This window comes from Microtus pennsylvanicus, chromosome 2 (assembly GCF_037038515.1).
Source record: "Microtus pennsylvanicus isolate mMicPen1 chromosome 2, mMicPen1.hap1, whole genome shotgun sequence".
NCBI classification, from domain to species: Eukaryota; Metazoa; Chordata; class Mammalia; order Rodentia; family Cricetidae; genus Microtus; species Microtus pennsylvanicus.
The window spans coordinates 10318294-10389197 of record NC_134580.1 but is presented as its reverse complement, the minus strand read 5'-3'; the positions used below and the strand labels follow the sequence as shown (position 1 = coordinate 10389197).

At 46.3% G+C, this 70904-nt stretch overlaps 4 protein-coding genes across 7 annotated transcripts; 2 read left to right on the top strand and 2 right to left on the bottom strand.

Moving 5' to 3' along the window:
* Positions 1-18103: 18103 nt before the first annotated feature.
* Positions 18104-20178, bottom strand: LOC142843136 (histone acetyltransferase p300-like). The gene is made up of 2 exons (XM_075960042.1): positions 20012-20178; positions 18104-19387 (listed from the first exon to the last, which is right to left on the bottom strand). The coding sequence occupies exons 1-2, from the start codon at positions 20033-20035 to the stop codon at positions 18863-18865; spliced, it is 549 nt and encodes a 182-aa protein (XP_075816157.1). The 5' UTR covers positions 20036-20178; the 3' UTR covers positions 18104-18862.
* A 3067-nt stretch (positions 20179-23245) lies between these two features.
* LOC142843134 (uncharacterized) lies at positions 23246-30397 on the bottom strand. Of its 2 annotated transcripts, XR_012909566.1 has the most exons (4): positions 30283-30397; positions 29104-29234; positions 25988-26039; positions 23246-24477 (listed from the first exon to the last, which is right to left on the bottom strand). XR_012909566.1 is itself a non-coding variant. In XM_075960038.1 (3 exons), exons 1-3 carry the CDS (start codon positions 30304-30306, stop codon positions 24057-24059), a joined length of 576 nt encoding a protein of 191 aa, XP_075816153.1. In that variant the 5' UTR covers positions 30307-30397; the 3' UTR covers positions 23246-24056. The 2 variants fall into 2 exon arrangements, 1 of the variants encoding a protein (XP_075816153.1); XM_075960038.1 differs by lacking the exon at positions 25988-26039.
* A 12374-nt stretch (positions 30398-42771) lies between these two features.
* Positions 42772-61404, top strand: LOC142843135 (histone acetyltransferase p300-like). Of its 3 annotated transcripts, none has more exons than XR_012909567.1 (2): positions 42772-43187; positions 51878-53820. XR_012909567.1 is itself a non-coding variant. In XM_075960040.1 (2 exons), the coding sequence occupies exon 2, from the start codon at positions 60164-60166 to the stop codon at positions 60662-60664; it is 501 nt and encodes a 166-aa protein (XP_075816155.1). In that variant the 5' UTR covers positions 42775-43187; positions 60140-60163; the 3' UTR covers positions 60665-61404. The 3 variants fall into 3 exon arrangements, 2 of the variants coding, with proteins under 2 accessions (XP_075816155.1, XP_075816154.1); XM_075960040.1 differs by lacking the exon at positions 51878-53820 and adding an exon at positions 60140-61404 and having other exon boundaries at positions 42775-43187; XM_075960039.1 differs by lacking the exons at positions 42772-43187; positions 51878-53820 and adding exons at positions 59298-59518; positions 60140-61404.
* A 526-nt stretch (positions 61405-61930) lies between these two features.
* LOC142843137 (histone acetyltransferase p300-like) lies at positions 61931-63603 on the top strand (the record flags this gene model as incomplete). Its single annotated transcript, XM_075960043.1, has 1 exon — positions 61931-63603. A coding segment is annotated over one exon (726 nt), but the record flags the coding sequence as incomplete, so codon positions are not given.
* Between the last annotated feature and the right edge of the window lie 7301 nt (positions 63604-70904).

The window sequence follows — 70904 nt, the reverse complement described above, 5'->3', positions numbered from 1 at the left end:
CCCAGTTGTCCCCAACCCTCTTTCTCTGCCTGATTCATTATTCCTCAGTTTCCCTTAAGAAAAGAGCAGGCTCCCTAGGGATAGCAGCTGAACATGGCACAACAAGAAACATTAAGATTATATTATTTTTTTTTGCTTTTTTTCCAGGGGTATTTTATTCTTATATTATCTATTTCATCATTGACTATTACCCAATTTGATTTTTGAAAAGTCAGTCTTTTATTTCCCTCTGGTTTCTTTTGTCTTGTATAAAACATATTTTCCTATGTATTAGAGATAATAACTATATACTACATATTGCATACTATATGCTATATACATAAATTATATGGCATGCTACATGTTATATAATATTTATTATATAATTATGGTACTGTAATTATATGATATATAGCGTACAATATGTTAGGTGTAATATATGTGCTATATATTATAATACTTATAAACACTCTCTATAATAATATATGTCAATTATACTATAATATATAAGTGTACTAGTTTAAAAATTTATTATACCTTATTTTAATCTCAATTATATAAGTATAATATACATTTCACTAATATATAATTTATATATATTACAAATGAGCAATTGCATGATACAGATTCCACACATGCCTACCTGTACTTTGATCATATTTCCCTGCACTATTTTGGTGACCCCACCACATCTTTGTTACATATACTATGACTTTACAAAAGCTCAGCCCCTGCCTACCTCATGACCCAGAAGGGATTGAAGAGACAAAGGAGATCCTACTTCTGTTTGTGGACCAGCTTTGTTTCAGGGAAAACTATTCCTAGTGTTAGCTCTTTCCTTATAACACAACCGTTCACTATTCCCTGGGTTGAGTGTGAACCCCAGAGTTTCCGTCTATGCGGTGTCGTTGATCAATTAGTTTGTTACAAATGTTACTTCAGCTCCTGGGTGAGGCCATTCTGACCCTTTAGTGTGTTGCTGAGATGGATGTGCAGTATCAAGGAGTCTCATTAAGAGTCCACATCTATGTTCATCCAGGAGAGGAGCCTCCACTTGCTCTGTTCATTGAGTTTATTTGATTGTAGGATCAGGGTAACACTGGCAAGGGGTGAGTCCCATGTCTTCCTTTCCTTTATCTTTCTGGAAGTATGTTCTATAACCCTGGTCTTCATTCATCTGAAAAGTTCTGAATGATTCAGGGATTCCAAGAGATTGGTCTCTGCTGTGTTTGGAGCTGTTTTGCTGACACTCCAAACCTGTTCATTATGCCTGATGTGTTCACTTGTTTTTATTTTATCTTAATTCAATATTCACACGTCTAAAATTTCCTTACATATTTTCTAAATTCCAGGTGTATAAAACAGTAACATCACTGAAAGACCCTCTAGACTGTAGTTCTATTATTTACAACATCGATTTTTTTTATAATGTAATTTGTATCTGCTCTCTCCTGATCAGTTGTTGTGAGGGGTTTGCATTGTGGCACAGTTTTGAAAACAACCAGCTCATTCCTTCAGCAATCTCAGGATTTTCCTGTGCCCACTTCACTGATTCCAACTCGGAACTTTCCGTTGATTCTTCATCTACTGCTTTGGGTTTGAGCTCCTCGTATGTTTATATCATTGAATAGCATCGTTAGGTGGCTTAGAATATCTAGATTTCACAAGAGAGAACCGAAACTTATAAACATCTTTAATAAAACTAAATGGATTATTTTGTTTGTTTGTTTGTTTTTAGCATTGTGTGATTCTGAAATTTCCCACAAGATAAAGTGGTTGAAATTGGTCAAAACACCATGGCCAGCAACATGGAAGAGGACACTCTTGAAACGGATTTCAAGATCTTACTATCCCTAGGTTGTGGTGCGTTCGGGGAGGTGAAGCTGGCCTGCCACCTGCCCACTCAAACACGAGTGGCTGTCAAGGTCCTCGAGAAAAACACCAACAGTGTGGCTGACATCAGCACTGAAGTGAACATCCTTCAGTCTGTAGAACACAGGAACATTGTTCGATTTTTCCACATGATCGACACACTGACAACCACTTACCTGATCATGGAGTATGTGGCAGGAGAAGATCTGGAGAGCTGCCTCAGGGCGCTGGGCTGTCTAAAGGAGGAGGAGGCTAGAGCGATTTTCCGGCAGGTTGTGTCAGCAGTGCACTTCCTCCACCAGAGACGCATCGCACATCGAGACATTAAATTAGAAAACATCCTAGTCGATGCAGCAGGAAATGCAAAGCTTTGTGACTTTGGTATGGCAATTGAAGTCACAGAGGGGCAGATGTTGGAGGAGATCTGTGGCTCCTTGCTCTATTGGGCCCCAGAGATCTTGGCAAGGAAACCGTACGATGGACTGGCAGGTGACATGTGGAGCCTGGGCATCGTCCTATACACCCTGGTCACAGGGCATTTTCCATACGTAGAAACCACCATGGAAGCTATGCACAGGCTCATCACCACCACAATGTGTCCCATTCCTTACCATTTATCAAAACCCTGCCATATTATAATTGCGAGATTACTCATGGTCCCAACCTTGTGTAGAATAACAATATGCCAGCTTGTGGAACGACCATGGCTGGGCCCCATTCAAGAGCATGTACCACCTGCCACTAAGGAACTCCTTCCCAGGGTCGTGGAGACTATGTGTACTATCGGCTATACCTGTGAAGAGATTGTTTCTTCCCTAAAGCACAGGGAGCCAAATAATGTAATAGCCACCATGAATATCATCAAATACCAACTGAGCTGTGGAGATAGCCATATGCTGAATAAGACCTGGTTAAATGTGACCCATGCAGCTCCCCTTAGCCTCCCAGCCGCCATGATGAGGAGAGCTACTGAACCAGGTGGAGATAGCCATATGCTGAATAAGACCTGGTTAAATGTGACCCATGCAGCTCCCCTTAGCCTCCCAGCCGCCTTGAAGAGGAGAGCTACTGAACCAGGTGGAGATAGCCATATGCTGAATAAGACCTGGTTAAATGTGACCCATGCAGCTCGCCTTACCCTCCCAGCCGCCTTGAAGAGGAGAGCTACTGAACCAGGTGGAGATAGCCATATGCTGAATAAGACCTGGTTAAATGTGACCCATGCAGCTCCCCTTAGCCTCCCAGCCGCCTTGAAGAGGAGAGCTAGTGAACCAGCTCTTTCTGCTGGGGAGAGGCAGTTGCACAAAGAGGGTTTGGGAGAAAGTGTCAGGAGGTGTAGAAGCTGTACCATGCTCAAGGGATCCTGCAGCCTGGAGGTGATGCCGTGTTCAGGTAATGCAGACCCAGAAAAAGATGCCTTTATGGCTGATGTCATCAACTCTACTCCAGAGAACACTGCAGTCAACAGGAATTCAGCTGACAGTCAGCCTGGCAATCTCTGCTACCCAGAATCAACTCTGGATGGAACATTCACTGGGTTTGTGAACATGGGCTTCACAGAGGAACCATCCTCGGGGCAAGGCATCCCCAGTGACCAGTCCCAGGCGGCACCCACAACATCTGGATCCAGGCCATTCCGGGGCTGGAAACTGGTGAGGAAGAGAATTTCCCAGGCACTGAGAGCACTGTGCTGCTGCTGCTGCTGCTGCCTGACCACACCACGGTGAGTCCTGGATCCTTGTGTCAGGGGCTTCACAGAAAAGAGAGGACAGTGGAGACCTACGTGGAGTGCAGGTGGTTTGGTCACCCAGAAGGATTCCTCCCTTGTATTTTCACAGTGTTGTTTCAATATCATTTATAAATGACAAGTTGAACCCACATAGAAGGCACAGAGATTAAGATGTCTTCCTGTTCATGTAAATACCCACAATGCTGAGCCTGAAGCAGATAGCATAGCATGTGGACCACAGGGTGGGAAGGAAGGGAGGGGATTTTGGGTAAAGAGGACAAAGCTTCAGAATGGAGGAATTGGAAGGGGAACTATGGCACCCAACATTTCTCTGTCACAGTTACTAACAGGGGTGCTTTCTTGTCTCTTTCTGCTTTGCAGTGTGCAAATTGAAATGGTCTAATAGAATTCCAGCCCTGGTGAGGAGTGACTGCTAATGAAGGAAGTCAGGACAGATCTCCAGAGTGCCAGTCCCTCCAACCCAGGGCCACAGACTCCTGCATCCATCCTCCAGCTACTGGGAATCAACTGTGATTTTGCTTCTCCTTCAGCTTCTTCCAGCTCCAGCACTGCTGCTGTACAAAGAGCTGGTCATAGGCACAGCTTCCCGATGACCCTCTACCTCCCTAGCTTTGGTTGTGCTTGTGAGGCCACTCACATTGCATGTAAAACAGCTGACGCTATAACCAGGCATGCCTTTATACCAATCTGGGCTGCTCTCATCTCGATAACTCTAACCTCTCCACCTTAATCTGTGACTGTGTTCTGGAAAGAACAGCGAGACCTGTGTGAGTCTGGGGAGGAGGGATATGGGTGAAAGGAGATAAAGGGGACGAATTGGGAGACAGGATGGAGACAGGAAAAGGGGAAATGAGAGGTGGTGTAGAGTAAGGAATACAGTCTGTCCTGAGGAACTTCTATCAACAAATGACATGAAAGAGATGGGTGTGCTGACCTGTGACAGGGACCCTGGACAAGCTAGAGCAGGAAGAAACCTCCCCTGAAGAGCATATAGGGAACAGCCAGCCATGAGCATCAGAGGGCCTTCTCTGAGGTTTCCAGCATTGTCAAGGCACACAAGTAGGATGCTGCCTTGGAAATTTCAGTCTGATCTTTTCTACTGAGCTAGGGTGTGGCAGGAGAAAAGGGAGGCCTATTGGTCAGTGGATTTCCATCTTCCTCAGTGCTGAGAATCTCCTCTCTGTCAAAGTCACTAGAGAGGGACTTTGATTATTCCCTTGGGTTTTTTTTTTTTGAGAGGGAGTGCGATGACCTGTTTGAAACACTGTCTTGGTGTGTAACTGAAGGATCAGGTCAGATGCTGTGTCCTGTGATGATATGTCATGGCTACAGGTTCTGGTGTCCATCTTCCCGCTATAGAGTCTCAGTTCCACCTCCCAGCTGCCCTGCACTGTTGTTGGGCATCTCTGCATAGTCACATGCAGCATCAACACTGAAGGCCTCCCTCCCTTGTCTCATGGATCCTGTCGGACCAGGCTTCTCCAGCATCTAATAGCCGGCCTCTGTCGATAGGACAGGCTTGCACACAGGATTCAGGCTTCAGTCCTTTGTGATCTCTCCATCACCCTCAAACTGCTTTCTGACTGTCTTTAGGAAGAACTGCAGGAAGCATAAAAGCAGTGGGGGAAGAGGAGATAATGGGGGAGGACCAGGGGAAAGGGAAGTGGAGAGGATCAAGAGGAAGTGAGAGGACCTGCAGAGAGAGGGCTAGTGTCTGTCCTGAGGCGCTAACCTGGAAATAAATCAGGAAAAAAGAAGGTTTTGCTGGGTAGGGGTCTTGAAGAAGTAAGACCAGGAACAAATGTCTCCTGCAGCACAGAGTAGGAACTCTGGTTTTTGCCTCCTTGAGGAGGAAAGTCTCTGCTCTGAAGGTTTTGGCATGTGTCAAGGTAGAAAAGTGTAAGGCGGTCTTGGAAAGGCCTTCTTGACTGGGGCTACTGATGAAGGTAGGACAGAACGGTGCTCCATCATAATTGGAGTCCTCCCCTGGTCTTGTCTGACATGGCCTATGGCAGGTCTGATGACTTCTGTGTCTTTGTCCTCACAGGCTCCTTCATCCAGGGTTTCCATGTTGCCTCCCATTGCCTGATCCAGGAATCTGGCATCATTTTCCCTTCTCATGGAGGGATTTATAACCTACATTAGACCTCACATTACCATTGTTCTGCTCCATCGTGGGAACGTAAGTACGTCATGCCAGGTCTGATGTGAGTTCTGTCTTCACAAGGCCAGCAGCCAGGGGACGTCTCTATGACCAATGCCCGCCATAGGGACATGTGCACAAGGAGATCTTGGTCATCATGGAGCCCCTGATGACAGCCGATGGTGCAGTGTGAACACTGGTGAGTGTGGGGTCTCAACTGTTTTCCAGGACACCTTCCAGGTAGGGAGCAGCTCGCTGAGCTGCCAAGGGGAACTGAACTCAACGGGTAATCCAGGGCCATATCTATGCACATCATCCCCTGAAGGTAAGATTGATTGCAGTAAGTATCTGTTTGTGGTAAAAGATGAGTTTCTGAAGCCTGGTCCTGATGTCGTGAAGAAAAGGATCCCATGAGGTGGCCTCTGCCAACACCCCTAACACAGAGAGAAAGTTACCATTGACTCGCTTGACTGAAGAGCAATGGGAGGCGGAGAGACTGTGGAGGCTGGCAAGGGAGGAACCATCTCTCTGTGGTACTTGGCATCCGGCTTCCATCCTGACCATCTGACCTTTTAGCTAACACTGGTGCATAGTGAAGACTTGGCCTGATCTTTAGCCCAGCAGGACAGCAGCCATCTTGTGATGTCACGTACGTTCTAGAACCCTGACCATCTGGTGAGTCTCACATACAGGTAACAAGAAGCAGAGGCTTAGGAGGTAAGAGCAACTTTAATTAATGGGCATCAGCTGGGATCAGGTCTTGTTTCTGTTGCTTATCAGTGAAGCCAGGGCTGTGAAATGGTTGAGGGTTCTGTTGAATTCTGGAAATGAGATAGGGAAATTTCCTGAATCCATATTTTATATTTTATGTTTTGAGACTGGATCTCACAATATAGTCCTGGATGTCCTGAGACTCTCTATGAAGAGCACACAGATCTCAAACTCTTAGCGATCAACCATGTCCCCTGCCTCCTGAGGACAGCACTACAGATGCACACTGCCATGCCTGGCTTCATCAGCTGCATGGCGTCTATGGTAAGTTCCTCCAAACAGCTGTATGGTGTCCATGGTAAGTTCCTCCAAACAGCTGTATGGCGTCAATGGTAAGTTCCTCCAAACATTTGTATGGCATCAATGGTAAGTTCCTCCAAACAGCTGTGTGGTGTCAATGGTAAATTCCTTGAAACAGCTGATGCAGAATCATACCAGTTCTGTGCTTTTTTCGTCTTGACAGGGTCAGGACTGAACTGAAGGTTTTTTCATCCACGATGGACTAGGAACAGGGTGCAAAGATCTAACATAACCTTCGGAATAGAAGTCTATGTCCAGCATGAACAGACACCTGGAGGTAAGAAGTGCCATCAGGAGTTCTTCTGTGGACACAAGGCAGTGGGCTGGGGACATGTGCCATTGCTGATACATCCTTGGGAACAAGGCATAGAGTATTAAGTCTATGCATCAACCGTGTTTTTACAGAATCTCCACCTGAATCTTGGCACAAGTCATATGACTTCAAACTGACCAATCAGCAGGGTCCAGATTGGTTTCCTGGTGTGATTGAGTTCTCTCTATTTGGGCTCTGAGAACAAGTCTCAAGGTTTGTCAGTGTGACACTGGGCTCCTGTCTTGGGATTTTGAAGTCAGAGATTTAACTCTATGGACACCAGTGCTAGAGGCAGTGCAAGAATCCACAAATCCTAGAAAGAAGCTTCCAGTCCTCCTCATCCAACACAGATAGAGTCCACTTGGCTGCTGCCTTTCACGGCTGGACTTGGTCATGAATGCCCCAAGATTTCTTTACTGGGTTTGGGTTGGTTTTTCGACCATTGAACCTTCTTCTTTCTTGCTGTCTAGTGGGGATCTCAGAGCTGCCGGAGCCCTGATACTGAACAACTAGGACTCTGCAGCACACGCGGGACTCTGTGAGGGCAGAGGTGATCATTCCCCCCCCCCATTGTGTGCGATCCCTGAGGGACCACTGTCCAATTCTGTGTCCTCAGTGTTCTGTCATTCATGTTCCATCTCCTACAGACCTCCAGATTTTCCATATGACAGAAGAGAGATCTCTTTTGCTTTGGGGACTTGCTTGTCTCACATAATGGAACCTTATTAAAAAACATGCATTCTCAAAAAGTCAAAATTTGACTTTTGCTGCTGAGCATGTGCCCTTTCCCCATATCTTCAGATAGTTATGTCATCAATTTTTTCACCAGTTTTTCATATTTGAAACAGTCATGTGTCTTTTGCAATTGTCCCATTAACTTGTTTCCCTGTATGGGTGTAAATTTACAAATCTGACATCAGAATCTCCAGTCCCAGAGCGCTCCCTGCTTCTAAGTAAAGTGACATAGTTGAGCTGGAGATGGAACCAGAGGGTGAGAGACAGAGGCTGCAGAGGCAGCAGGAAAGAGTTTGCAGAGGGAGGAATGTGAATGGGATGGAAGAGACAGAGGGGAGGAGCCATGGGGAGAGAGAAGCTCAGTGGGTAAGGAGAGTGGAGACTGAGAGCTGCATGTTTCAGTTCCCTTAGAGCCCCTCTCTCGGGTCCTTCCTGTTTAAAGTGATGAGCTCTGGACATCAGGAGACACCGGAAGGAGACTGCAAGCATGGCCTGAGACTCAGAAGTAGGAGCATTGGAGGAATTCCAGATGGCAGGGTGCCCACGTACCCAGTATAAAGGGTCTCTGTCCAACAGAAGAGGAGGTGAGCCATCTGCCACAGGTTTCTCCCCAGGACACCATAATTTTCAAGGGAAAATGTCAAGGGCTGGCCCATCACAGCATCCTTGACAGAGGGAAACTTGAGCCAATACCATGTCCAAGCTGCCCATGAATGTGCAGACCCTGTGAACTAGTCTGCAAGGGAATATCTCAGCAGAACTCATTAATTTGTGTGCTTCTTCAGGTTTCTGGTTCTAGTGAAATGTTTCCCCACATGAAGACAAGGGAGCTCCTTCCCCTCCTCCATCTGCCTCTGCTCCCTGCGTTTTTGTTGGCTGGATTTTTATCCTTGTGTCCTGGCCATCAGAAAAGACACAGTCACACTGTGTGCAGCTCTGGTTACCGTGTTTCTGAAGAAGCCTTACTGTAGGGAGTTTTATGAGAACTGTATTTTTCCCCTGACAGGCAAGTGACAGCCAACTGGAGGAAAATGGGCATCACTTTGGAATGCCGGGACTTTGCTCCACTTTGGAAGTGAGTAGGGCTTACCTAGACTAGGACACAGAGGCCAGCACTCTCACATCTACTTTATACCCAGGTCCCACTGGTCACAGCGGTCAGGCCTAGGCAGTCTTGTTGATCGTAGAGCTAGGACTTTCAGCTCAGCTGTCAGTTTGGTTGTCCTGCTGGGCTAATTGTCTAAAGTTAGTCAGGTGCACCTGACAGCAGATCGCTGTTCCGTGCAGCAAAGGAAGGCCACTCTGAAGGGGTTGAAGGCCAAGGCTCATCTGTGGGCAGCACATGGCTGAAGGCATCACAAGACCACTATACACCAACCTGTGGTAGTTGAGATGTGTTTGGTTTCTGGTCTAAAGTTGACTCTACCTTATGCATTAGGAAGCTTAAAGCTGGCCAGAAATGCTTCTCTCAATCCCAAGGGAAAGTGGTCATTGAGCATGTGTTACAGAGGATGAGAAAGAGAATGAGAAACAACACGCAAGCCATGGCTTCAGAGGGATGTTGAGAAAACTTGGTGTAGGTAGCACATCTCTCTCCTCTGATCTTAAATCACTGGGGAGGTACAGTTTGAAACAAAGAAGATGAACATCTCACACAAGGGGATTATAATAACCACAGCACACGATATAGATGGCATTCACTCCACAGTGACTTAGTCTATGTTGATTTCCACCGCCGGGAGCAGGATGGTTCACACATCGAGCAGGAAAACCAGCCCAGAGAAGTTGACCTGCTTCCTCCTTGGAAGTTGGCTGATCTGTTGATCAGTGAGTGACCACTAAGGCAAGTCAGTCCTGATGTACTTTACTGTCACCAGTGCCTGGGCAGAGACACTTGAGGACTGTGACCAGGTCATGGAATCTCAGAAGAGACAGCCCAAGTGGACCAGGGGCCCCAAGCCCATGTGATGGTCTCTAACAATGTGAATCTCAAAATGCAGACATGATATCCAAGAGGCCCAGTGGGTGTAATGTGCACTTTTTATATCGCTGGCCACTAGAGGGACCCATTGTGGTCTTTAGACTGTTACCTGAGCTCAGTCAGCTTATGATCAGGCTCACACATTTAACATCCCCCTTCCTCACTGTCTCCCTGATGGAGGCAACAGGAAGAGGTGCAGTCAATACCAGCTATTTGTACCCAGATCTCTGCACACACAATCCCAACGTTGCTCAGTACTGTTTCGCTTGCAGTGGGGAAAACTTGCTCTTTGGACAGTGCATGACTGGTTGGATTCCTGTTTAATTTACTTGGCCCCAGATACGGTGACCATTGTGGTAGCAGCCTGGGTCTCTTGCAGTCTCAGAGGTCAACCCCAGACCTCTCATTGACCGCCCTTCTTTCTCTCCTCAGATCTCCAGGATCTGTTGGACATGCTCTGGGACAAAGCTCATTGTCACCGTATGTGCATCCTGTGTCGTCTAGGCAAGTGTTGAATGAGATGGGGTGCAGGAAGCACAGTGCCCAGATATAGACATGTTGCTGGGAACCTGCTTTTCCTCCCTGACCATAGAACCCTTTCACAGGACAGGAGCAGGGAAGTCAGGACAAAGCAATCCCTGCAATCAGAGCTTCCTGAGGAGACCATAGTGAATTCTCCTTTAGGAAGGTCACATAATAAAATCAACATTGACCCTGCCTCATTAGGCCCCAAATCTCACCAAAAAGAAAGCTGCCCTTCTCCAAAGTCCACAGGATAAGGACTGGTGAATGAATCTCTCTGCCAGCCTCATCCTTAGTTAAAATAAGGCTTCTCTTGTAGGTGCTGGGCCACAAACTGAATCATGGACCCTGAAATTCCTCACCTGAGGATGAGCACACTGAGCATTAGTGACCTTGAATGTGGAGTCTGTCCTCACCTCTATGTCTCCTGGAAGATTGGCATGCCATTGCCTGAGCTCTTGAGGATCTCAGAGGCTCCACTGGACGTCATGAGGACACTCTGTGGAGGACAAAGAAATGGTTGCTCTTCCAACTTCCAACTACTGACAACCACCTGAATGACTGACAAGATGTGGAGAATCTACCAAAAGGGCCTCTTGGGAAAGCCTCCCAGTGGTTAGATACTGTTGTATCCCTGCCCAACTTAGACCCCTCTGCATTTTGACACTGCAAAACATGACCTGTGCCTCTTTGTCCTCTCAGATAACCCAGAAACCCTGTGTGAGCAGGCTAAGAAAGGATCTCAGAAGGGCCTTGAGTAATGAATGTGTTTCTCTTTCTGACTGGATCTCCCAAGAAGGGAGCTCTGCCAGCTGTCAGACCCTGCTGAACAACCCCTGCCTCCCCCACACACAACCTCAGATACATTCCTAAATATTGGTTCATGAAGAAGGTCCACTCAACCACATACTAGCTGCTAGGTATCAGGCCCTGCTGAGCAATCGAGTCCCTACACCTTGTATGTCTACCAAGGCATGGACCTTGAATGACACTCATTTAACCCCACTAAGTGTCTAGTTACCGGGCCATGGCCAATGATCTGCCAGTCTTCCCTAAACATACTGCTATTATTTGGTACCCACAGGAAACTATTCTACCACACAAGTGACGTTCTCCAGTGTTAATTACCAGACCCTGTGATACCTCATGACATCAACTCATATAAATTTTAGGATATCAAACCTTGGTATCCAAACACTCAGGCCATGATAACTCCTAGAATGGTAGCTGAAGGCCCTTGAAACACACACATGCCCCTAGGCAGCCTCACATATATTTCTAGGTATACATCCCTAGTGGTACCCGTGGATATCAGACCAACCACTGCCAATCCAGTATATTAACAGGCCTGGATGGACACTAATTCTCCATATCAGGTATGGGGTGCTGCAGGACACCCCCTTCTACTGATCCTCATGGAAACACGTTCTTATCCTTCATGTCTCTTGGACACCCTACCACCGCAATGTCCAAGTCATAGGGCAAGGTTTCAGATCCTGCTAGGTAAACCCTACCTGACAGCTACATTCTTCTTATACACTGGATATCAGGTCTCCCTACGAATCCCCCACCTTCAGTTAACCCCATTCAATGGGGATTACGTGTTAGCTCCTGCCAGTGACTCCCTTAAGAATAGTCAAATACCCTACATATAAACAGATACACATAGGACTAGGGATCACGTTCTTTGATTCCCTCTGTTAACATCAAAGTCCCTGGATGTACAGTTAGTGCCAGTGTCTGCTAGGTCTACCTCCTAATAGAGTCTCAGGTACATGACTATGTGTCAGGTCCTTCTCTGAAACACCTCTGATAGAGGAAAACTTCAAATACACATGCATGGCAAGGTGTCCTGTCATGCTAAGAGTCTCCTCCCTTATAGCCAGTTACACCCATATACATAAGGATGGTGTAAGCTGCAGGCACCTACCTTACATGTTAACCCTACTCTCTCTCTGTCTCTCTCTCTCTCTCTCTCTCTCTCTGGCACAGACACACAGACACACACACATGCACATACACACAAAGAGAGAGATATTTAGAGAGAAGGAGAGAGGAGAGGTGAGAGAAAAGTAAGGGGAGGAGAGTGAGAGAGACAGAGATAGGAACAAAACTAGGGCTCATGTCCTACATGGTATCCCCACACTTACCTCAAAAGCCCCACCCACATACATGCATAGGTTTCTGGTCCTGAGAGTAATGCTGGCGTCTACAGTCAATGACAGAACACAGGGTGGGTGTCATGTCACGCCAGCTGTTCCTTCTGTCACAGCCTTTGCTCTGCCTGCACATTGGTCTTAGAGCATGCTAGATGTGCACTAACTTAAAACCAAAATTCAGAGAGACAGACACACAAACTGACATACATGCACACATGTGTACTTGGCTATATAGCATGTTGTCCCTCCTGTTCTCTCAGGAACAGATGAAGCCTCACCAATCCACTCATGGCTATAACTCAAGTCCTTCTAGTCCCTCCTGCCAAATCCACACACTCAGCTTTTCATGTAGTCTTTCTACATATCCACTCCTCCACAGCCAAATCCCCATACACACACACACACACACACACACACACACACACACACACACCCATGCACACACCATTATGTCTAAGAGTCATTACTTGAAAACTCTCCCTTGGAGTGGCACACCTTGGTATGCCCCCTACAGTCAATGGCTTCCGTACAAGCCTAGGTCTTGTGTCCACCTCATTTTTTCCTCCTGTAAAGCAAATCTCCAAACATGCATGTAACTTTAGGAGTCACATCATGCTAGGTCCCTACATCCACTGTCACAGTTACACATAGGTTGTGATGGCTGTTCCTGGCCTTGTATTCAAAACCAACTCTCTCTACCTTCTTTCATTCTTTTCTTCTCCTCCCCCACTCTCTCTCTCTCTCACGCTAGGACCCTGGTATCTTTGTTAATTCTGTACCATATACCCAAAGGCAAACACCTCTTACACATAAAGCCCCGCCAGGTGACACACACCCTCTAGCCAAACCATCTCATACATAAACAACCAAATGTCTGGTTCTTCTAGACATTGCCTCCCCACGGCAAAGGCCCTAATGCACACACAGGGCTATGTTTCAACTCCTGCTGATTACGATCTTCCCTACAGCCAAAGCTACACATGGAAGGATAGATGTCGCTTCCTGTTGGCCTCCCTTCCTTCCCCGCTGCTCTTTGTTCCTCCATGTTTTATTCTCACCTTAGAAGTTTGGGAGATAGAACACCAGATGGCGAAATTTCCTGCCATAAGTCTCTAGGCATCTAGGACCTGTCTCTTGAGATCTTTCCCACAGACATCCATTTACACAGAATGATGTCTTTAAAACACAGAGGGTTAATTGCTGAACATCTGATACTGGCTTGGGGTTTTGCAGCTGCTGGCAGGTTACAGGACCCATTTCTTAGTGCTGACTAATATGGGAGATCTAGGGCCACTGTGGGTGTCTCCACCCCTGTAAGCTGTCTTGAATTGTGTAAGAAAGCAGACAGACAGCCATGAAGAATGAACCACTAAACATCTGTCTCCTGCTCTTGAGTGAGTTCCTACCCTCACTTCCCTGATGATGGACTTTGAGCAGGACATGAGCACCAAATAAAACTTTCTCCACCAGTGGATTGTGCCATGATTTCTATCAGAAATAGATAGCACTATAGCTGTATATTATTTGTGTTTAATAAACAAAGCTTGCCTGAAGATTAGAGGGCAAAGCACCACACTAGTCAGCCATATAAGCCAGGCAGTGGTGGCCCACACCTTTAGTCCCAGGAGTCGTGAGACAGAAGCAGAAGGACCTGTGTGATGTCAAGACCACCCAGGGCTACACAAGATTGAATTTGTCTAAAAGAGAAAGCCGGGTAATGGTGGTGCATGCCTTTAATCCCAGCACTCGGGAGGCAGAGGCAGGCGGATCTCTGTGAGTTCGAGACCAGCTTGGTCTACAGAGCTAGTTCCAGGACAGGCTCCAAAGCCACAGAGAAACCCTGTCTCAAATTACCAAACATAAATAAATAAATAAATAAATAAAAAAATAAAAGAGAAAGAAAGAAAGAGATCACACACCCTTAATCGAAACACTAGGGAGGTACAGACAGAAGCAATATGGACGGGCAGAGATAGGAATATAAAGGGGAAGAGACAGGAATTCAGTGGAGCGTGGAGTCTGAGGTTGGTGGAGAGCATTGCAGGATCGCCCCTTTGTTCGCCTGACCCTTGGTAGAGGTAAGATATCTCTAGTGGCTTAGCCACTTGGTTTCCCTGATCATCAATTTGAACCCTAATATCTGTGTCCGGATTTTTATGATTCATGCTACATAGTACACTAGGACTGTATCCCAGGACTTGTTCTCAAACCTGGGGTCGTCCTGCCTCTACCTCCTGAGTGCTGAGATACACGTATGCACTGTAACACTATAGGAACAAACAGCAGCTTTACGAGTGGTCAGATGCATGGAGAAAACAAATCAAGACCCAGGAAAATACACTTCCATGGGATGAGGCTGGTTTTAATGACATTAACCAGAGAAAGTATCATAAGCAGATGGATTTTGGAAATCATACTAAATGAGAGTAGGAAAAACAACAACAACAATGAAATAAATGAGCCCAAAATGTATACAATCGCTTGGGGAGCAATCCTGAGTTTATTTTTTTTAACATGTTGAGACCTCATCAGAGGATACAAACGGAAGAGTGCATTCATCTGACTTGAGATAGTTAAACAGGGGACATTGAGCAGCAGCAGTGATTGCAGGAACATCAGTTTATGAGGCTGGCGGAACTGTGCCGACATCAAGGATGGTTCACTCCCTAGATCAAAGCCTTAGTGAATATACACACGACACTGTGTGCAATGTAAGTCATGAGTTCGGAATATACATGAACACATAGGGACCAGCACACAACCTTTGTAATACACATAATCTGGCTCATGAGATCAGTGGGTGTGGGACATTCTGAACCCTGCCCCAGCACACATCCTGTCACAATTCCAGAAGGCTGGTTTGTTCGGTAGAAGGGACACCCTCCTAGCTCATCCAGCACCAGTCACCTAGCCCATCTACAGTCCAGCCAGCACCATGTGTCTCCACACATGAGCTCAGGAAAAACACAGAGGAGCCAAGCACAACCCAACTAGGAACAGCAAACACCAATCCAAACACTCCCTGAACACAAAGGTATCAGAAACACTTCACGAACAAACTCAGTCCAGGAAAGCAAGCCCTGTTACAAAAGAGAAGTTACATGTGGGGTGGAGAAATGGCTCGCGGTTGGGAGACTGGCTGTTCTCCTAGAGGACTTGAGTTAAATTCCTAGCACCCACATGGTAGCTCACAACTGTTTGTAACGCCAAGATGTGACATCCTCACATAGACATACATCTACACCAATACACATAAAACAAAAATAAAGAATTAAAAAAGAAATTACATGAAAAACCAGGACAACAAAAGTCCCCCCAAAATGGCCAGTCCCGTAGTAGTGGCAAACAGGAAGAGTGACATAAATTAGATTCAAGACACAGTTATTCCAAAGAATGATTTTTAATATGTTCAGATAAGTTCACCAATGGGTTTATCAGGGTTCAAATAATTTCCTCAATTAATTCAGAAAACAAAAAAATTAAATCAGTAAGAAAGGCAAGTTAAAAAATAGAACTTAATAGAGAGACCTATAAAAAACTATCTTAGAAGGTAAAGAATTAAACAATACTAGAAATCAAAAATACATAAGTCTAACCAAAAGCACATTGGATAGCCGCAAAATCAGAAGATGTTGTATGCAAAACTGGGCTACAAGACAAGGGAAATTTAATCATCAAATACAAGGTCTATGATAATTTAATTAATTCTTTTATTATGAAAGAAACATGTGAATTCTTTGGGAAACCAGGAAAAATATGCAACTATGAATTATGGAAATAGAAGAATGAGAAGAATCCTTCCAGTGAAAATATGCAAAATACATTAAGTAAAAATCATAGAAGAAAATTTCCACACACAGGGGTGTAGTAAGGAGGCCACTTGTTTGTCCCAGCAGCCCAGAACGGAAATAATCACACAGAAACTGTATTAATTAAATAACTGTTTGGCCTATTAGCTCTAGCTTCTTATTGGCTAACTCTTATGTATTAATTTAACCCATTTCTATTAATTGGTGTATCTCCACGTGTCTGTGGCTTACTGGTTCAAGTTTTGGCATCTGTCTCTGGTGGGGCTACATGGCTTCTCTCAGACTCTGCCTTTCCCCCCCAGAATTCAGTTTAGTTTTTTCTGCCTAACTATGTTCTGCCCTGCTATAGGCTCAAACCAACCTTATTAACCAATGGTATTCACAGCACACAGAGGGAAATCCCATATCACCTCACCTTTTTTTGTTTAAATAAAAAGGAAGGTTTAAACTTTAACACTGTAAAATTAAATAAAACAAAACAGGTGTCAAGCAATAATTAGTTACAATATTTATATCTACTTTTTTTTATCATAACTAAAGAATATTATAACGACAGCTATCAATTTTTCAACTCCATCAAAGAGTCCAGAAGGCTGGGGGAGCTGGCACGTCTGTCCCACATTCCCTTGCTGCATCTGTTGCATGTGATGCTGCATCCACTGCTTCTGTTGCTGCTGGGGTGGGTAGCCAATTCCTTGGGACTGCTGGAACTGGTTGTGGTTGGCCATTCCAGGGCCAATTCCAGGACCTGCTCCCTGCTGTTGCATCATCTGACATCTTAAGATGTCTCGGAACTGTGAAGGCATGGTGTTGTGATTCGTGTTCATTTGCTGAGCTTGAGGACTCATTCCTCCCATGGGTGGCTGGAGCTGCTGCTGGGGCTGCTGCTGGGGCAAGCCAGCTCTCTGGACACCTGCCTGCATAGGATCCATACTCTGCAGGGCTGGGTTGGAGTGAACACCTTGCTGACCAGGCATGGTAGGTGGCTGCAGTCCTGGCTGTCCCTGAGGCATGCCAGGCTGTCCAGGGAGAGGTTGTGGATTAGAGTAGGCATACTTGGCAGCGCGCTGCTTGATAAATGCAGCCAACAGTTGGGGGCTGGAATGAAGGATACTAAGCACTTGTTGCTGCTGTAAGGGAGAACTGGGAGACCTGAGAGTCTGCAAAAGGTTTGTAAGGCTTGTTGAGACACAGTGCCTGGTTTGAGAGGGCTCAACATTCTTTGCCCAATCCTGGCTGTAGAGCCATGTTCAAGGGCTGACCATGCTTGACCACTGACATCATGGCAGGCCACGGCAGGCCTGACTACAACTGCTATGGCTGAGAAATTCCTCCTTGGGCTCAAGGTGGATGATGTTGCATTCCCTTGGGACCCACTCCTGGCTGCAAATGCCCAACAGGACCTCTGGCCATAGAAGGTGGGTTTATACCTATAGGAGTCGTGCGCATCATCCGGGGCATCTGGTGCTGGACTGGTCTTTGGAAAATTTGCACATGAGCCATCTGGCCCTGTGTCTCTGCTGCCCTCGGAGCCTGCATTTCCATTACTACTGGCAGGTGGAGGCCCTGGAAGGGAGGAAGGAGCAGTCTGAGGTGGGGTTGGTTTGGTCACACGACCTGCTGCCTTACCCTGAGACACATTTTGAGTCCAGGGCAAGTAGGGTGGTATCAGGGCCTTGAGTTCCAGCCTCAGGACCCCCTCAGTCTCAGAATAGGATTTCTATGGCAAGCGAATATCTGAGGCCAAAAAAAAATTTAACTCAGGCAAGTTATTGATGCATGTTCTTTATTTCTTTGCACGAATAAGCAGTGAGAATCACAACCAGAATAAGGGGTGATCTCCATGAGGTTTCTACTTTTTACAGACATAGTTGGATATTTCCATGGGCAAGGAAAACCATAATATGCAAATCAAAATCACAAAAAGTGCAGGTAGAACCTGACAAAGCTGCACTCCAGAACAGGTGACACCACCCGGGAAAGAGCCTGCACCAAGGGGAAGTACCTGAAGTTCCAAACCATTAGGTAAAGTTACTAAATGTCCCTGAACCTGGACTTCACCCAGACCCCTCTGTCTGGTAAGGGCGGGGCCAGCTGCCTTCCTGCTCAGTGCCTGTCTTCCTATAGAAATTTCTATGTGGTTTGTTAGCTGGTAATAGTGTGGGATTGACTCTATGTAAATTTGACCATTAGAACAAAGAGTGAACGTTGTTGCTCTAAGGCTTCCTGGTGTGGGGGAACCAAAGGTCAGTCCTTTGCCTGTGTAGAAGTCACACTGCTGAGGTGTTTGGGAATGAATTCCAATTTGAAGAGGGAATCGTAGCCTCACAGGGCTTCAGCAGAAATGACAGCGACTTTTCCAAAAGACAAATGTACCTGCAGATCTGCAAACGGGGTGCCCATAAGGTGTACACTGTGGGTATGCTTTATGAATCTGTCAGCTGTGTATTTCCTGTAGAGTCTTGTGGGCTCCAACAGTGTGGCATGATGGTGGAAGGCGTGGGCTGACGTTGAGAGGTGGGTTAGGTCTAGGGTGTCTGTGCGGTGGCTGGCTGTTGGTCAGGAGGGCTGGTTGGAGTCTCAGGAGTTGGGGACGGCAGACCCAGCTGGTGTCCTGCCACACCAGTCTGTTGCATGCTGGCCATCCTCCTGCGGAGCATCTGAGCCTGCTGGAGCCGGTGCTGCAGCTGTCGCTGCCGGATTTTTTTCTTGATGTTAGAGCAGAATGGCACCGGACATCCGTTCTTCTGGCAGCGCTTGGCATGGTAGCAGCAGAGGGCAATAAGCTGTTTGCAGATGGGGCAATCACCATTGGTTTTCCGTTTACAGCCTTTGGTGTGCAGCAGGACCCTCTTCATCTTCTGGCAGGAAGGCAGAGAACAGTAGGCACTGCGGCACTGGCACGCATGCACCAGATTCCTTATGCAGCATTGTGTGCTCAGGAGGCGAGGGGTTTCCCGCCGCGGTATGGGCACTTCTGCTTCCTGGTCGTTGCTCTCCTCACCCAAGCCAATGCCTAGTTCCTCCATTTTATGGTCACAGGCGTCATAAGCCTGGAGGGGAAAAACAAGATGAAGGGCAACTCTGCAAGACTGAAATAATTCAAAACCATATTATATATTTTACTTGGGCTAGAAACCGGCTGTCGTGCCATGGAAAAGACACAGCAAGGTTTTGGAAACTGACACACTTGGTGGCAACCTCTTGCCCTTTGCAGCTGTGTCCACTTCCGGGGGGAACCAACAGGCTCTTTTAAGCCCTCCCTAATGGAGATGGTTGTGCCTAAACTGGCAGACTGGCACGTGAACGCCCAAGCGTGGAGTAAACGTCAACTTATATTTTTCTTTACTTCCCGCGTGGAAGCGACAGGCCGCACAATCCCTAAAGCACAGGACCTTGAAACCAAGAAGACAAAAGAAGAGGTGTCGGAGTTTCGAGCCCCGTTTCCTAGCTCCTGGAAGGGGAGGCGTTTCCTTCCTACCTTCTTCCACGGACCTCACCCACAGCTAAACAGGAGCAAAAACGAACCGGGGTGGTCTCTGGTCGGGACTAAGATCCTTACCTCAGTTTACCAACCCTGCACGTCTCCGCCCCAAAGGGTCGCTAGAACGACGCGTCCGCCCAGTGAGGCCCTCGGGGTTCCCTTTCCCGGCGGGGCTGAGATCTTTCCCACTTACCTCAGGGCCCGGAGATATCCCCATGATGCCAAAATCAATTTCCTCGCAGTCACAGTTCGCATGAAGTCATATAGCCCTAGCCTCTCACTGAGAGTGTGCTCATTGGCTACCGCGCCTGAACTCGGACCAATCAAACCGTAGGAAATAGACTAAACAGGTTCCTTGTTTCCCCCGCGCTCCGCCTCCAATATGGAGGGGTTGGCTATCCCGGGTCTTTATGGGAGTTGTAGTTACTCTGCCGTGCACGAGAAGGGGCATGGCATTAGCGAAGTACAGAACTCCTGGAGGTGCTGGTCTCATCGTCCTCTGTATGCCAACTTTACTTTTTTATTACATTTTTTGTTTGTTTTTGGCTGACCTCAGACTCGCAGAGATTCGCCTGTCTCTGCCTCCCGAGTGCTGGGATTAAAGGTGTGAACCACCGCTGCCGTGCAAATAAAAGTTTAATATTATTTATATTTAAAGTACATTAGGTATTGTTGTTGTTGTTGTTATTATTATTATTATAATATCTGTCTGCATGGATGCCTGTACTCCAGGATAGGCCACTAGATCTTATTATATATGGTTGGGTCCCGCGATGTGGTAGCTGGGAATTGAACTCACGACCTTTGGAGAAGGAAACAATGCTCCTAACTGCCATCTCCAGCCATGGATGCCAACGTTAAACCCTTCCTAGCACCTAGCATGGACACGTCCATGTGCCATACAAAATTGTCCCAGCACCCTCCGTGGTAGGAAGCAGAGGTGTTTTACTGGGAAGCCGAGAAGAAATGCCCAGGCCCTCTTTAAAAGCAAACAGAAACTGGAATCCTCTTAATACCTACGAATGCTATAAATGCTCTGCTCCCTCAGAATTCTCAAAGCCAGGCCTGGTGAGTGGGTTCAACATTTAAAGGAGCGTGACACACGAACCCATCTACCTGTGAGCCCGCGTGACACACGAACCCATCTACCTGTGAGCCCGCGTGACACACGAACCTATATGCCTGTGAGCCCGCGTGACACACGAACCCATCTACCTGTGAGCCCGCGTGACACACGAACCCATCTACCTGTGAGCCCGCGTGACACACGAACCCATCTACCTGTAAGCCCGCGTGACACACGAACCCATCTACCTGTGAGCCCGCGTGACACACGAACCCATCTACCTGTGAGCCCGCGACACAACGATGGAAGGAGAGAACCAACTCCACGAAGTCGTGCTGACCTCCATGTGCAACCCGCACACACATCAAACAAACACAGGCACGCTGAAAGTAAATATAAGGAAAAGCTAAGGACTGGAGAAATGGTTATGTGCTTTGTGACTGTTTTTCAGGGTTTAATTACCAGCACGCACATGGCAACTCACCCGTTAGACACTCCAGTTGTGGTGGTTCCTATTCTCTCTTCTGACCTTGGAGGACGACAGGCAAACAGGGTGCACTCAATCACACACGCGTGCGCGTTCGCGCACACACACACACACACATGCGTGCACGCACACACACACAGCAAAACACATATGCATAAAGAACAAATTCTACTGATATATGTTCTAGCCCTCTCAGGCTAGGGCAGATGACTCAGGGATGGCAGCTAAAGCAGGGGGCCAGAGTTCCATCCCTGCACATGATGGAGTATGCCTGTAACCCCAGCACCGGGTAAGCAGGGACAGGAGGATCCCAATGTCTTGCTGGCCAGACAGCATCGCTACAGGGAGAGGCAAGAGATTGTAGAAGATACGTGCAGTCAAGTTCTATCCATTCCAAGTACACTCATGGAGTCCCCACAACTTCCTTCTCCATCCTGCGTTTTCTGGGATTATTGCACAGCCCCACAAACATCTGAAATCCAGTCTGCATCTTACTTCTCCCAGAATATCTCAGCAGAATTCATTAATCTCTCCATTCCTTCAGGTTTCTGGTCCTAGTGAAATGTTTCCCCACATGAAGACAAGGGAGCTCCTTCCCCTCCCTCATCTCCCTCTGCTCCCTGTGGTTGTGTTTGCCACCTTCATTTATCCCGGATTCTGCCCATCAGAAAAGACACAGTCACACTGTGTGCGGCTCTGGTTACTGTGTTTGTGAAGGGGCCTCACTGTAGGGAGGTTATCAGAACTCTACTTCTCTCCTGACAGGAAAGTGACAGGCAGCTGGAGGAAAATGGGCATCACTTTGGAATGTTGGAACTTTGTTCTGCTTTGGAAGTGAGTTGGGCTTACCTAGACTAGGACACAGGGGCCAGAGGTAGGGCATGTGTTCTTACACCTACTTTATATGTCCCACTGGAAATAGTGATTTGGCCTAGACAGCCTTGATAACCCTAGAGCTAAAACTTTCAGCTCAGCTGTCAGCTTGGTTGTCTGGCTGGGGTAATTGTCTAAAGTGTTGTCAGGAGCACCTGACAGCAGATCGCTGTTCCGTGCAGTGAAGGAAGGCCACTCTGATGGGGTTAAAGGCCATGGCTCATCTGTGGGCAGCACATGGCTGAAGGCATCACTGAGACCACTACATACCAGCCTGTGGTAGTTGAGATGTGTTTAGTTTAGTCTAAAGTTGACTCTGCCTTATAGGTTAGGAACCATAAAGCTGGCCAGGCAGGCTTCCCTCAATCCAAAGGGAAAGTGGTCATTGAGCTTTCGTTACAGAGGACGAGAAAGAGAATGAGAAACAACACCCAAGCCATAGCTTCAGAGGGATGTTGAGAAAACTTGGTGTAGGTAGCACATCTCTCTCCTCTGATCTTAACATCACTGGGGAGAGATAGTTTGAAACAAACAAGGTGAACATCTCCTCACACAAGGGGATTATAATAACCACAGCACACGATATAGATGGCATTCACTCTGTCACTTCTCAGTGACTTAGTCTATGTTGGGCTCCACAGCCAGGGGCATAATGAAGTTGAGGTATAGAGGTCATGAGCATCATCCGGGGCATCTGGTGCTGGACTGGTCTTTGGAAAATTTGCACATGAGCCATCTGGCCCTGTGTCTCTACTGCCCTCGGAGCCTGCATTTCCATTACTACTGGCAGGTGGAGACCCTGGAAGGGAGGAAGGAGCAGTCTGAGGTGGGGTTGGTTTGGTTACGTGACCTGCTGCCTTACCCTGAGACACATTTTGAGTCCAGGGCAAGTAGGGTGGTATCAGGGCCTTGAGTACCAGCCTCAGGACCCCCCTCAGTCTCAGAATAGGATTTCTATGGCAAGCGAAGATCTGAGGCCAAAAAAAATTAACTCAGGCAAGTTATTGATGCATGTTCTTTATTTCTTTGCACGAATAAGCAGTGAGAATCACAACCAGAATAAGGGGTGATCTCCATGAGGTTTCTACTTTTTACAGACATAGTTGGATATTTCCATGGGCAAGGAAAACCGTAATATGCAAATCAAAATCACAAAAAGTGCAGGTAGAACCTGACAAAGCTGCACTCCAGAACAGGTGACACCACCCGGGAAAGAGCCTGCACCAAGGGGAAGTACCTGAAGTTCCAAACCATTAGGTAAAGTTACTAAATGTCCCTGAACCTGGACTTCACCCAGACCCCTCTGTCTGGTAAGGGCGGGGCCAGCTGCCTTCCTGCTCAGTGCCTGTCTTCCTATAGAAATTTCTATGTGGTTTGTTAGCTGGTAATAGTGTGGGATTGACTCTATGTAAATTTGACCATTAGAACAAAGAGTGAACGTTGTTGCTCTAAGGCTTCCTGGTGTGGGGGAACCAAAGGTCAGTCCTTTGCCTGTGTAGAAGTCACACTGCTGAGGTGTTTGGGGATGAATTGCAATTTGAAGAGGGAATCATAGCCTCACAGGGCTTCTGCAGATATGACAGCGACTTTTCCAAAAGACAAATGTACCTGCAGATCTGCAAACGGGGTGCCCATAAGGTGTACACTGTGGGTATGCTTTATGAATCTGTCAGCTGTGTATTTCCTGTAGAGTCTTGTGGGCTCCAACAGGGTGGCATGATGTTGGGAGGACTGGACTGACGTTGAGATGTGGTTTAGGTCTAGGGTGTCTATGGAATGGCTGGCTGTTGGTCAGAATCGCTTGGTGGAGTCTCAGGAGTTGGGGACAGCAGACCCAGCTGGTGTCCTGCCACACCAGTCTGTTGCATGCTGGCCATCCTCCTGTGGAACATCTGAGCCTGCCGGAGCCGGTGCTGCAGCTGTTGGGAGGTTTTGCTTGATGTTGAGGCAGAATGCCAACGAACAGTTGTTCTCCTGGCAGTGCTTGACATGGTAGCGGCAGAGGGTAATAAACTGTTTGCAGATGGAGCATCCACGATTGGTTTTCCGTTTACAGCCTTTGATGTGCTTCACGACCCACTTTATCTTCCGGCAGGGAAGCAGATGACATCTGGCACTGGAGCACTGACAGGCATGTATCAGAAACTGTATGCAGTTGCTTAGGATGCACAAGCGCTGAGAGGTTTCTTCAAATGTCCGGGCCACTCTCTCTATACGTGAGACGGGCAAGGGCCTGGAGATTGAAAGAACACACAAGAGACCTGGGTCATTCCAAAGGAGATCAACATAAAGCTGTTTAGTCAAGCTTAGGACAGTCCTTATATACCTAACTGCTGCACAAGGAATTCCCCCAAGGCAGGTGGGAAATTGCCACACCCAAGATGGAGTAAACAATGCCCTATAGCTGATCACCAGGCGGGGCAGAGGGAGCACAGAAACAAACAGGATGGTTAAGCTGGCTGGCCAGAAACTGCCCTAGATCTGAAACCTGAGAGCAGGGGTAGACCCATGGGCCCTACAGGTCCCCCTTCCTAGGCCTGTTTTAGGTGGCATTGGATGTCAGGCAATACTCCTTACCCGTGATGGAAAAGCGTCCAGGTCAAAACACATTTCCTGTCTTAGGTTGGGGCAGCCCCCCAAATACCTTACCCTTTATTGACTCACTAGTTACCCATCACTGAGTTCAGCCAGATTTGCACTGAAAGATCCTCAGGGCAATAGCTAAGAGGACTCACCAAGTGGTGACATTGATCTGAGCTTCTTTGGCTCTGGCACCATGAAAACATGAAGATAATGCTCCAGCACAGATAAGCACTCCTTAAGCCTGCTCAATCCTTAATAAGTCTGCCCGCAAATTAAAGCCCTTTAAGTAAGGTCTCAGCGCTGGTGGGAGGAACCCTGGTAGAGTTAACTAGAATAATCTCAAAAGCCAATTTGTAAATTGTGCACTCCGGGGTTCATGAATAACAGCAAGAAGCCTATAACTGTATAACCTAGCTGTGGTCTTTAACCAAAACCAATTTGAGTGGCCAAGGCATTTGCAACCTGTCCCATAAGGTACCCATTGTGCTAGCAGAAACAACTGACTGACAAATGGAAAATCCAGCAGCCATAGCCGCTCTGGCAGCCACAACAATGGCCACCATAATCATGGGATGGGTTGATAGGTAGAGGAACAATCCTTGGCACTTGGACCACTACAGCCAGCTGCTCAGGATACCAGCAACTCTTCAGTTGACAAGCCAGTGTCTATTTGATCTCTTGGCTCTGTCCTGTCTTCTGACTTCTGGACTTGAAAATCCACAACACGCACCAGACGCTCAGGTACCCATATTGATCTGTCAGCATCCTGTGGGAAAACACAAATAGCCCCTCTTCCCCACACCAGTACGGAATCTGGACCACACCAAGTGCCATCTGCTAGATTCTTCTATTTGACATGAGGCATCCCGGAAGAAACTGGCTGCCAATGTCAGTCAGCAGCAGTACAAGATTGAGCATCAACAGTCAAAAAATTATAATGTATAAAATAAAAGATAAATGGTCTCTGGGGGTGCAACCATATTCCCCCCCCTTTTGTTTTATGCAAACAGGCTTTGAGCATACGATGTGCTCGCTCCACTATAGCTTGTCCTTGAGGATTATAAGGTATTCCTGTTTTATGAGAATCAGAGAACTCAGAGCAAAATTTAGCAAAGCCAGTGCTGGTGTAGGCTGGCCCATTGTCAGTTTTTGGAACTCACATGTAGGCAAAAGCCTGGAGACAGTGACTTCTAACATCCCGTAATTTTTCTCCTGTATGGGCCGAGGCAAAAATAAGATGAGAATACAGTTATGTGAATATATTGTATACGCCCAAAAGAAGGAACATGGGTAACATCCATTCGCCATAAATGATTAGGAGCAAACCCACAAGGATTAACTCCCAAATGGGGGACAGCTAAAAGTTCTGTACACAGAGAGCATTTTTTTTTAAAACAATATCAGTGGCCTGCTCTCAAGGTATCTTAAAATGAACTCTTAGAGACCCAGCATTGAGATGAAAACTTTTATGAGCTTTTTCTGCAGCTTTATAAGATTTTTGACTAACTGCACAAATTTGGCGAGTAAGCTCATCAGCCAATGCATTCCCCTCGCTCAAGGGACCAGGAAGGTCAGTATGAGTCCGCAAATGCCCTACGTAGATGGGAACAGATAACGCCCAAAGCAAAGTTTGAATAGCCAATAACTGCATCTGGACTTAAGATACAGAGGCAATATAAGTTGCAGTTTCCAAAGGTACAAGAATTTTGCTTATATATTGACTGTCAGTAAAACGGTTAAATGGAGTATCAGCATATTTCTCTAGGGCCATTTGTATAGCGACCAGTTCAGCCACTTGAGCAGATTTAGCATTAAAAGGGCGAATATCAGGGCTGGAGAGATGGCTCAGAGGTTAAGAGCATTGCCTGCTTTTCCAAAGGTCCTGAGTTCAATTCCCAGCAACCACATGGTGGCTCGCAACCATCTGTAATGGGGTCTGGTGCCCTCTTCTGGCCTGCAGGCATACACACAGGCAGAATATTGTATACATTTCTTGCCTCTGCCAGTGGTTGCAAAGAAGTAACTTTAGGGAAGCATAACAGATGATTTTTGAAAAAGGTGACTGTAATGGTTGTTCTGTCTCTTTAAGAGACAAGCCACGCCACTCCCTCCCCCATCCACGGAGGCAGGCTGATCTTCAGCTTCCGGCCTGAGCTTGCTCTTTTCCATCTTCCTCTCAGAGAGGCAGCTTTGCTTCTGCCTCTCTCCCCACTTCTCCGCTTCCCCCCTCTGTCTCTTTCTCCTCTTCTCTCTCTCTCTCTCTCTCTCTCTCTCTCTCTCTCTCTCTCTCTGCCCCCTTCACCCTCCATAACCCCCTGAATAAATATTCAACCTCACTCTGCATGTCGTGCCTATCCATGTCTCTGTCTCCTGCCCGCCCTCCATGTGTCTCCCTACCTGGGACTGGCTGCTTCCAGAGCCCACTGCCTGCTGCCACATGGCCCACCACCACTACTTGGGCCACCGCTCTGGGACCGGCAGCCATTTCTGCCTGGGACTGGCTGCTCCCAGAGCCTGCTGTCTGCTGCTACATGGCCCGCTACCACCATTTGGGACCTACAGCATTTCTGCTGCTTACTGCCGCTGGGGATCTTGCAGCATTTTTTAAAAAATTATAAAAGTGACCAACTTATCAAAAGGATAATGATTGTCAAACCTGCATAGATTAGTACATAAAAACAAGGTCCAATTTTCAGCAAAATTTTGCAGCCAAGTTATTTCTGCCTGGGTCTGTGGTGTAATATAACCTTATCAGGTAACATTAGAATAGGCTGACCTTGAACTCACAGAGAACTGCCCAATTAAAGGCTTGCAACACCTGGCTTTCCCTAGGGTTGATTAACTTCCCCTTTACCCGAAGGGCAATTACTTTCGATGTGTCTGCAGTGTAAAACAAATCCTCAATCTAGCTCCACCTTGACTCTGCCTTAGGGCAGAAACAATTACCTCACCCATCATGTGAGTGCTATCAATATTCCTGTAAAACCGGATAAAGTCATTTAAATGCTTATTTTTATGGGGGCGTACAGCCTCTTGACATCATTTTCATAGGCCAATTACTTTATGACAGGCATCGCTAGGTCCACATCCCCAAAAATGTGACTTCCCAGCTGTAACAGGTAGTCAATAAACTCAGAATAAGGTCCTTGAAGGACCTGAGACATTTTTTCCCGGCTCCTTTGTTAGGTAAAGTTTTCCATGCTTTAACAGCCACAGCAGCTATCTGAGCATAGTCAGCAGGATCGTAAGCGATCTGTGCAGTTAAACCCAAGTACTGTCCTGCACCAGTTAACATGTCAAGGTTCTGCTGGGGGAAACCCGCAGTGGCGTTAAGCAGTGCAGTATTTTTGCAATTTTTCTGCATTTCACCTCTCCATAACAAACAATCTCCCCCCGAAAGACAAGCCCTGCAAAGCTGCATCCAGTCACTGGGTGTAAGGCTGAGTTCTGCAAAGGATTCCATTAAAGCCACGGTGAAGGGGGTATGAGTTCCAGAGGCCTTAACTGCTTCTTTTAGTTGCTTAATGTCCTTAAAGGCCAGAGGGTTATGCTGCCTGATCCTCTGTCCTTGCGGATCAGTAACTTCCACAACAGGATAAATTTCCTTTCTCTACTTAGATTATTTAGTCCGTTTTGGATCTCTCAGATTTCCGCCTCTAAATCCATAGAAGTGGCAAGGAATGGATTTTGCGGTGGAGGTCTTGGGGAGACATCTTTGTTCCCTTCCTTTCTTCTTTTTCTAACTTCCTTTTTATCAGTGCAATCTCCTTTTCTAAAATCTCTTCTTCCTCTCCTATATCCCTTTTAGTACTATTAACTTCCCCCTTAGCTTATTATCAAAGCTCTTAATAGAACTAACAGATTCTACATCCTGAATCTCCTCAAAGGTCTTGTTCAAATTCTCTAATTGCTCTTTAACTTTTACATCATCACTGAGAATAGCATCTCTGACTAAGCGCCATAGTGAAAATGTCGCTATGGGGAATTCTTCTGGCCTTGCTTTTTCAATGATTTTTGAAGGTCAGCCTTTACCTGTTCCCAATCATTAATATTAAAGCCCCCTGCTTGTAGAAACCAGGGACTAAACTCTCTCAAAAAATTAGGCAATAAACTACCTTACACAAAAGAAATCTGTCTTAAAGAACTCTGTTTTAATACCAGTGCCTCCCTTGCCGCCTTGCTTCTTTATAACAATTGGCCCTTTCAATGGCCATCAATATTGGAACAGAATTACTTGCACCCATTTCCAATTCACCCTCACCAATCAATTTCTTACCTGCTGGCCAGCCTCCAAGGGTAATCTCTCAGGAGTCCCCTACTTCCCCATCTCGCTGATGGGCTTTTGTAGTGCACCATGCCCACCTGTGCTCCATGAGCTACCATAAAGTTCATGAACCGGGCAAGGGCCTGGGGATTGAAAGAACACACAGGAGACCTGGGTCATTCCAAAGGAGAACAGTCGAATGCCGTTTATTCAAACGTTAGACAAGCCTTACAGACCTAGCTGCTGCACAAGGAATTCCCCCAAGGCAGGTGGAAAATTGCCACACCCAAGATGGAGTAAACAATGTCCTATAGCTAATCGCCAGGTGGGGCAGAGGGAAGCACAGGAACAAACGGGACGTTTAAGCCGGCTGGCCAGAAACTGCCCTCAACATGAAACCCGAGAGCAGGGGTAGACCCATGAGCCCTACAGTTCCTGGGCACGTGTGGATGCTTCCACTTGCTGGTTGTTGCTCTCCTCATCCAAGCCAAAGCCTAGTTCCTCCATTTTGTGGTCATGGTGTTTAGTGTTAGAACAAGTGCTACGTGCGTCATAAGCCTGGAGGGGAAAACCAAGACGCAGGGCAATTCTGCAAGACTGAAATAATTCAAAACCATTTTATGCATTTTACTTGGGCTAGAAACCTGCTGCCGTGCCATGGAAAGACACAGCAAGGTTTTGGAAACTGACACACTTGGTGGCAACCTCTTGCCCTTTGCAGCTGTGTCCACTTCCGGGGGAACCAAGAGGCTCTTTTAAGCCTTCCCTAATGGAGATGGTTGTGCCTAAACTGGCAGACAGGCACGTGAACGCCCAAGCGTGGAGTAAACGTCAACTTATATTTTTCTTTACTTCCCGCGTGGAAGCGACAGGCCGCACAATCCCTAAAGCACAGGACCTTGAAACCAAGAAGACAAAAGAAGAGGTGTCGCAGTTTCGAGCCCCGTTTCCTTGCCCCTGGATGGGGAGGCGTTTCCTTCCTACCTTCTTCCACGGACCTCACCCACAGCTAAACAGGAGCAAAAACGAACCGGGGTGGTCTCTGGTCGGGACTAAGATCCTTACCTCAGTTTACCAACCCTGCAACTCTCCGCCCCCAAAGGGTCGCTAAAACGACGCGTCCGCCCAGTGAGGCCTTCAGGGTTCCCTTTCCCGGGGGTGGGGGGTGGGGCTGAGCCCTTTTCCACTTACCTCAGGGCCCGGAGATTTCCCCATGATGCCAAAATCAATTTCCTCGCAGTCACAGGTAGCAGGAAGCCCTATAACCCTAGCCTCTCACTGAGAGTGTGCTCATTGGCTACCGCCCCTGAGCTCGGACCAATCACACCGTAGGAAATAGAATATACTGGTTTCTTCTCCCTCCCTCCCCAATATGGAGGGGTTGGGTATCCCGGGCACTATGGGAATTGTAGTTACCTATGCCGCGCACGAGAAGGGGCATGGCATTAGCGAAGTATAGAACTCCTGGAGGTGCTGCTCTCGTCGTCCTCTGTATGCCTTTACATTTTTATTACCTTTTTTTGTTTGTTTTTGGCTGGCCTCAGACTCGCAGAGATTCACCTGTCTCTGCCTCCCAAGTGCTGGGATTAAAGGTGTGAACCACCGCTGCCGTGCAAATAAAAGTTTAATATTTATATTTAATGTATATTAAGTTATTATTATTATTATTATTATTATTATTATTATTATTATTATTATTATTATATACAGTGTTCTGTCTGCATGGATGCCTGTACTCCAGGATAGGCTACTAGATCTTATTATAGATGGTTGGGAGACGCGATGTGGTAGCTGGGAATTGAACTCACGACCTTTGGAGAAGGAAACAATGCTCCTAACTGCCATCTCCAGCCATGGATGCCAACGTTAAACCATTCCTAGCACCTAGTATGAACACGTCCATGTGCCACATAAAGTTGTCCCAGCACCCTCCGCGGTAGGAAGCAGAGGTGTTTTACTGAGAAGCCGAGAAGAAATGCCCAGGCCCTCTTTAAAACCAAGCAGAAAACTGGAAGACTCTTGATACCTACGAATGCTATAAATGCTCTGCTCCCTCAGAATTCTCAAAGTCAGGCCTGGTGAGAGGGTTTTACATGTAAAGGAGCGTGACACACGAACCCATCTACCTGTGAGCCCGCGTGACACACGAACCCATCTACCTGTGAGCCCGCGTGACACACGAACCCATCTACCTGTGAGCCCGCGTGACACACGAACCCATCTACCTGTGAGCCCGCGTGACACACGAACCCATCTACCTGTGAGCCCTCGTGACACACGAACCCATCTACCTGTGAGCCCGCGTGACACACGAACCCATCTACCTGTGAGCCCGCGACACAAGGATGGAAGGAGAGAACCAACTCCACGAAGTCGTGCTGACCTCCACGTGCAACCCGCACACACATCAAACAAACACACGCACGCTGAATAAATAAATGTAACAAAAAAGCTAAGGACTGGAGAAATGGTTCTGTGCTTTGTGACTGTTTTTCAGGGTTTAATTACCAGCACGCACATGGCAACTCACCCGTCAGTAACTCCAGTTGTGGTGGTTCCTATTCTCTCTTCTGACCTTGGAGGATGACAGGCAAACACGGTGCACTCAATCACACGCGCGTGTACACACACACACACACACACACACACACACATGCGTGAGCGCACACACACAGCAAAACACAAATGCACAAAGAACAAATTCTACTGATATATGTTCTAGCCCTCTCATTCTAGGGCAGATGACTCAGGGATGGCAGCTAAAGCAGGGGACCCGAGTTCCATCCCTGCACATGAGAGTATGCCTGTAAACCCAGCACCGGGTAAGCAGGGACAGAAGGATCCCTATGTCTTGCTGGCCAGACAGCATAGCTACAGGGAGTGGCAAGAGATCGAGGAAGATACGTGCAGTCAAGTTCTACCCATTCCGAGTACACACATGGAGTCCCCACAACTTCCTTCTCCATCCTCGGTTTTCTGGGATTATTGCACAGCCCCACAAACATCTGAAATCCAGAGAAATCCAGTTTGCATTTTACTTCTCCAGATCCCAACTCCCATCTCCTACCCCTTGTTGTTGCCCTTTATCTTTAAATTTCTATCTACTTATTTATATGTATTAGAGTTTTGCTTTCATGCATGTCTGCGTACCATGTAAGTGCCCACTGTCAGCAGAGGCCAGAAGAGGGTGCGGGATATTACAGAATTGGAGTTACAGTTGTGAGGTGCTATGTGGGTGCTGGGAAGAGAACCTGGTCCTCTGGAAGAGCAGCAGTGACCTTAACTACTGAGCCAAACTCTAGTTCATTGCTTTTTGTTTTGTTGTTGTTGCTATTGTTTTGAGTTTTTCTTTTCTGTGAAAAGGTCTCACTAAGTAGCCTTTGCTGTACTGGAATTCACTATGTGCCCAGGCTGGCATTGATCTCAAAGAGATCTACCTGCCTCTACCTTCACATGAGTGCTGGAATTAAAGTTAGGCATCACCAGTCCTGGCTTTGTTATGGTTTTTAAAAAGTCTTTGAGTTCAATTAGTGCTGCCCTCAAATTCCTCAGTGTAGAGCCATTCATTTGAGTGTGCTTGGCCTACCTTAACAAAACTGACTCCCCTAAAATCTGTCTGCTGTCTGTAGTGCCTCAGGTAGAGGTAGGAGTTCATGAACTCCTTACCTAGAATGTGGATTGTCTTGATCTAGTGCAGATCATACAGAGGCAGGCAGAGCCACGTAGATTTATGAGTGCAGTGGTCCTGGCATGTCCTCAAGACATCATTTACCTCTAGTTGCTTAAAAATTTACCAACTTGCCTGGAGGTAGCCGGGCACACCCCTACTCCCAGCACTGAGGGCAGAGGCAGGTGGATCTTTGGGTTGGAGGCCAGGGTAGATTACAGAGCGAGTTCCAGGACAGCCAGGGCTACACAGAGAAACCCTCTTGAAAAAGAAAAACAAAACCAAAAAATTTGTCAACTCCTCTTCCGTTAGGATCCCTGAGACCCAGGGGCAGAAGCTGTGCACTGTCCCATTTGTGGTGGAGCCTTCCACTGACCCTCATTCTCTGCAACATGACCACTTGTGAGCTTCTGCAAACAGGATTGGATTTTAGTGAGGGTTTTTGTTTTTCTGTCTGTCTGTTGTTTGTTTATCAGGGTGTTGTTTCAGACACATTTTGTACCCCTGGTTGGCCTGGAAGTTTGTTTTGTTTGAGACAGTGGTTCTCAGTGAACATGGAGATCAGAAATTGGTGAGACCCTTTGGCCAACCAGTCCCGGGGTTGCCTGTCACCATCTCCCAAGCACTGGGGTCGCAGGGGTGTGCTGTAGGACACATTTACAAGCCTGCAGAGAATCCATCTCAGATTCTTGTGTTTACATGGAAAGGGTTGTATTTACTGAGCCATCATACTAACACTGAATCTTCACCTTTAATCCGCACAAATGATTTTTTTTCCCTTTTGCTTCTGGGGCAAGAATATAGAGCCTCAGACATGCTAGGAAAATGTTCCAACTTTGAGTTACATTCGAAACCTTACAGAAGTGACACGGTCATTTTCCTGCCTCAGATTCCTAGCGGCCAGGCTGGAGAGACAGCTCAGTGGTTGAAAATACTGGAGATTCTGGCAGAGAAACAAAATTTGTTTTGCAGCATCCATGTAGAATTGATCACAACCACCCAAAAATATCTCAAACCTCTGGACTTGGCAGGCACGCGCGCGCGCGCGCACACACACACACACACACACACACACACACACACACACACACTATACTTGAATGAATTTAAAACAAAATCAACCAGGGCTAGACAGATGTCTCAATGCTGAAGAGCACTACCCACTCTTTCTTCCAGATAAACCCAGGTTCAATTCCCAACACCCACGTGGCAGCTCACAGCTCTCTGTAAGTCCAGTTGTGGGGGGTCTGATGCCAATGCATATAAAATAAAATAAAAGTTAAATAAACTTTTTAAAAGAAACCTCCTAGGGCGTGAGTGATGGCTCAGCAGTTAAAAGCACTAGCCGCTCTTCCAGAAGATCAGAGTTCAGTTCCTAACACACACAAGGTGTCACACAGCTGTCTGTAACTCTACACAACAGTCTCTAGCCCAGACAGACATGCAGACAAAACATCCATACACATAAAATAATGATAAATTTAAAAGTAAAGGCCAGGTTCTGGTGGTGCACACCTTCAATTCCAGCAGTCGGGAGGCAGAGACAAGCAGATCTTGTGAGTTCCAGGATAGTATGGTCTATAGAGTTCCAGGACAGCGAGGGCTATATAGAGGAACCCTGTCTGGAAAAACAAAATAAAACAAAACAAGAACAAAAACAAAACAGAAAAATGTCCCCCAAATAAAAACAATAACAACAAAAACATCCCAAACAACTTAAAGTAAAAAAAAAAAATCCAGACTGTCGAAATGGCTCTGATGTGTAGAACAGTAGAACATGACTACCCTACCAGAAGTCCTGAGTTCAACTCCCAGCACCTACTTGGTGACTCTAACCATTTGCTGTAGTGAGATTTGGCTCCCTCTTATGGTGCACACTTTTAAACCTAACACAGGGGAGGCAGAGGTAGGCAGATCTTTGTGAGTTCGAGGCCAGCCTTGTCTACAACGTGAGTTTCAAGACAGCCTGGCCTAGAGAAAGAAACCCTGTCTCAAAAAAACTAAATAGTAAATGAATAAATAGGTAGGTAGATAGATATGTCTTTAAAAAAGTTAAAAAATATTTTAAAAAGTAAAAAAAATCTCCTAGTAGTTTCTCTTTGGATTTCATACAAATTCCTCAAGACTGAGTGACTTGGCCTGTGTTCTTTCCAGTGTTTATGCCTCGGCTAGACCCGTCTCCTCTCTTCTCTCCTTGGACACTGGGCTTGAGCTGACTTGTGAAGTGAGAAGCAGAGCTTTATCCCGGATGGCAAACTGTTTCCACAGAGCATCATGTTCTTGAATTCAGGTCCCTCTCAGGCGGGCACAGCGTACACACCTGTATTCCTAGCACAGTGTACACACCTATAGTCCTGTACTGTAGAGAGAGAGGCAGGAGGATGAGCGGTTCTAGTTTACCCTCTGCTATGCAATGAGTTTCAGATAGCCTGGGTTACATAAGATAGAGTCTCAAAAATGAGATAGAGATCACTGTCTGGCTGCTGTGTGAAGACCAAACTGGAGGTGGGTCAAGAGCAACAGCAGGAGGGGTAAGTAGAAAAGTGTTGTAATGATTCAGATAAAAGATGACGGGAATGGAGAGGTGGCTCAGTGGTTCAGAGCACTGGCTGATCTTCCAGAGGACCCAGTACCCCATGGCAGCGCACAACTGTGTGTAGCTCCAGTTCCAGGGGATCTGACACCCTCACAGACATACAGGCAGTCACAGCATCAATGCATAAACAAACAAACAAACAGAATGTTTAGCTCGGCTGTGCTGCTGGACACCTTTAATCTCAGCACTTGGGAGGACGAGGCATGTAGATCTCTGTGAGTTGGAGCCCATCTGGTCTGCAGAGTGATTTCCAGGACAGCCAAGCTGTTACACAGCAAAACCCTGTTTCAAAATATAACAAACAAACAGCCTAAAACAAAACAAAACAAAACAAAAAAACAGAAAGAAAACAAAAGTTCATGAGGATCAGCATCTGCTTGAAACCCAGAATTTTCTTTAGGATTTTTTTGTTTGTTTGTTTTCTTGGTTTTTGAGATGAGGTTTCACTGTGTAGCTTTAGAACCTGTTCTGAAACTCACTCTGTAGAGTCTGGCCTCGAACTCATAGAGATCTGCCTGCCTCTCAGTGCCAGCATTAAAGATGTGTGCCACCACAATCTGGTGCCTCCCAGCACTTTGTTTGTTTGTTTGTTTGTTTATTTGTTTTGTTTTTTGAGACAGGATTTCTCTGTGTAACAGCCCAAGTTGTTCTGGAACTAGAACTAACCCTTATAGACCAGGCTGGCCTCTAACTCACAAAGATTCCCCCACCCCCCACATCCTTGCCTCCCAAGTGCTGCATCACCATTGGCCAGCTGACACCTAGTACCTTGAACTTTTAAAAATTACTTTGAACTGACAAGATACCTCAGTAGGAAAAGGTGCTTGCTGCAGAGTCTGAAGATTTGAGTTCCATCCCTAGAATCTACATGTTGGAACAGAACTTGTCCTTTGACCTCCACACAGGTATCCAGATATACAACACAAATGAATAAATGCAAAAGCGGTTGACATTTATTTGTCTATATGTAGGAGTGGTGCTCTGGGGGATGACTTTTGGGGAGCAGTTCTCTCCTGCAACCTTATGGGAACAGATATTGAAGTCAAGTTATTGGGGCTCTTTCTGCTGGGCCGCCTAGTGAAAGACCCCCAGAGGGGACCTTTCTTCTCTGATGAAGACCCCAGAACCAGGACACTCTGAGACCAGGCCACAGGATGCAATTAGCAAGAGGTTTATTGAGTAAACACAGGTACCTGCGGGCAGCAAGTCTGTCGGAGGACTTGCGCGCCTGCAGACTGGTGGGAAGTCTTTTTATAGAGAAGAGCAAAAAGCAAGTTTACAGAAGCAAAAGAGTGGTTATCGGTTGACCGGAATGAGGCGGGGGCATGAATGGTTTCCTCTCTCAGCATGGATGTTTGGCAATAGTCATCCTGTTCCTATCTTATAGCTAACCTGCTTTGTTGATGTCCTATCTTATTGACATCTTGCCTTGCAGTCTTCTTATCTCTATCTCCTGCTCTCTCAGGCACATGGGATGTTCTTACGGGAGCAGGCTGGCTGCTGATCCGGAGAGTTTTTTTTTAAAGCAAACAGGACATTCCCCCGGGAGCACGCTAGCTGCGGGTTTTGAGGAGGGGTCTGTAGGGTCTTTCACCTAGCAGCCCAATAATTTCATTTGTTCAGACCAGGCATCTCTATGTAGCCCAGGCTGGCCACAATTACTCTATTTTAGCTCTGTCCCTAGGCATCCCTTCTTCTGATTCTTAACTTTTAAAGCATTTTCATACAGGGACTCACTATGTATTCCTGGGCTTGCCTAGAATCCTCCATGAAGGCCTGATCAAGAGAGATGGCAGTCTCTGTCCCACGTGCTAAAGGCAGGCACCACCATCACCTGCTCTCTTTCTTTCCATAGGGCCTTAGAAAGAGAGGAGGGAGAAAGCCTGGGGGTAACAATCCCCGGACCTTAACTTTTAAGGAAACACTTCACAGACTCATGGCCCCAGACTGATCAAACAGTGCATATTGATCCCCCATCCCCCCTCCCCCCCAGAAGAAGGCAACACGAGTACACAGCAGGTTTGCTCAAGAGTCAGAAGCTTGTTTGTAGACTTGATCCGACCTAGTCCAGAAACAGGTGCTGTGTCTGCTGGGCGAGTTGATCTGACGCAAGGCTGTCCTTGGTGAATGCTAGCATGCTCAAATGTTCAGCCCAACTCTTTGTTTTTCTTTTTTCTTTTTGGCTTTTAGAGACACAGTTTCTCTGTAGCTTCAGAGCCTGTTGTAGAACTCACTCTGTAGCCCAGACTGTCCTGCCACATGGGAAGAAATGAGTTCTGTGTGTTCTTGTTCCCCATTCTTGCCTTGGGGAGTACCAGGTCCTTGAGGGAGCACGGCATACATCTGGCCTCAGGCCCTTGAGGGAGCACGGCATACATCTGGCCTCAGGTCCTTGAGGGAGCACGGCATACATCTGGCCTCAGGTCCTTGAGAGAGCACGGCATACATCTGGCCTCCGTGTGCAGAGGACAAGGGTACTTTCTTCTGTGATTTTTACTGAATGTATTTTGCATATTTTCGCAGGAAGGATTCTTCTCATTCTTCTGCTCCCATAATTCATAGTTGCACTTTTTCCTGGTTTCCCAAAGAACTCACGTTACTTTCATAATAAGAATTAATTAAATGATCAGACCTTGTATTTGAATGATGAAATTTCTCTTTCTTGTAGCCCAGTTTTTCATACACATCCTCTAATTTTATGGCTATCCAATGTGCTTTTGGTTAGACGTATGTATTTCTCAATTCTAGGATTGTTTTATTCTCTACATTCTAAGATAGTTTTTCACATGTGTCCCTATTAAGTTCTATTTTCAGATCTTTACTTTCTTCCTGATTTAATTTTTTGTTTCTGAGTTAATTCAGAAAATTATTTGTACCATGTTAAATCCATTGGTGAACTTATCTGAACATATTCAAAATCATTCTTTGGAATAACTGTGTCTTGAATCTAATTTATGTCACTCTTCCTGTTTGCCACTACTACAGGAAGGGCTATTTTGGGGGGAGCTATGTTGTCTTGGGTTTTTCATGTAACTTCTCTTTTTGTAACAGGGCTTGCTCTTCTGGACTGAGTTTGTTGGTGAAGTGTTTCTGATACCTTTGTGTTCGGGGAGTGATTGGTGTTTGCTGATCCTAGTTGGGTTGTGCTTGGCTCCTCTGTGTTTTTCCCGAGCTCATGTGTGGAGGCACATGGTGCTGGCTGGACTGTAGATGGGCTAGGTGACTGGTGCTGGATGAGCTAGGAGTGGTGTCCCTTCTGACCACACAAACCAGTCTTCAGTAACTGTAATGGTATGTGTGCTGGGGCAGGGTTCAGAATGAACAAGGTTTTGTGTATTACAAGGGTTGTCTGCTGGTCCCTATGTGTTCCATTATATTCTGACCTCATGACCCACTATGCACACAGTGCCGTGTGTATATTCACTAAGGCTTTGATCTAGGGAGTGAACCATCCTTGATGTCGGCACAGTTCCGCCAGCCTCCTAAACTGATGTTCTGAAATCACTGCTGCTGCTCAATGTCCCCTGTTTAACTATCTCAAGTCAGATGTATCCTTTGAAGAGGCCTCAACATGTTAAAAAAATAAACTCAGGATTCCTCCCAAGTGCTTGTATACAACTTTGGGCGCATTTATTTCATTGTTATTGTTGTTGTTGTTTTTCCTACTCTCATTTAGTATGATTTCCAAAATCCATCTGCTTAAGATACTTTCTCCGGTTAATGGCATTAAAACCAGCCTCATCCCATGGAAGTGTATTTTCCTGGGTCTTGATTTGTTTTCTCCATGCATCTGTCCACTCTTAAAACTGCTGTTTGTTCCTATAGTGTTACAGTGCATACGTGTATCTCAGCACTCAGGAGGTAGAGGCAGGACGACCCCAGGTTTGAGAACAAGTCCTGGGATACAGTCCTAGTGTACTATGTAGCATGAATCGTAAAATCCAGAGACAGATATTGGGGTTCAAACTGATGATCAGGGAAACCAAGTGGCTAAGCCACTAGAGATATCTTACCTCTACCAAGGGTCAGGCGAACAAAGGGGCGATCCTGCAATGCTCTCAACCAACCTCAGACTCCACGCTCCACTAAGGTCCTGTCTCTTCCCCTTTATATTCCTTTCTGTGCCCATCCATATTGCTTCTGTCTCTACCTCCCTAGTGTTTCGATTAAGGGTGTGTGATCTCTTTCTCTCATTCTTATTTATTTATTTATTTATTTATGTTTGGTATTTCAAGACAGGGTTTCTCTGTGGCTTTGGAGCCTGTCCTGGAACTAGCTCTGTAGACCAGGCTGGTCTCGAACTCACAGAGATCCGCCTGCCTCTGCCTCCCGAGTGCTGGGATTAAAGGCATGCACCACCATCACCCGGCTTTCTCTTTTAGACAAATTCAATCTTGTGTAGCCCGGGGTGGTCTTGACATCACACAGGTCCTTCTGCTTCTGTCTCACGACTCCTGGGACTAAAGGTGTGGGCCACCACTGCCTGGCTTATATGGCTGACTAGGGTGGTGCTTTGCCCTCTAATCTTCAGGCAAGCTTTGTTTATTAAACACAAATAATATACCGCTATAGTAACTATCTATTTCTGATAGAAATCATGGCACAACCCACTGGTGGAGAAAGTTTTATTTGGCGCTCATGTCCTGCTCAAAGTCCATCATCAGGGAAGTGAGGGTAGGAACTCACTCAAGAGCAGGAGACAGATGTTTAGTGGTTCATTCTTCATGGCTGTCTGTCTGCTTTCTTACACAATTCAAGACAGCTTACAGGGGTGGAGACACCCACAGTGGGCCTAGATCTCCCATATTAGTCAGCACTAAGAAATGGGTCCTGTAACCTGCCAGCAGCTGCAAAACCCCAAGCCAGTATCAGATGCTCAGCAATTAACCCTCTGTGTTTTAAAGACATCATTCTGTGTAAATGGATGTCTGTGGGAAATCTCAAGAGACAGGTCCTAGATGCCGAGAGACTTATGGCAGGAAATTTCACCGTCTGGTTTTCTGTCTCCCAAACTTCTAAGGTGAGAATAAAACGTGGAGGAACAAAGAGCAGCGGGGAAGGAAGGGAGGACAACAGGAAGCGACATCTATCCTTCCATGTGTAGCTTTGGCTGTAGGGAAGATCGTAATCAGCAGGAGTTGAAACATAGCCCTGTGTGTGCATTAGGGCCTTTGCCGTAGGGAGGCAATGTCTAGAAGAACCAGACATTTGGTTGTTTATGTATGAGATGGTTTGGCTAGAGGGTGTGTGTCACCTAGCAGGGCTTTATGTGTAAGAGGTGTCTGCCTTTGGGTATATGGTACAGAATTAACAAAGATACCAGGGTCCTAGCGTGAGAGAGAGAGAGTGGGGGAGGAAAAGAAAAGAATGAAAGAAGGTAGAGAGAGTTGGTTTTGAATACAAGGCCAGGAACAGCCATCACAACCTATGTGTATCTGTGACAGTGGATGTAGGGGCAGAGACACCTATCATGATGTGACTCCTAGCGTTACATGCATGTTTGGAGATTTGCTTTACAGGAGGAATAAATGAGGTGGACACAAGACCTAGGCATGTACGGAAGCCATTGACTGTAGGGAGCATACCAAGGTGTGCCACTCCAAGGGAGAGTTTTCAAGCAATGACTCTTAGACATAATGGTGTGTGCATGGGTGTGTGTGTGTGTGTGTGTGTGTGTGTGTGTGTGTGTGTGTGTATGGGGATTTGTCTGTGGAGGAGTGGATATGTGGAAAGCCTACATGAAAAGCTGAGTGTGTGGATTTGGCTGGAGGGACTAGTAGGACTTGAGTTATAGCCATGAGTGGATTGGTGAGGCTTCATCTGTTCCTGAGAGAACAGGAGGGACAACATAGCCAAGCACACATGTGTGCGTGTATGTCTGTTTGTTTGTCTGTCTCTCTGAATTTTGGTTTTAAGTTAGTGCACATCTAGCATGCTCTAAGACCAATGTGCAGGCAGAGCAAAGGCTGTGACAGAAGGAACAGCTGACATGACATGACACCCACCCTGTGTTCTGTCATTGACTGTAGACGCCAGCATTACTCTCAGGACCAGAAACCTATGCATGTATGTGGGTGGGGCTTTTGAGGTAAGTGTGGGGATACCATGTAGGACATGAGCCCTAGTTTTGTTCCTATCTCTGTCTCTCTCACTCTCCTCCCCTTACTTTTCTCTCGCCTCTCCTCTCTCCTCCTCTCTAAATATCTCTATTTGTGTGTGTGTGTGTGTGTGTGTGTGTGTGTGTGTGTGCGTGTGTGCCAGAGAGAGAGAGAGACAGAGAGAGAAAGAGACAGAGAGAGAGTAGGGTTAACATGTAAGGTAGGTGCCTGCAAGCTTACACCATCCTTATGTATATGGGTGTAACTGGCTATAGGGGAGGAGACTCTTAGCATGACAGGACACCTTGCCATGCATGTGTATTTGAAGTTTTCCTCTAGCGGAGGTATTTCAGAGAAGGACCTGACACATAGTCATGTACCTGAGACTCTATTAGGAGGTAGACCTAGCAGACACTGGCACTAACTGTACATCCAGGGACTTTGATGTTAACGGAGGGAATCATAGAACGTGATCCCTAGTCCTATGTGTATCTGTTTATATGTAGGGTATTTGACTATTCTTAAGGGAGTCCCTGGCAGGAGCTAACACGTAATACCCATTGGATGGGGTTAACTGAAGGTGGGGGATTCGTATGGAGACCTGATATCCAGTGTATAAGAAGAATGTGGCTGTCAGGTAGGGTTTACCTAGCAGGATCTGAAACCTTGCCCTATGTCTTTGACATTGTGGTGGTAGGGTATCCAAGAGACATAAAGAATAAGAATGTGTTGCCATGAGGATCAGTAAAAGGGGGTGTCCTGCAGCATCCCATACCTAATGGGTAGAATTAGTGTCCATCCAGGCCTGTTAATATACTGGATTGGCAGTGGTTGGTCTGATATCCACGGGTACCACTAGGGATGTATACCTAGAAATATATGTGAGGCTGCCTAGGGGAATGTGTGTGTTTCAAGGGCCTTCAGCTACCATTGTAGGAGTTATCATGGCCTGAGTGTTTGGATACCAAGGTTTGATATCCTAAAATTTATATGAGTTGATGTCATGAGGTATCACAGGGTCTGGTAATTAACACTGGAGAACGTCACTTGTGTGGTAGGATAGTTTCCTGTGGGTACCAAATAATAGCAGTATGTTTAGGGTAGACTGGCAGATCATTGGCCATGGCCCGGTAACTAGCCACTTAGTGGGGTTAAATGAGTGTCATTCAAGGTCCATGCCTTGGTAGACATACAAGGTGTAGGGACTCGATTGCTCAGTAGGGCCTGATACCTAGCAGCTAGTATGTGGTTGAGTGGACCTTCTTCATGAACCAATATTTAGGAATGTATCTGAGGTTGTGTGTTGGGGAGGCAGGGGTTGTTCAGCAGGGTCTGACAGCTGGCAGAGCTCCCTTCTTGGGAGATCCAGTCAGAAAGAGAAACACATTCATTACTCAAGGCCCTTCTGAGATCCTTTCTTAGCCTGCTCACACAGGGTTTCTGGGTTATCTGAGAGGACAAAGAGGCACAGGTCATGTTTTGCAGTGTCAAAATACAGAGGGGTCTAAGTTGGGCAGGGATACAACAGTATCTAACCACTGGGAGGCTTTCCCAAGAGGCCCTTTTGGTAGATTCTCCAAATCCTGTCAGTAATTCAGGTGGTTGTCTGTAGTTGGAAGTTGGAAGAGCAACCATTTCTTTGTCCTCCACAGAGTGTCCTCATGACGTCCAGTGGAGCCTCTGAGATCCTCAAGAGCTCAGGCAATGGCATGCCAATCTTCCAGGAGACGTAGAGGTGAGGACAGACTCCACATTCAAGGTCACTAATGCTCAGTGTGCTCATCCTCAGGTGAGGAATTTCAGGGTCCATGATTCAGTTTGTGGCCCAGCACCTATAAGAGAAGCCTTATTTTAACTAAGGATGAGGCTGGCAGAAAGATTCATTCACCAGTCCTTATCCTGTGGACTTTGGAGAAGGGCAGCTTTCTTTTTGGTGGGATTTGGGGCCTAATGAGGCAGGGTCAATGTTGATTTTCTTATGTGACCTTCCTAAAGGAGAATTCACTATGGTCTCCTCAGGAAGCTCTGATTGCAGGGATTGCTTTGTCCTGACTTCCCTGCTCCTGTCCTGTGAAAGGGTTCTATGGTCAGGGAGGAAAAGCAGGTTCCCAGCAACATGTCTATATCTGGGCACTGTGCTTCTTGCACCCCATCTCATTCAACACTTGCCTAGACGACACAGGATGCACATACGGTGACAATGAGCTTTGTCCCAGAGCATGTCCAACAGATCCTGGAGATCTGAGGAGAGAAGGGCGGTCAATGAGAGGTCTGGGGTTGACCTCTGAGACTGCAAGGGACCCAGGCTGCTACCACAATGGTCACCGTATCTGGGGCCAAGTAAATTAAACAGGAATCCAACCAGTCATGCACTGTCCAAAGAGCAAGTTTTCCCCACTGCAAGCGAAACAGTACTGAGCAACGTTGGGATTGTGTGTGCAGAGATCTGGGTACAAATAGCTGGTATTGACTGCACCTCTTCCTGTTGCCTCCATCAGGGAGACAGTGAGGAAGGGGGATGTTAAATGTGTGAGCCTGATCATAAGCTGACTGAGCTCAGGTAACAGTCTAAAGACCACAATGGGTCCCTCTAGTGGCCACGATATAAAAAGTGCACATTACACCCACTGGGCCTCTTGGATATCATGTCTGCATTTTGACATTCACATTGTTAGAGACCATCACATGGGCTTGGGGACCCTGGTCCACTTGGGCTGTCTCTTCTGAGATTCCATGACCTGGTCACAGTCCTCAAGTGTCTCTGCCCAGGCACTGGTGACAGTAAAGTACATCAGGACTGACTTGCCTTAGTGGTCACTCACTGATCAACAGATCAGCCAACTGCCAAGGAGGAAGCAGGTCAACTTCTCTGGGCTGGTTTTCCTTCTCGATGTGTGAACCATCCTGCTCCCGGCGGTGGAAATCAACATAGACTAAGTCACTGTGGAGTGAATGCCATCTATATCGTGTGCTGTGGTTATTATAATCCCCTTGTGTGAGATGTTCATCTTCTTTGTTTCAAACTGTACCTCCCCAGTGATTTAAGATCAGAGGAGAGAGATGTGCTACCTACACCAAGTTTTCTCAACATCGCTCTGAAGCCATGGCTTGTGTGTTGTTTCTCATTCTCTTTCTTGTCCTCTGTAACACAACCTCAATGACCACTTTCCCTTGGGATTGAGGGAAGCATTTCTGGCCAGCTTTAAGCTTCCTAATGCATAAGGTAGAGTCAACTTTAGACTAGAAACCAAACACATCTCAACTACCATAGGCTGGTCTATAGTGGTCTTGTGATGCCTTCAGCCATGTGCTGCCCACAGATGAGCCTTGGCCTTCAACCCCTTCAGAGTGGCCTTCCTTCTTTGCACGGAACAGCGATCTGCTGTCAGGTGCACCTGACAACACTTTAGACAATTAGCCCAGCAGGACAACCAAGCAGACAGCTGAGCTGAAAGTCCTAGCTCTACGATCAACAAGACTGCCTAGGCCTGACCCCTGTGACCAGTGGGACCTGGGTATTAAGTAGGTGTGAGAGTGCTGGCCTCTGTGTCCTAGGCTAGGTAAGCCCAACTCACTTCCAAAGTGGAGCAAAGTCCCGGCATTCCAAAGTGATGCCCATTTTCCTCCAGTTGGCTGTCACTTGCCTGTCAGGGGAAAAATACAGTTCTCATAAAACTCCCTACAGTGAGGCTTCTTCAGAAACACAGTAACCAGAGCTGCACACAGTGTGACTGTGTCTTTTCTGATGGCCAGGACACAAGGATAAAAATCCAGCCAACAAAAACGCAGGGAGCAGAGGCAGATGGAGGAGGGGAAGGAGCTCCCTTGTGTTCATGTGGGGAAACATTTCACTAGAACCAGAAACCTGAAGAAGCACACAAATTAATGAGTTCTGCTGAGATATTCCCTTGCAGAATGGTCCACAGGGTCTGCACATTCATGGGCAGCTTGGACATGGTATTGGCTCAAGTTTCCCTCTGTCAAGGATGCTGTGATGGGCCAGCCCTGGACATTTTCCCTTGAAAATTATGGTGTCCTGGGGAGAAACCTGTGGCAGATGGCTTACCTCCTCTTCTGTTGGACAGAGACCCTTTATACTGGGTACGTGGGCACCCTGCCATCTGGAATTCCTCCAATGCTCCTACTTCTGAGTCTCAGGCCACGCTTGCAGTCTCCTTCCGGTGTCTCCTGATGTCCAGAGCTCATCACTTTAAACAGGAAGGACCCGAGAGAGGGGCTCTAAGGGAACTGAAACATGCAGCTCTCAGTCTCCACTCTCCTTACCCACTGAGCTTCCCTCTCCCCATGGCTCCTCCCCCTCTGTCTCTTCCATCCCTTCCATATTCCTCCCTCTGCAAACTCTTTCCTGCTGCCTCTGCAGCCTCTGTCTCTCACCCTCTGGTTCCATCTCCAGCTCGACTATGTCACTTTACTTAGAAGCAGGGAGAGCTGTGGGACTGGAGATTCTGATGTCAGATTTGTAAATTTACACCCATACAGGGAAACAAGTTAATGGGACAATTGCAAAAGACACATGACTGTTTCAAATATGAAAAACTGGTGAAAAAATTGATGACATAACTATCTGAAGATATGGGGAAAGGGCACATGCTCAGCAGCAAAAGTCAAATTTTGACTTTTTGAGAATGCATGTTTCTTAATAAGGTTCCATTATGTGAGACAAGCAAGTCCCAAAAGCATAAGAGATCTCTCTTCTGTCATATGGAAAATCTGGAGGTCTGTAGGAGATGGAACATGAATGACAGAACACTGAGGACACAGAATTGGACAGTGGTCCCCCAGGGATCGCACACAATGGGGGGGGGATGATCACCTCTGCCCTCACAGAGTCCCGCGTGTGCTGCAGAGTCCTAGTTGTTCAGTATCAGGGCTCCGGCAGCTCTGAGATCCCCACTAGACAGCAAGAAAGAAGAAGGTTCAATGGTCGAAAAACCAACCCAAACCCAGTAAAGAAATCTTGGGGCATCCATGACCAAGTCCAGTAGGGAAAGCCAGCAGCCAAGTGGACTCTATCTGCGTTGGATGAGGAGGACTGGAAGCTTCTTTCTAGGATTTGTGGCTTCTTGCACTGCCTCTAGCACTTATGTCCATAGAGTTAAATCTCTGACTTCAAAATCCCAAGACAGGAGCCCAGTGTCACACTGACAAACCTTGAGACTTGTTCTCAGAGCCCAAATAGAGAGAACTCAGTCACACCAGGAAACCAATCTGGACCCTGCTGATTGGTCAGTTTGAAGTCATATGACTTGTGCCAAGATTCAGGTGGAGATTCTGTAAAAACACGGTTGATGCATAGACTTAATACTCTATGCCTTGTTCCCAAGGATGTATCAGCAATGGCACATGTCCCCAGCCCACTGCCTTGTGTCCACAGAAGAACTCCTGATGGCACTTCTTACCTCCAGGTGTCTGTTCATGCTGGACATAGACTTCTATTCCAAAGGTTATGTTAGATCTTTGCCCCCTGTTCCTAGTCCATCGTGGATGAAAAAACCTTCAGGTCAGTCCTGACCCTGTCAAGACGAAAAAAGCACAGAACTGGTACGATTCTGCATCAGCTGTTTCAAGGAATTTACCATTGACACCACACAGCTGTTTGGAGGAACTTACCATTGATGCCATACAAATGTTTGGAGGAACTTACCATAGACGCCATACAGCTGTTTGGAGGAACTTACCATTGACACCATACAGCTGTTTGGAGGAACTTACCATGGACGCCATACAGCTGATGAAGGCAGGCATGGCAGTGTGCATCTGTAGTGCTGCCCTCAGGAGGCAGGGGTACATGGTCGATCTCTACGAGTTTGAGATCTGTGTGCTCTTCATAGAGAGTCTCAGGACATCCAGGACTATATTGTGAGATCCAGTCTCAAAACATAAAATATAAAATATGGATTCAGGAAATTTCCCTATCTGATTTCCAGAATTCAACAGAACCCTCAACCATTTCACAGCCCTGGCTTCACTGATAAGCAACAGAAACAAGACCTGATCCCAGCTGATGCCCATTAATTAAAGTTGCTCTTACCTCCTAAGCCTCTGCTTCTTGTTACCTGTATGTGAGACTCACCAGATGGTCAGGGTTCTAGAACGTACGTGACATCACAAGCTGGCTGCTGTCCTGCTGGGCTAAAGATCAGGCCAAGTCTTCACTATGCACCAGTGTTAGCTAAAAGGTCAGATGGTCAGGATGGAAGCCGGATGCCAAGTACCACAGAGAGATGGTTCCTCCCTTGCCACACCTCCACAGTCTCTCCGCCTCCCATTGCTCTTCAGTCAAGCAAGTCAATGGTAACTTTCCCTCTGTGTTAGGGGTGCTGGCAGAGGCCACCTCATGGGATCCTTTTCTTCACGACATCAGGACCAGGCTTCAGAAACTCATCTTCTACCATAAACAGATACTTACTGCAATCAATCTTACCTTCAGGGGATGATGTGCATAGATATGGCCCTGGATTACCCGTTGAGTTCAGTTCCCCTTGGCAGCTCAGCGAGCTGCTCCCTACCTGGAAGGTGTCCTGGAAAACAGTTGAGACCCCACACTCACCAGTGTTCACACTGCACCATCGGCTGTCATCAGGGGCTCCATGATGACCAAGATCTCCTTGTGCACATGACCCCTGTGGCGGGCATTGGTCATAGAGACGTCCCCTGGCTGCTGGCCTTGTGAAGACAGAACTCACGTCAGACCTGGCATGACGTACTTACGTTCCCACGATGGAGCAGAACAATGGTAATGTGAGGTCTAATGTAGGTTATAAATCCCTCCATGAGAAGGGAAAATGATGCCAAATTCCTGGATCAGCCATGGGAGGCAACATGGAAACCCTGGATGAAGGAGCCTGTGAGGACAAAGACACAGAAGTCATCAGACTTGCCATAGGCCATGTCAGACAAGACCAGGGGAGGACTCCAATTATGATGGAGCACCGTTCTGTCCTACCTTCATCAGTAGCCCCAGTCAAGAAGGCCTTTCCAAGACCGCCTTACACTTTTCTACCTTGACACATGCCAAAACCTTCAGAGCAGAGACTTTCCTCCTCAAGGAGGCAAGAAACCAGAGTTCCTACTCTGTGCTGCAGGAGACATTTGTTCCTGGTCTTACTTCTTCAAGACCCCTACCCAGCAAAACCTTCTTTTCTCCTGATTTATTTCCAGGTTAGCGCCTCAGGACAGACACTAGCCCTCTCTCTGCAGGTCCTCTCACTTCCTCTTTATCCTCTCCACTTCCCTTTCCCCTGGTCCTCCCCCATTATCTCCTCTTCCCCCACTGTTTTTATGCTTCCTGCAGTTCTTCCTAAAGACAGTCAGAAAGCAGTTTGAGGGTGATGGAGAAATCACAAAGGACTGAAGCCTGAATCCTGTGTGCAAGCCTGTCCTATCGACAGAGGCCGGCTATTAGATGCTGGAGAAGCCTGGTCCGACAGGATCCATGAGACAAGGGAGGGAGGCCTTCAGTGTTGATGCTGCATGTGACTACGCAGAGATGCCCAACAACAGTGCAGGGCAGCAGGGAGGTGGAACTGAGACTCTATAGCGGGAAGATGGACACCAGAACCTGTAGCCATGACATATCATCACAGGACACAGCATCTGACCTGATCCTTCAGTTACACACCAAGACAGTGTTTCAAACAGGTCATCGCACTCCCTCTCAAAAAAAAAAAAAAACCCAAGGGAATAATCAAAGTCCCTCTCTAGTGACTTTGACAGAGAGGAGATTCTCAGCACTAAGGAAGATGGAAATCCACTGACCAATAGGCCTCCCTTTTCTCCTGCCACACCCTAGCTCAGTAGAAAAGATCAGACTGAAATTTCCAAGGCAGCATCCTACTTGTGTGCCTTGACAATGCTGGAAACCTCAGAGAAGGCCCTCTGATGCTCATTGCTGGCTGTTCCCTATATGCTCTTCAGGGGAGGTTTCTCCCTGCTCTAGCTTGTCCAGGGTCCCTGTCACAGGTCAGCACACCCATCTCTTTCATGTCATTTGTTGATAGAAGTTCCTCAGGACAGACTGTATTCCTTACTCTACACCACCTCTCATTTCCCCTTTTCCTGTCTCCATCCTGTCTCCCAATTCGTCCCCTTTATCTCCTTTCACCCATATCCCTCCTCCCCAGACTCACACAGGTCTCGCTGTTCTTTCCAGAACACAGTCACAGATTAAGGTGGAGAGGTTAGAGTTATCGAGATGAGAGCAGCCCAGATTGGTATAAAGGCATGCCTGGTTATAGAGTCAGCTGTTTTACATGCAATGTGAGTGGCCTCACAAGCACAACCAAAGCTAGGGAGGTAGAGGGTCCTCGGGAAGCTGTGCCTATGACCAGCTCTTTGTACAGCAGCAGTGCTGGAGCTGGAAGAAGCTGAAGGAGAAGCAAAATCACAGTTGATTCCCAGTAGCTGGAGGATGGATGCAGGAGTCTGTGGCCCTGGGTTGGAGGGACTGGCACTCTGGAGATCTGTCCTGACTTCCTTCATTAGCAGTCACTCCTCACCAGGGCTGGAATTCTATTAGACCATTTCAATTTCCACACTGCAAAGCAGTAAGAGACAAGAAAGCACCCCTGTTAGTAACTGTGACAGAGAAATGTTGGGTGCCATAGTTCCCCTTCCAATTCCTCCATTCTGAAGCTTTGTCCTCTTTACCCAAAATCCCCTCCCTTCCTTCCCACCCTGTGGTCCACATGCTATGCTATCTGCTTCAGGCTCAGCATTGTGGGTATTTACGTGAACAGGAAGACATCTTAATCTCTGTGTCTTCTATGTGGGTTCAACTTGTCATTTATAAATGATATTGAAACAACACTGTGAAAATACAAGGGAGGAATCCTTCTGGGTGACCAAACCACCTGCACTCCACGTAGGTCTCCACTGTCCTCTCTTTTCTGTGAAGCCCCTGACACAAGGATCCAGGACTCACCGTGGTGTGGTCAGGCAGCAGCAGCAGCAGCAGCACAGTGCTCTCAGTGCCTGGGAAATTCTCTTCCTCACCAGTTTCCAGCCCCGGAATGGCCTGGATCCAGATGTTGTGGGTGCCGCCTGGGACTGGTCACTGGGGATGCCTTGCCCCGAGGATGGTTCCTCTGTGAAGCCCAGGTTCACAAACCCAGTGAATGTTCCATCCTGAGTTGATTCTGGGTAGCAGAGATTGCCAGGCTGACTGTCAGCTGAATTCCTGTTGACTGCAGTGTTCTCTGGAGTAGAGTTGATGACATCAGCCATAAAGGCATCTTTTTCTGGGTCTGCATTACCTGAACACGGCATCACCTCCAGGCTGCAGGATCCCTTGAGCATGGTACAGCTTCTACACCTCCTGACACTTTCTCCCAAACCCTCTTTGTGCAACTGCCTCTCCACAGCAGAAAGAGCTGGTTCACTAGCTCTCCTCTTCAAGGCGGCTGGGAGGCTAAGGGGAGCTGCATGGGTCACATTTAACCAGGTCTTATTCAGCATATGGCTATCTCCACCTGGTTCAGTAGCTCTCCTCTTCAAGGCGGCTGGGAGGGTAAGGCGAGCTGCATGGGTCACATTTAACCAGGTCTTATTCAGCATATGGCTATCTCCACCTGGTTCAGTAGCTCTCCTCTTCAAGGCGGCTGGGAGGGTAAGGCGAGCTGCATGGGTCACATTTAACCAGGTCTTATTCAGCATATGGCTCTCTCCACCTGGTTCAGTAGCTCTCCTCTTCAAGGCTGCTGGGAGGCTTAGGGGAGCTGCATGGGTCACATTTAACCAGGTCTTATTCAGCATATGGCTATCTCCACCTGGTTCAGTAGCTCTCCTCCTCATGGCGGCTGGGAGGCTAAGGGGAGCTGCATGGGTCACATTTAACCAGGTCTTATTCAGCATATGGCTATCTCCACAGCTCAGTTGGTATTTGATGATATTCATGGTGGCTATTACATTATTTGGCTCCCTGTGCTTTAGGGAAGAAACAATCTCTTCACAGGTATAGCCGATAGTACACATAGTCTCCACGACCCTGGGAAGGAGTTCCTTAGTGGCAGGTGGTACATGCTCTTGAATGGGGCCCAGCCATGGTCGTTCCGTAAGCTGGCATATTGTTATTCTACACAAGGTGGGGACCATGAGTAATCTCGCAATTATAATATGGCAGGGTTTTGATAAATGGTAAGGAATGGGACACATTGTGGTGGTGATGAGCCTGTGCATAGCTTCCATGGTGGTTTCTACGTATGGAAAATGCCCTGTGACCAGGGTGTATAGGACGATGCCCAGGCTCCACATGTCACCTGCCAGTCCATCGTACGGTTTCCTTGCCAAGATCTCTGGGGCCCAATAGTGTAAGGAGCCACAGATCTCCTCCAACATCTGCCCCTCTGTGACTTCAATTGCCATACCAAAGTCACAAAGCTTTGCATTTCCTGCTGCATCGACTAGGATGTTTTCTAATTTAATGTCTCGATGTGCGATGCGTCTCTGGTGGAGGAAGTGCACTGCTGACACAACCTGCCGGAAAATCGCTCTAGCCTCCTCCTCCTTTAGACAGCCCAGCGCCCTGAGGCAGCTTGTCAGATCTTCTCCTGCCACATACTCCATGATCAGGTAAGTGGTTGTCAGTGTGTCGATCATGTGGAAAAATCGAACAATGTTCCTGTGCTCTACAGACTGAAGGATGTTCACTTCAGTGCTGATGTCAGCCACACTGTTGGTGTTTTTCTCGAGGACCTTGACAGCCACTCGTGTTTGAGTGGGCAGGTGGCAGGCCAGCTTCACCTCCCCGAACGCACCACAACCTAGGGATAGTAAGATCTTGAAATCCTCTTCAAGAGTGTCCTCTTCCATGTTGGTGGCCATGGTGTTTTGACCAATTTCAACCACTTTATCTTGTGGGAAATTTCAGAGTCACACAATGCTATAAACAAACAAATAAACAAACAAAATAATCCATTCAGTTTTAGGATGGATGTTTATAACTTTCAGTTCTCTCTTGTGAAATCTAGATATTCTAAGCCACCTAGTGATGCTATTCAGTGATATAAACATACGAGGAGCTCAAACCCAAAGCAGTAGATGAAGAATCAACAGAAAGTTCAGAGTTGGAATCAGTGAAGTGGGCACAGGAAAATCCTGAGATTGCTGAAGGAATGAGCTGGTTGTTTTCAAAACTGTGCCACAATGCAAACCCCTCACAACAACTGATCAGGAGAGAGCAGATACAAATTACATTAAAAAAAAAATCGATGTTGTAAGTGATAGAACTATAGTCCAGAGGGCCTTTCAGTGATTTTACCGTTTTATACACCTGGAATTTAGAAAATATATAAGGAAATTTTAGACGTGTGAATATTGAATTAAGATACAATGAAAGCTCGTAAACACATCAGGCATAAAGAACAAGTTTGGAGTGTCAGCAAAACAGCTCCAAACACAGCAGAGACCAATCTCTTGGAATCCCTGAATCATTCAGAACTTTCCAGAAGAATGAAGACCACGGTTATAGAATATACTTCCAGAAAGTGAAAGCAAAGGAAGACATGGAACTCACCCCATGCCAGTGTTACCCTGATTCTACAATCAAATAAACTCAATGAACAGAGCAAGTGGAGGCTCCTCTCCTTGATGAACACAGATCTGGACTCTTTTTTAAAAAATATTTATTTATTTATTTATTTATTTATTTATTTATTTATTTATTTATTTATTATGTGTACAATGTTCTGTCTGTGTGTATCCCTGCAGGCCAGAATAGGACACCAGACCTCATTACAGATGGTTGTGAGCCACCATGTGGTTGCTGGGAATTGAACTCAGGACCTTTGGAAGAGCAGGCAATGCTCTTAACCGCTGAGCCCTCTCTCCAGCCCAGATGTGGACTCTTTAATGAGATTCCTTGATACTGCACATCCATCTCAGCAACACACTAAAGGGTCAGAATGGCCTCACCCAGGAGCTGAAGTAACATTTGTAACAAACTAATTGATCAACACCACAGCATAGACGGAAACTCTGGGGTCCACACTCAGCACAGGGAATAGTGAACGGTTGTGTTATAAGCAAAGAGCTAACACTAGGTATAGTTTTCCCTGAAACAAAGCTGGTCCACAAACAGATGTAGGATCTCCTTTGTCTCTTCGATCTCTTCTGGGTCATGAGGAAGGTAGGGGTTGAGCTTTTGTAAAGTCATAGTGTATGTCATAAAGATGTAATGGGGAAACCAAAATAGTGCAGGGAAATATGATCAAAGTACAGGTAGGCATGTGTGGAATCTGAATCATTCAATTGCTCATTTGTAAGATATATAAATTATATATATTAGTGAAATATATATTATACTTATTATATAATTGTGATTATAATAAGGTATAATAAATTCTTTAAACTAGTACACATATATATTATAATATAATTAACATATATTATTATAGACAGTGTTTATGAGTATTATAATATATAGCACATATATTACACCTAACATTGTATACTATATATCATATAATTACAGTACCATAATTATATATTAAATATTATATAACATGTAGCATGCCATATAATTTATGTATATATCATGTAGTATGCAATATGTAGTATATAATTATTATTTCTAATAAATAGTAAAATGTGTTTTGCACAAGAAAAAATAAACCAGAGGGAAATAAAAGACTGACTTTTCAAAAATCAAATTGGGTAATAGTGAATGATGAAAGAGATAATATAAGAATAAAATACCCCTGGAAAAAAGCAAAAAAAAATAATATAATCTTAATGTTTCTTGTTGTGCCATGTTCAGTTGCTATCCCTAGGGAGCCTGTTCTTAAGGGAAACTGAGGAACAGTGAATCAGGCAGAGAAAGAGGGTTGGGGACAACTGGGAGGAGTGAAGAGAGACGATGATACAGTCAGAATGTACTGTAGGAAGGAAGAATAAATAAAATGCAAAAGGGAAAAGCATAAATATAAAGCAACAAACCTAATCCCAGTATATAAATAAACAAACTGGAAATCGTCTTCTACAATCTCAACAACAGCAGTGCGCCACATGTGGTTCCATAGTCCAGAAAACCAAGGAAGGGACATTTTCAAACTCTTTTCACATGGAAGGATTATTCTAATTCTCATCCCATATAAGATATTTGAAAAAGATTCTAGTATCAGGCAATGTCCTTGACTGACAGTCTGGAAAATCCTGAATGAGAGTAATAGATAGCTCACATCAGTTCAACACCATATTAATAAGTCCGTACTTCATGATCAAGATGTCTTTAATCAGGAACACTAAGGATCAGTCCACAGGTACAAATTGTCAAAGAGCATAGCACACTAAGTCCTGTAATCAGACATCAATAGAATGAAATGCCTAGTTGAGGAAAAAGCTTGGAACTAGAGAAAGTTATTAGAAATATATCAATTCCACAAACAAGTCAATTCTACAAACAAAAGTTTCCCGTAGATTTTGTTTCCCACAAAACATGAGCAGGAAGGAGGGGAGCCTTTGTATAATGGGAAGTACTTGTCAAATTCAGTGGGTGGGGAAGTGAAATATAGCAGATAAACATGATTAAAATAGAGCACAGACAGATATCAAAATCATTATCAAATTCCTCATCCTATAGAGTTAATGTATATCACTAAATTTATAAAAAAAAACAGAAGAAGGTAGACAAAAATGACCAAGAAAAGAAGTTGATAAAAGGAAAATATGTTGAAATGAAGAAAAAGGACTTATAGAAAAAAATTAAAATCCAAACCAATAATGTAAATATATAATTAAATGCCAAATACCAAAAGCGTAAACTGAAAATTGGGAGACAAACTCACTATGTCCAGTTACAACAGGTTGGGGAAAAGACCAAGTATATGAGAACAAATGGAGTCCAACTGCTCTCCCACCAACCAACTGATTCTCTGAAGTACAAACAAAACCAGTACAGGAAGTGCCTTTTATTGGCTAATATCAAGAACTCCTTGTGATGTCACATGCAATAGACCAATCAAAGCTCAGTTAAAAAAAAACACAGTTGTTTTTAAAAAAATATTTCAGTTTACATTCTTGCCCCGAAGGACAAATGCCCTTAGCAGAGATGGCTGCTATCCATCCCCAACCCACCCGTTACTCTCCCAGGAGTCAATATAGAGTCATTGCTGTCACAGTCACACATTGACCATATTGCTCTCACCCACCCCTGAATAAAATCAATGAGCTTTTCAAGTAGCCTAAATTCCAGATCCCATTCTCTGACATATAGCTTAGGTCTCATATTAACCAAGTCTGTTTCCTGATATTGCAGCAACTCCCTTTCTCATAGAAACCTTGAAATTCATGGAGACATACTTTGTTGGGTTGGAAAAGAACTTCAGATACCCACTGAGTGTCAATCATTACAACGTTTTGTCTCAAGGGAAGATATGCCCTAGCTACACTGTCTTTCTATAACCTCTGGCCATTTTCTCTCTGACCTGCTGAAAACAGAAAATACATCCAGAAAGGAGTGAAAAATCAAAACAAAAATAAGTCTAGGAAATAAAGCTAGACAAAACACTATGAAATAATTGAGCATTATGAAAGACTTTTCAGTGACCAAGACAATTCACTGGTGGATTCTATAATCTTAAATAGCAATGCTCTCCAAATATTTCAGTAGCCTATCAACATGAGGGAAGGAATATTTTCAAATTTTTTCATAAAAGATGCATTACCCTTATTTTCAAACCAAGTAAATAAAACTTAAAAAGAGCACAGTATCATAATGTAATTGAATAACACAGATTAGAAAATACTTAATGAGAGATAATTCTTAATGAGAATTAAGAATTATCTCTCATTATCACACCAAGTTTAATACCACATTAAGAAGACCATACTTTATGTTCAAGATGTCTTCACACACACCTGACACATGGTATAGAATACATACAACATTATAGGTAATTCCAATAATCAGACATCAAATGAATGAAATGCCTTTTGAGGGAAAACTTGGGACTAGAGAAAGTGTTACCTCAAATATTCCAGTTCTACAAACACAAGGGTCACATTTTGTTTCCTAGGGGTTATGAAGAAGCAGGGGGAACAACCTTTCTCCAATTGGAAGTTCTTGTCACACTCAAAGGGTGGGTAAGTGAAATAGAGCAGGTAAATATGATCAAGATGCAATACAGGCAGATACAGGAAGTCATGGTCAAATTCCTCATCAAAACCAGTTAATATGTACACTAAATATGTAAATCACACAAAACATGAGGAAAATGATAAAGAAAAGACGTTAATAAAGAGAAAATTGGGTGAAATGAGAAAAAACTTCAAGTAAAACCAAAGCGAAAACCATTGAGGTAAATAAATGAATAAATAGATACCAAATGAATGAATCCTGGGAGATAGTCTCACTACGTTGAGATCCTCCAGGTTTTGAAAAGTCCAAATCTAGGAGAAACAACTGAATCCAACTGCTCACCCCGCAGACCCAACTGCTTCTCTGAAGAACAGGGACAAATCCCAATCTTAGGTGGTGCCCTTCTATTGGCTGATGTCTAACTTACCTCACATAGAATCCATGTGATGTCACATGCAGCGGTCCAATCAGGGCTTGGCAAAAGTCCAAAGTGACTTTTAAATATTTTATCTCATATATTCATGTCTCCAGCCACTACATTGTGAGTTTGAGGCCAGACTGGTCTACAAGAGGGAGTTCCAGGACAGGTTCTAAAACTACAGCGAAACCCTGTCTTAAAAAATCAAAAAACAACAAAAAAAGGAGGTAGAGATTATGTAAACTCAGATTTATAGAAACATGTGTCAACGTAATGAGAGCACTAATGGCATGGACATGAGCAGGGAAGTACAGTTAGTTCTATGGCGTTGTCATCTCAATGTCCTCCTGACATGTCCCTGTCCTCTCCAAGGAGCATCAGTGCAATCTTAAGCGTGTTTCTATAGTTAGCCAGTGTCCACTCACATTTTAGGGGACAGAGAGAGGTAAAAAGTGGTTCAACCTAGTTCCATAACCCAAGCCCATCTCAATCCATAACAATTTTGTTGTGAGTTCTCTGTGGATTTCAGCATGAAAGACCTGACATGACAGATTGTGGGTCCTTCCATAGATCACCCTCTAAATGACCCTGCCCTGTCCACTTACTCTCTCCAGCAGAACATTTCCTCCTCCTCTTCCTCCATGTCTGCACAGCCCTCATCCTGGAGTCTGTCTGGCCAGCAAGACATAGGGATCCTCCTGTCCCTGCTTACCCGGTGCTGGGGTTATAGGCATACTCCATCATGTGCAGGGATGGAACTCGGGTCCCCTGCTTTAGCTGCCATCCCTGAGTCATCTGCCCTAGCCTGAGAGGGCTAGAACATATATCAGTAGAATTTGTTCTTTATGCATATGTGTTTTGCTGTGTGTGTGTGCGTGCACGCATGTGTGTTTGTGTGTGTATGCGTGCACGTGCGATTGAGTGCACCCTGTTTGCCTGTCGTCCTCCAAGGTCAGAAGAGAGAATAGGAACCAGTACACTTGGAGTTACTGACGTGTGAGTTGCCATGTGCATGCTGGTAATTGAACCCTGAAAAACACCCACTAAGCGCTGAACGATTTCTCCAGTCTTTAGCTTTTTTTTGTTACATTTATTTATTCAGCGTCCGTGTGTTTGTTTGATGTGTGTGCGGGTTGCACGTGGAGGTCAGCACGACTTCGTGGAGTTGGTTCTCTCCTTCCATCGTTGTGTCGCGGGCTCACAGGTAGATGGGTTCGTGTGTCACGCGGGCTCACAGGTAGATGGGTTCGTGTGTCACGCGGGCTCACAGGTAGATGGGTTCGTGTGTCACGCGGGCTCACAGGTAGATGGGTTCGTGTGTCACGCGGGCTCACAGGTAGATGGGTTCGTGTGTCACGCGGGCTCACAGGTAGATGGGTTCGTGTGTCACGCGGGCTCACAGGTAGATGGGTTCGTGTGTCACGCGGGCTCACAGGTAGATGGGTTCGTGTGTCACGCGGGCTCACAGGTAGATGGGTTCGTGTGTCACGCGGGCTCACAGGTAGATGGGTTCGTGTGTCACGCGGGCTCACAGGTAGATGGGTTCGTGTGTCACGCGGGCTCACAGGTAGATGGGTTCGTGTGTCACGCGGGCTCACAGGTAGATGGGTTCGTGTGTCACGCGGGCTCACAGGTAGATGGGTTCGTGTGTCACGCTCCTTTAAATGCTGAACCCACTCTCCAGGCCTGGCTTTGAGAATTGTGAGGGAGCAGAGCATTTATAGCATTCGTAGGTATTAAGAGGATTCCAGTTTCTGTTTGCTTTTAAAGAGGGCCTGGGCATTTCTTCTCGGCATCCCAGTAGACCACCTCTGCTTCCTACCAGGGACGGTGCTGGGACAATTTTGTATGGCACATGGACGTGTCCATGCTAGGTGCTAGGAAGGGTTTAACGTTGGCATCCATGGCTGGAGATGGCAGTTAGGAGCATTGTTTCCTTCTCCAAAGGTCCTGAGCTCAATTCCCAGCTACCACATCGTGGCCCCCAACCATCTATAATAAGATCTAGTGGCCTATCCTGGAGTACAGGCATCCATGCAGACAGATATTATAATAATAATAACAACAACAACAACAATAACCTAATGTACTTTAAATATAAATAATATTAAACTTTTATTTGCACGGCAGCGGTGGTTCACACCTTTAATCCCAGCACTCGGGAGGCAGAGACAGGCGAATCTCTGCGAGTCTGAGGTCAGCCAAAAACAAACAAAAAATGTAATAAAAAAGTAAAGTTGGCATACAGAGGGCGATGAGAGCAGCACCTCCAGGAGTTCTGTACTTCGCTAATACCATGCCCCTTCTCGTGCACCGCAGAGTAACTACAACTCCCATAAGGACCCGGGATAGTCAACCCCTCCATATTGGAGGCGGGGCGCGGGGGAAACAAGGAACCTGTTTAGTCTATTTCCTACGGTTTGATTGGTCCGAGTTCAGGCGCGGTAGCCAATGAGCACACTCTCAGTGAGAGGCTAGGGCTATATGACTTCATGCAAACTGTGACAGCGAGGAAATTGATTTTGGCATCATGGGGATATCTCCGGGCCCTGAGGTAAGTGGGAAAGATCTCAGCCCCGCCGGGAAAGGGAACCCCGAGGGCCTCACTGGGCGGACGCGTCGTTCTAGCGACCCTTTGGGGCGGAAGGTGCAGGGTTGGTAAACTGAGGTAAGGATCTTAGTCCCGACCAGAGACCACCCCGGTTCGTTTTTGCTCCTGTTTAGCTGTGGGTGAGGTCCTTGGAAGAAGGTAGGAAGGAAACGCCTCCCCATCCAGGAGCTAGGAAACGGGGCTCGAAACTGCGACACCTCTTCTTTTGTCTTCTTGTTTCAAGGTCCTGTGCTTTAGGGATTGTGCGGCCTGTCGCTTCCACGCGGGAAGTAAAGAAAAATATAAGTTGACGTTTACTCCACGCTTGGGAGTTCACGTGCCAGTCTGCCAGTTTAGGCACAACCATCTTCATTAGGGAGGGCTTAAAAGAGCCTGTTGGTTCCCCCGGAAGTGGACACAGCTGCAAAGGGCAAGAGGTTGCCACCAAGTGTGTCAGTTTCCAAAACCTTGCTGTGTCTTTTCCATGGCACGACAGCCGGTTTCTAGCCCAAGTAAAATATATAATATGGTTTTGAATTATTTCAGTCTTGCAGAGTTGCCCTTCATCTTGTTTTTCCCCTCCAGGCTTATGACGCCTGTGACCATAAAATGGAGGAACTAGGCGTTGGCTTGGGTGAGGAGAGCAACAACCAGGAAGCAGAAGTGCCCATACCGCGGCGGGAAACCCCTCGCCCTCTGAGCACACAATGCTGCATACGGAGTCTGGTGCATGCGTGCCAGTGCCGCAGTGCCTACTGTTCTCTGCCTTCCTGCCAGAAGATGAAGAGGGTCCTGCTGCACACCAAAGGCTGTAAACGGAAAACCAATGGTGAATGCCCCATCTGCAAACAGCTTATTGCCCTCTGCTGCTACCATGCCAAGCGCTGCCAGAAGAACGGATGTCCGGTGCCATTCTGCTCTAACATCAAGAAAAAAATCCGGCAGCGACAGCTGCAGCACCGGCTCCAGCAGGCTCAGATGCTCCGCAGGAGGATGGCCAGCATGCAACGGACTGGTGTGGCAGGACACCAGCTGGGTCTGCCGTCCCCAACTCCTGAGACTCCAACCAGCCCTCCTGACCAACAGCCAGCCACCGCACAGACACCCTAGACCTAACCCACCTCTAAACGTCAGCCCACGCCATCCAACATCATGCCACCCTGTTGGAGCCCACAAGACTCTACAGGAAATACACAGCTGACAGATTCGTAAAGCATACCCACAGTGTACACCTTATGGGCACCCCGTTTGCAGATCTGCAGGTACATTTGTCTTTTGGAAAAGTCGCTGTCATATCTGCTGAAGCCCTCTTCAAATTGGAATTCATTCCCAAACACCTCAGCAGTGTGACTTCTACACAGGCAAAGGACTGACCTTTGGTTCCCCCACACCAGGAAGCCTTTAGCAACAATGTTCACTCTTTGTTCTAATGGTCAAATTTACATAGAGTCAATCGTACACTATTACCAGCTAACAAACCACATAGAAATTTCTATAGGAAGACAGGCACTGAGCAGGAAGGCAGCTGGCACCGCCTTTACCAGACAGAGGGGTCTGGGTGAAGTCCAGGTTCAGGGACATTTAGTAACTTTACCTAATGGTTTGGAACTTCAGGTACTTCCCCTTGGTGCAGGCTCTTTCCCGGGTGGTGTCACCTGTTCTGGAGTGCAGCTTTGTCAGGTTCTACCTGCACTTTTTGTGATTTTGATTTGCATATTATGGTTTTCCTTGGCCATGGAAATATCCAACTATGTCTGTAAAAAGTAGAAACCTCATGGAGATCACCCCTTATTCTGGTTGTGATTCTCACTGCTTATTCGTGCAAAGAAATAAAGAACATGCATCAATAACTTGCCTGAGTTAATTTTTTTTGGCCTCAGATATTCGCTTGCCATAGAAATCCTATTCTGAGACTGAGGGGGTCCTGAGGCTGGAACTCAAGGCCCTGATACCACCCTACTTGCCCTGGACTCAAAATGTGTCTCAGGGTAAGGCAGCAGGTCGTGTGACCAAACCAACCCCACCTCAGACTGCTCCTTCCTCCCTTCCAGGGTCTCCACCTGCCAGTAGTAATGGAAATGCAGGCTCCGAGGGCAGCAGAGACACAGGGTCAGATGGCTCATGTGCAAATTTTCCAAAGACCAGTCCAGCACCAGATGCCCCGGATGATGCGCACGACTCCTATAGGTATAAACCCACCTTCTATGGCCAGAGGTCCTGTTGGGCATTTGCAGCCAGGAGTGGGTCCCAAGGGAATGCAACATCATCCACCTTGAGCCCAAGGAGGAATTTCTCAGCCATAGCAGTTGTAGTCAGGCCTGCCGTGGCCTGCCATGATGTCAGTTGTCAAGCATGGTCAGCCCTTGAACATGGCTCCACAGCCAGGATTGGGCAAAGAATGTTGAGCCCTCTCAAACCAGGCACTGTGTCTCAACAAGCCTTACAGACCTTTTGCAGACTCTCAGGTCTCCCAGTTCTCCCTTACAGCAGCAACAAGTGCTTAGTATCCTTCACTCCAGCCCCCAACTGTTGGCTGCATTTATCAAGCAGCGCGCTGCCAAGTATGCCTACTCTAATCCACAACCTCTCCCTGGACAGCCTGGCATGCCTCAGGGACAGCCAGGACTGCAGCCACCTACCATGCCTGGTCAGCAAGGTGTTCACTCCAACCCAGCCCTGCAGAGTATGGATCCTATGCAGGCAGGTGTCCAGAGAGCTGGCTTGCCCCAGCAGCAGCCCCAGCAGCAGCTCCAGCCACCCATGGGAGGAATGAGTCCTCAAGCTCAGCAAATGAACACGAATCACAACACCATGCCTTCACAGTTCCGAGACATCTTAAGATGTCAGATGATGCAACAGCAGGGAGCAGGTCCTGGAATTGGCCCTGGAATGGCCAACCACAACCAGTTCCAGCAGTCCCAAGGAATTGGCTACCCACCCCAGCAGCAACAGAAGCAGTGGGTGCAGCATCACATGCAACAGATGCAGCAAGGGAATGTGGGACAGACGTGCCAGCTCCCCCAGGCTTCTGGATTCTTTGATGGAGTTGAAAAATTGATAGCTGTCGTTATAATATTCTTTAGTTATGATAAAAAAAAGTAGATATAAATATTGTAACTAATTATTGCTTGACACCTGTTTTGTTTTATTTAATTTTACAGTGTTAAAGTTTAAACCTTCCTTTTTATTTAAACAAAAAAAGGTGAGGTGATATGGGATTTCCCTCTGTGTGCTGTGAATACCATTGGTTAATAAGGTTGGTTTGAGCCTATAGCAGGGCAGAACATACTTAGGCAGAAAAAACTAAACTGAATTCTCGGGGGGGGGGGAAGGCAGAGTCTGAGAGAAGCCATGTAGCCCCACCAGAGACAGATGCCAAAACTTTAACCAGTAAGCCACAGACACGTGGAGATACACCAATTAATAGAAATGGGTTAAATTAATACATAAGAGTTAGCCAATAAGAAGCTAGAGCTAATAGGCCAAACAGTTATTTAATTAATACAGTTTCTGTGTGATTATTTCCGTTCTGGGCTGCTGGGACAAACAAGTGGCCTCCTTACTACACCCCTGTGTGTGGAAATTTTCTTCTATGATTTTTACTTAATGTATTTTGCATATTTTCACTGGAAGGATTCTTCTCATTCTTCTATTTCCATAATTCATAGTTGCATATTTTTCCTGGTTTCCCAAAGAATTCACATGTTTCTTTCATAATAAAAGAATTAATTAAATTATCATAGGCCTTGTATTTGATGATTAAATTTCCCTTGTCTTGTAGCCCAGTTTTGCATACAACATCTTCTGATTTTGCGGCTATCCAATGTGCTTTTGGTTAGACTTATGTATTTTTGATTTCTAGTATTGTTTAATTCTTTACCTTCTAAGATAGTTTTTTATAGGTCTCTCTATTAAGTTCTATTTTTTAACTTGCCTTTCTTACTGATTTAATTTTTTTGTTTTCTGAATTAATTGAGGAAATTATTTGAACCCTGATAAACCCATTGGTGAACTTATCTGAACATATTAAAAATCATTCTTTGGAATAACTGTGTCTTGAATCTAATTTATGTCACTCTTCCTGTTTGCCACTACTACGGGACTGGCCATTTTGGGGGGACTTTTGTTGTCCTGGTTTTTCATGTAATTTCTTTTTTAATTCTTTATTTTTGTTTTATGTGTATTGGTGTAGATGTATGTCTATGTGAGGATGTCACATCTTGGCGTTACAAACAGTTGTGAGCTACCATGTGGGTGTTAGGAATTGAACTCAAGTCCTCTAGGAGAACAGCCAGTCTCCCAACCGCTGAGCCATTTCTCCACCCCACATGTAACTTCTCTTTTGTAACAGGGCTTGCTTTCCTGGACTGAGTTTGTTGGTGAAGTGTTTCTGATACCTTTGTGTTCAGGGAGTGTTTGGATTGGTGTTTGCTGTTCCTAGTTGGGTTGTGCTTGGCTCCTCTGTGTTTTTCCTGAGCTCATGTGTGGAGACACATGGTGCTGGCTGGACTGTAGATGGGCTAGGTGACTGGTGCTGGATGAGCTAGGAGGGTGTCCCTTCTACCGAACAAACCAGCCTTCTGGAATTGTGACAGGATGTGTGCTGGGGCAGGGTTCAGAATGTCCCACACCCACTGATCTCATGAGCCAGATTATGTGTATTACAAAGGTTGTGTGCTGGTCCCTATGTGTTCATGTATATTCCGAACTCATGACTCACATTGCACACAGTGCCGTGTGTATATTCACTAAGGCTTTGATCTAGGGAGTGAACCATCCTTGATGTCGGCACAGTTCCGCCAGCCTCCTAAATTGATGTTCCTGCAATCACTGCTGCTGCTCAATGTCCCCTGTTGAACTATCTCAAGTCAGATGAATGCACTCTTCCGTTTGTATCCTCTGATGAGGTCTCAACATGTTAAAAAAAATAAACTCAGGATTGCTCCCCAAGTGCTTGTATACATTTTGGGCTCATTTATTTCATTGTTATTGATGTTGTTGTTTTTCATACTCTCATTCAGTATGATTTTCAAAATCCATATGCTTAAGATACTTTCTCCAGTTAACATCATTAAAACCAGCCTCATCCCATGAAAGTGTATTTTCCTGAGTCTTGATTTGTTTTCTCCATGCATCTGTCCACTCGTAAAGCTGTTGTTTGTTCCTATAGTGTTACAGTGCATACGTGTATCTCAGCACTCAGGAGGTAGAGGCAGGACGACCCCAGGTTTGAGAACAAGTCCTGGGATACAGTCCTAGTGTACTATGTAGCATGAATCATAAAAATCCGGACACAGATATTAGGGTTCAAATTGATGATCAGGGAAACCAAGTGGCTAAGCCACTAGAGATATCTTACCTCTACCAAGGGTCAGGCGAACAAAGGGGCGATCCTGCAATGCTCTCCACCAACCTCAGACTCCACGCTCCACTGAATTCCTGTCTCTTCCCCTTTATATTCCTATCTCTGCCCGTCCATATTGCTTCTGTCTGTACCTCCCTAGTGTTTCGATTAAGGGTGTGTGATCTCTTTCTTTCTTTCTCTTTTATTTTTTTATTTCATTTATTTATTTATTTATTTATTTATTTATTTATTTATTTATTTATTTATTTATGTTTGGTATTTCGAGACAGGGTTTCTCTGTGGCTTTGGAGCCTGTCCTGGAACTAGCTCTGTAGACCAGGCTGGTCTCGAACTCACAGAGATCCGCCTGCCTCTTCCTCCCGAGTGCTGGGATTAAAGGCATGCACCACCATTACCCGGCTTTCTCTTTTAGACAAATTCAATCTTGTGTAGCCCGGGGTGGTCTTGACATCACACAGGTCCTTCTGCTTCTGTCTCCTGACTCCTGGGACTAAAGGTGTGGGCCACCACTGCCTGGCTTATATGGCTGACTAGTGTGGTGCTTTGCCCTCTAATCTTCAGGCAAGCTTTGTTTATTAAACACAAATAATATACAGCTATAGTGCTATCTATTTCTGATAGAAATCATGGCACAATCCACTAGTGGAGAAAGTTTTATTTGGCGCTCATGTCCTGCTCAAAGTCCATCATCAGGGAAGTGAGGGTAGGAACTCACTCAAGAGCAGGAGACAGATGTTTAGTGGTTCATTCTTCATGGCTGTCTGTCTGCTTTCTTACACAATTCAAGACAGCTTACAGGGGTGGAGACACCCACAGTGGGCCTAGATCTCCCATATTAGTCAGCACTAAGAAATGGGTCCTGTAACCTGCCAGCAGCTGCAAAACCCCAAGCCAGTATCAGATGCTCAGCAATTAACCCTCTGTGTTTTAAAGACATCTTTCTGTGTAAATGGATGTCTGTGGGAAATCTCAAGAGACAGGTCCTAGATGTTGAGAGACTTATGGCAGGAAATTTCACCGTCTGGTTTTCTGTCTCCCAAACTTCTAAGGTGAGAATAAAACGTGGAGGAACAAAGAGCAGCGGGGAAGGAAGGGAGGACAACAGGAAGCGACATCTATCCTTCCATGTGTAGCTTTGGCTGTAGGGAAGATCGTAATCAGCAGGAGTTGAAACATAGCCCTGTGTGTGCATTAGGGCCTTTGCCGTGGGGAGGCAATGTCTAGAAGAACCAGACATTTGGTTGTTTATGTATGAGATGGTTTGGCTAGAGGGTGTGTGTCACCTGGCGGGGCTTTATGTGTAAGAGGTGTTTGCCTTTGGGTATATGGTACAGAATTAACAAAGATACCAGGGTCCTAGCGTGAGAGAGAGAGAGAGTGGGGGAGGAGAAGAAAAGAATGAAAGAAGGTAGAGAGAGTTGGTTTTGAATACAAGGCCAGGAACAGCCATCACAACCTATGTGTATCTGTGACAGTGGATGTAGGGGCAGAGACACCTAGCATGATGTGACTCCTAACGTTACATGCATGTTTGGAGATTTGCTTTACAGGAGGAAAAAATGAGGTGGACACAAGACCTAGGCATGTACGGAAGCCATTGACTGTAGGGGGCATACCAAGGTGTGCCACTCCAAGGGAGAGTTTTCAATCAACGACTCTTAGACATAATGGTGTGTGCATGGGTGTGTGTGTGTTTGTGTGTGTGTCTGTGTGTGTGTGTGTGTGTGTGTGTGTATGGGGATTTGGCTGTGGAGGAGTGGATATGTGGAAAGACTACATGAAAAGCTGAGTGTGTGGATTTGGTTGGAGGGACTAGAAGGACTTGAGTTATAGCCATGAGTGGATTGGTGAGGCTTCATCTGTTCCTGAGAGAACAGGAGGGACAACATTCTATATAGCCAAGTACACATGTGTGCATGTATGTCAGTTTGTGTGTCTGTCTCTCTGAATTTTGGTTTTAAGTTAGTGCACATCTAGCATGCTCTAAGACCAATGTGCAGGCAGAGCAAAGGCTGTGACAGAAGGAACAGCTGGCGTGTCATGACACCCACCCTGTGTTCTGTCATTGACTGTAGACGCCAGCATTACTATCAGGACCAGAAACCTATGCATGTGTGTGGGTGAGGCTTTTGAGGTAAGTGTGGGGATACCATGTAGGACATGAGCCCTAGTTTTGTTCCTATCTCTGTCTCTCTCACTCTCCTCCCCTTACTTTTCTCTCGCTTCTCCTCTCTCCGTCTCTCTAAATCTCTCTCTCTCTTTGTGTATGTGTGTGTATGTGTGTGTGTGTGTGTGTGTGTGTGTGTGTGTGTGTGCCAGAGAGAGAGAGAGAGACAGAGAGAGAAAGAGAAAGAGAGAGAGTAGGGTTAACATGTAAGGTAGGTGCCTGCAGCTTACACCATCCTTATGTATATGGGTGTAAGTGGCTATAAGGGAGGAGACTCTTAGCATGTCAGGACACCTTGCCATGCATGTGTATTTGAAGTTTTCCTCTATCGGAGGTGTTTCAGAGAAGGACCTGACACATAGTCATGTACCTGAGACTCTATTAGGAGGTAGACCTAGCAGACACTGGCAATAACTGTACATCCAGGGACTTTGATGTTAACGGAGGGAATCAAAGAACGTGATCCCTAGTCCTATGTGTATCTGTTTATATGTAGGGTATTAGACTATTCTTAAGGGAGTCCCTGGCAGGAGCTAACACATAATCCCCATTGTATGGGGTTAACTGAAGGTGGGGGATTCGTAGGGAGACCTGATATCCAGTGTATAAGAAGAATGTAGCTGTCAGGTAGGGTTTACCTAGCAGGATCTGAAACCTTGCCCTATGACTTGGACATTGCGGTGGTAGGGTGTCCAAGAGACATGAAGGATAAGAATGTGTTACCATGAGGATCAGTAGATGGGGTGTCCTGCAGCACCCCATACCTGATGGGGAGAATTAGTGTCCATCCAGGCCTGTTAATATACTGGATTGGCAGTGGTTGGTCTGATATCCACGGGTACCACTAGGGATGTATACCTAGAAATATATGTGAGGCTGCCTAGGGGCATGTGTGTGTTTCAAGGGCCTTCAGCTACCATTCTAGGAGTTATCATGGCCTGAGTGTTTGGATACCAAGGTTTGATATCCTAAAACTTATATGAGTTGATGTCATGAGGTATCACAGGGTCTGGTAATTAACACTGGAGAACGTCACTTGTGTGGTAGGATAGTTTCCTGTGGGTACCAAATAATAGCAGTATGTTTAGGGTAGACTGGCAGATCATTGGCCATGGCCCGGTAACTAGCCACTTAGTGGGGTTAAATGAGTGTCATTCAAGGTCCATGCCTTGGTAGACATACGAGGTGTGGGGACTCGATTGCTCAGTAGGGCCTGATACCTAGCAGCTAGTATGTGGTTGAGTGGACCTTCTTCATGAACCAATATTTAAGAATGTATTTGAGGTTGTGTGGGGGGGAAGCGGGTGTTGTTCAGCAGGGTCTGACAGCTGGCAGAGCTCCCTTCTTGGGAGATCCAGTCAGAAAGAGAAACACATTCATTACTCAAGGCCCTTCTGAGATCCTTTCTTAGCCTGCTCACACAGGGTTTCTGGGTTATCTGAGAGGACAAAGAGGCACAGGTCATGTTTTGCAGTGTCAAAATGCAGAGGGGTCTAAGTTGGGCAGGGATACAACAGTATCTAACCACTGGGAGGCTTTCCCAAGAGGCCCTTTTGGTAGATTCTCCACATCTTGTCAGTCATTCAGGTGGTTGTCAGTAGTTGGAAGTTGGAAGAGCAACCATTTCTTTGTCCTCCACAGAGTGTCCTCATGACGTCCAGTGGAGCCTCTGAGATCCTCAAGAGCTCAGGCAATGGCATGTCAATCTTCCAGGAGACGTAGAGGTGAGGACAGACTCCACATTCAAGGTCACTAATGCTCAGTGTGCTCATCCTCAGGTGAGGAATTTCAGGGTCCATGATTCAGTTTGTGGCCCAGCACCTATAAGAGAAGCCTTATTTTAACTAAGGATGAGGCTGGCAGAAAGATTCATTCACCAGTCCTTATCCTGTGGACTTTGGAGAAGGGCAGCTTTCTTTTTGGTGGGATTTGGGGCCTAATGAGGCAGGGTCAATGTTGATTTTCTTATGTGACCTTCCTAAAGGAGAATTCACTATGGTCTCCTCAGGAAGCTCTGATTGCAGGGATTGGTTTGTCCTGACTTCCCTGCTCCTGTCCTGTGAAAGGGTTCTAGGGTCAGGGAGGAAAAGCAGGTTCCCAGCAACATGTCTATATCTGGGCACTGTGCTTCCTGCACCCCATCTCATTCAACACTTGCCTAGACGACACAGGATGCACATACGGTGACAATGAGCTTTGTCCCAGAGCATGTCCAACAGATCCTGGAGATCTGAGGAGAGAAGGGCGGTCAATGAGAGGTCTGGGGTTGACCTCTGAGACTGCAAGGGACCCAGGCTGCTACCACAATGGTCACCGTATCTGGGGCCAAGTAAATTAAACAGGAATCCAACCAGTCATGCACTGTCCAAAGAGCAAGTTTTCCCCACTGCAAGCGAAACAGTACTGAGCAACGTTGGGATTGTGTGTGCAGAGATCTGGGTACAAATAGCTGGTATTGACTGCACCTCTTCCTGTTGCCTCCATCAGGGAGACAGTGAGGAAGGGGGATGTTAAATGTGTGAGCCTGATCATAAGCTGACTGAGCTCAGGTAACAGTCTAAAGACCACAATGGGTCCCTCTAGTGGCCACGATATAAAAAGTGCACATTACACCCACTGGGCCTCTTGGATATCATGTCTGCATTCTGAGATTCACATTGTTAGAGACCATCACATGGGCTTGGGGCCCCTGGTCCACTTGGGCTGTCTCTTCTGAGATTCCATAACCTGGTCACAGTCCCCAAGTGTCTCTGCCCAGGCACTGGTGACAGTAAAGTACATCAGGACTGACTTGCCTTAGTGGTCACTCACTGATCAACAGATCAGCCAACTGCCAAGGAGGAAGCAGGTCAACTTCTCTGGGCTGGTTTTCCTGCTCGATGTGTGAACCATCCTGCTCCCGGCGGTGGAAATCAACATAGACTAAGTCACTGTGGAGTGAATGCCATCTATATTGTGTGCTGTGCTTATTATAATCCCCTTGTGTGAGATGTTCATCTTCTTTGTTTCAAACTGTACCTCCCCAGTGATTTAAGATCAGAGGAGAGAGATGTGCTACCTACACCAAGTTTTCTCAACATCCCTCTGAAGCCATGGCTTGCGTGTTGTTTCTCATTCTCTTTCTTGTCCTCTGTAACACAACATCAATGACCACTTTCCCTTGGGATTGAGGGAAGCATTTCTGGCCAGCTTTAAGCTTCCTAATGCATTAAGTAGAGTCAACTTTAGACTAGAAACCAAACACATCTCAACTACCATAGGCTGGTCTATAGTGGTCTTGTGATGCCTTCAGCCATGTGCTGCCCACAGATGAGCCTTGGCCTTCAACCCCTTCAGAGTGGCCTTCCTTCTTTGCACGGAACAGCGATCTGCTGTCAGGTGCACCTGACAACACTTTAGACAATTAGCCCAGCAGGACAACCAAGCTGACAGCTGAGCTGAAAGTCCTAGCTCTACAATCAACAAGACTGCCTAGGCCTGACCCCTGTGACCAGTGGGACCTGGGTATTAAGTAGTTGTGAGAGTGCTGGCCTCTGTGTCCTAGTCTAGGTAAGCCCTACTCACTTCCAAAGTGGAGCAAAGTCCCAGCATTCCAAAGTGATGCCCATTTTCCTCCAGTTGGCTGTCACTTGCCTGTCAGGGGAAAAATACAGTTCTCATAAAACTCCCTACAGTAAGGCTTCTTCAGAAACACAGTAACCAGAGCTGCACACAGTGTGACTGTGTCTTTTCTGATGGCCAGGACACAAGGATAAAAATCCAGCCAACAAAAACACAGGGAGCAGAGGCAGATGGAGGAGGGGAAGGAGCTCCCTTGT

What these genes read in the sequence shown, in the direction of transcription:
- LOC142843136 (XM_075960042.1), bottom strand. Translation starts at nt 20,035, where the DNA reads ATGGGGATATCTCCGGGCCCTGAG. An exon ending in GGATATCTCCGGGCCCTGAG is followed by an intron (nt 19,388 to 20,011) that starts GTAAGTGGGAAA and finishes TTTCCCCTCCAG; the next exon opens with GCTTATGACGCCTGTGACCA.
- LOC142843134 (XM_075960038.1), bottom strand. Translation starts at nt 30,306, where the DNA reads ATGGGGAAATCTCCGGGCCCTGAG. An exon ending in GGAAATCTCCGGGCCCTGAG is followed by an intron (nt 29,235 to 30,282) that starts GTAAGTGGAAAA and finishes TTCAATCCCCAG; the next exon opens with GCCCTTGCCCGGTTCATGAA. An exon ending in CCTTGGAGGCTGGCCAGCAG is followed by an intron (nt 24,478 to 29,103) that starts GTAAGAAATTGA and finishes TTCAATCTCCAG; the next exon opens with GCCCTTGCCCGTCTCACGTA.
- LOC142843135 (XM_075960039.1), top strand. Translation starts at nt 59,495, where the DNA reads ATGGGGATATCTCCGGGCCCTGAG. An exon ending in GGATATCTCCGGGCCCTGAG is followed by an intron (nt 59,519 to 60,139) that starts GTAAGTGGGAAA and finishes TTTCCCCTCCAG; the next exon opens with GCTTATGACGCCTGTGACCA.